This window comes from Equus caballus, chromosome X (genome assembly GCF_041296265.1).
Source record: "Equus caballus isolate H_3958 breed thoroughbred chromosome X, TB-T2T, whole genome shotgun sequence".
Taxonomy (NCBI): domain Eukaryota; kingdom Metazoa; phylum Chordata; class Mammalia; order Perissodactyla; family Equidae; genus Equus; species Equus caballus.
Window position 1 is genome coordinate 124,257,653 of NC_091715.1, and position 60,948 is coordinate 124,318,600.

At 49.5% G+C, this 60,948-nt stretch overlaps 1 protein-coding gene, 1 long non-coding RNA gene and 1 other non-coding gene across 3 annotated transcripts; 2 read left to right on the top strand and 1 right to left on the bottom strand.

Moving 5' to 3' along the window:
- The first annotated feature begins 33,946 nt into the window (after positions 1-33,946).
- On the top strand, positions 33,947-60,530 carry XPNPEP2 (X-prolyl aminopeptidase 2). Its single transcript, XM_005614491.4, has 21 exons — positions 33,947-34,311; positions 36,668-36,741; positions 38,184-38,294; positions 39,628-39,691; positions 40,698-40,802; positions 41,058-41,135; positions 42,009-42,155; positions 44,737-44,838; positions 45,459-45,540; positions 45,836-46,031; positions 46,833-46,922; positions 48,032-48,141; positions 48,862-48,939; positions 50,053-50,124; positions 52,153-52,213; positions 53,574-53,643; positions 54,159-54,263; positions 54,671-54,730; positions 55,253-55,329; positions 57,782-57,871; positions 58,518-60,530. Exons 1-21 carry the CDS (start codon positions 34,263-34,265, stop codon positions 58,710-58,712), a joined length of 2,016 nt encoding a protein of 671 aa, XP_005614548.2. The 5' UTR covers positions 33,947-34,262; the 3' UTR covers positions 58,713-60,530.
- LOC111771689 (U7 small nuclear RNA) lies at positions 35,652-35,713 on the top strand. The gene has a single exon (XR_002805616.2). It is a non-coding gene; the product is annotated as a U7 small nuclear RNA (small nuclear RNA).
- LOC138921841 (uncharacterized) lies at positions 44,701-48,373 on the bottom strand. The gene is made up of 4 exons (XR_011434730.1): positions 48,062-48,373; positions 47,749-47,824; positions 45,882-46,012; positions 44,701-44,836 (listed from the first exon to the last, which is right to left on the bottom strand). It is a non-coding gene; the product is annotated as an uncharacterized lncRNA (long non-coding RNA).
- Positions 60,531-60,948: the final 418 nt, after the last annotated feature.

Below are 60,948 nucleotides of genomic sequence, written 5' to 3' on the forward strand. Positions count from 1 at the left end.
TGTGGCCAGGGCCAGAGGCCAGTGTAAGGGTGGGGAAGGAGTCTGGAGCAGCCCCCTTGCACACGCCATTACTACTCCATCCTTCCAATGCAGGAAGGCACAGGTCTGTGTTAAAGCCTATGGTGAGGGTGGCAGGCGGGTGAAGGAGAAAGTGGACTCCTGGGACAAACTTCTAAGCCAGTGTTTTTGCAAGTTCTTTGGTTGATTTATTAGTATGACATTCCATGCCTACTGCCACTGCATAGTTCAGGCCCCCAGAGTCGGCCTATGGATAGCAGTCAGGCTCAATCTAAAACGGGGTCCGGGGTCAGCTTCAGTCCATGGCTGGCAGCCCAGCCTAGCTCACCCAACACAGCCTGGGCCCACGTGCTTGGCTTCATCAACACCAAACTCTGACCAACCAGAGTGACCAATGCCAGGCTCAGTCTCCAGGAACAGCTTCATTAAAAACTTTGTAAGATGCCAGTAAACAACACACTAATGAAATCCACAGATGAGCTAAAACCGGACTGTTTAGAAGCAGCCAAGACTGAGACTGAGTCTCTAGAGGGCCCAGGAGGTTAGAAAGATGGTGAGGAAGTAACCATGTGAAATTCAGCCTGGACAAGGGCCAGTTAACCTCATGTGCAAGCTGCCAGATTCTCCCACAGTTACAAGGAGGCAGGCGGGCTGTGGAGAACAGCAGGGCTAAGGGAGACAGAGGAGTGGGATGTGGCAGGGGCTTGGGGCAGGTAGCCCCACCCCAGTCATTGGCCGGTGAGTCTGTAAAGACAGCGCCTGCCCCAGGGAGTAGGTCCCTGCCTCCATGGGCCTGGAGGAATTCCTAGGCGGCCCAGGAGGACCAAGGAACTCTAGGGGGAGCAGAGCTTTAGGGGCACTGGACAGGAAGGGCGTTCTGGATGTGTCATGCTTGGGACAGTTTTGCATCAGGAGTATTAAGATCTCTGGTGCCCAGCTGTCCCCTGGGAAGCCCCACAGCAAGTCTAGGCCTCGGGAAAAACTCAAGGCAGCAGAAGATGGCAGTGATAAAGTCTCTGTAATCAGACAGACCTGGGGCAGACTCCTAGCCCTGTTCTGAGGTTGTAGATGAGTTATCTAACTTCCTTTAGCTTCAGTTTCCGCATCTATAAAATGGGATGCCATTTGACCTTCCTCATAGGGTGTCCTGAGGACAAAATAAGATAATGCCTGTGTAGCAATAAGCACCGTTCTTAGCACACAGTGTCAACCAAGAGGAAGAGGAGGAGGAAACCAAAGACTGTGCTGCTGGAGCCCTCACCATGGTGTCCTTCCACATCCTTTCTTCTCAGAGCCCACCCCCTCTGTGCCTCCGGACCAACCCATTCTCTCCTCAGGCTTGAAAATAACTGGTCCCTGTCCACCAAACCTCCGTTGATGAAAGAACTGCCACTGCCACATTAAAGGCCAGTCGGGTTGAATCTCTTTCTCCATCCATAAGTCTTGCATTAATGGAGACCGCCAGACCTTTAGCTAGAACTAAATATTGAACTTTGAGCTTTTCCTCAAAGATTTATAAAACAAGTCCTAAGTGTTATATGTGAGTAATAGACAATATCTAAATGTCTGGGCTGGTTAACACTGGTTGATGTGGCCCACTAGGGGCCAAGACAGTGGATTTCATCCCAGGGTGGACCACTTTCTTTCATCCTAACCCGAGCCATGAACTAAGCCCTAACTGAACCCTAACGCTGGCCTCAATCTGAGTGCCCAGTGCTACTCTGCCTGCTTCAGATGGAATGTGAAAAGCTCAGGCCAGACTCATCCCCAATGTAAGGATGTAGGGAGAACCACCTAAAGACATTTCATGGGAATGACGTTGGCTTATTGGATCCTTTTCTCTCAGTTATGAGCCCTCACTGAATTTGAAGTTGCACAGAATAATCTCCCCCCAAAGAATGATAGAGCCTTGGAACCTACCCTCTGGGCACCTGCGGTCTCAAGCTGACTGTGATGACAGCTAGGAGTCCAAAGACAATGTGTGAATGGATCAGATGTTCTCTCTTTTTGGATCAAGACTCATGGACCTGGAGGAGTATGATACCATGGTGAGGATGAGCCTGTTGGGGGCGCCCAGGCTGAGCTGGGTGCAGAGAGTACACTGCTGCTCTCTCACAGATCCAAGTACTTCTCCTTCCTTGATGTACTAGGGTTATGCCAACCTCCAGCAAGAGAGCCAAAGATTGGCCTACTGGGGGGCCGGCCCCGTGGCCGAGTGGTTAAAGTTCAGTGCGCTCCACTTCAGCGGCCCAGGTTCACAGGTTCCGATCCCAGGTACAGACCTACACCACTGGTCACCCATGCTGTGGCAGTGACTCACATACAAAATAGAGGAAGATTGGCACAGATGTTGGCTCAGGGAGAATCTTGCTCAGCAAAAAAAAAAAAAAAAAAAGAGGAAGATTGGCAACGGATGTTAGCTCAGGGCAAATCTTCCTCAGCAAAAAAAAGAAGGTAGGCCTGCTGGTAAGACCCGCTGCCTAGAAACATGACGCAGCCCCCAACAGAGAGACTGGCTCCTACCTAGGCTGTTCCTAACCATGAACAGTTCCAGCATGAGACTAGGAAGTGTCCTGTCGGATTTTCTAGGCCAGTCCCACTTTTCCACATCCAGGCCCTTGGTCACACCATGTGTCCAGAGTTCTGGGTCAGAACATGTGTTCCCCATAAATAAGAAGCCTAGAAAGGAAATGTGCAGCAGCTGACTCCAGCCAGCTCCTGTCACCTCAGTCATTCCACTGTCCCTCTCAACGCCCAAATCTTCCCAGCCAGCTGCAGTCAGCTATGTTCTTACTCAGAGCTTTCTTTTAAGTGGGTTCTTATGTCTAGCTATTTCAGAGCAAATCTTGGCTCCCCATCTGCTCCCTGAGGGGCTGTGTCTCCCCGTTAGGTTGGGAGCTGCCATGGGCAGGGCCTACCCCTTTCTCCTTCTTGTGCTCCTGGCAGCAGGGCTCTTGCACCCAATGGATACTCTGTTGAGGGCTTACTATGTGCCAGGCTCTGAGCTAGGGTATCGCAGTGAACAGAACAAAATTCCTGTCCTCAGGAACCTGACATTCTTCTAGTGGAGGGCAAAGGGGATGATGGAGGGGAAACCAGCAGAAGGCACTTGTTCAACCAACAGGTGGGGGCGCCCACTGTGTCCAGGCTTTAGACGAGGTCCTGGAGTTCCGAGACAATACCAGAGCAGACCTGGCGCTTGGCCAGGAGGAGCCATCAGCCAAGCCAGCACTGTGGCCACCCTTCCAGAGGAACTGTTTTCTCTCAGGATCCCGGTTGGAGGTGGCTCCATTGGCCCTGGTCAGCTGCCCACTACCCACCGGCCCATCCCTTTACCCTTTTCCCCACCACAAACAGCACAGGTCGGCTGAGAGCTCACAGAGACATTCACCCCTGCATCCACAAGGAACCAGACTGGTGTTCCCTTGAAGGCCAAGGGGAGGAGGAAGTGGTTCCTGGGTCCTTTTCCAAGCAGAGGGCACAGTCCAGGGAGAGAAGCAGCAGCTGCCTTCCTTTGGGGCTGTTGTTAACGTCTCTACCACCTGCACTGACCACCTGACCGGTGGGTGAATCAAAAGCCAGAGCCCCTCCCTAGCAGCCCCCACAACTTGCCTGCTACAAGTGGACACTCCAGTAAGGCCGGGGTCTGGCAGCCAGGGCCCTATCGTGGAGCTTGAGGAGGCCCAGGCAGATGGTCTGGCCTGGAGTTCAGCTGGGAGGGGAGAAATAATTGTCTTGGGAACAAATCAGTGAGGCCTGGGCCCAGGCAGGGTGGCAGGGTGGCGATCCCAGGAGGCGGCAGGGATGGCGTGGTTGGCATGGAGACGTGCTCTCAGATCTCCGTTGGAGGGACTCTGCTTCAGGGAGCGGAGTTCACCGACAGCCCCGGCTGCTGCACTTTGGCATCTACCCTGCTGTTCACATCAAAGCCATGTTTCCCCCAGGCTGCTCCCAGCCAGTGACTAAGTCTGGCAGTCCCAGCCCATTTCTGTGACATGGGACTCCTCCAACAGGCAAACCTCACGAAGGGATTTCCCATCAGTCTGGCCAAGACTTTCTCAGAACTGCACTGCAGTCTGAGACTCTTGCTACCCCAGCCTCCTTCCTGTCCCCTCTCCTTTCTCAGGTGTCAGTCCTGCACCGTGGTGGGAAGGCTCTCCCTGCCCACTTCTGCTTCCACCCCTGTATCCTCCACAGGTGTTTCTCCCAATAAATTGGTTGCACATTTAACCCCACCTTGATGTCTGCTTCTCAGAGGACCCACACTGACAGAAGGCAAGATCCTGTGCGTCAGGACCCATTACGAGACACATATGCCCCTTGCAGCCCAGAAGGTCCAGTACCCACTGACAAGAGAGTATTATTTTCCCAGGTCTGTGGGAGGGGGCTGAGCATGGGCTCCTCTCTGATGACCTAGAAAGGGTCCCAGCCTCACACAGCTCCCGTGCTGCTGAGGAGACCCTGCGCCAACTCTTCCCCTCCGCTCAGGGACCTCCGGTTTCCTCAGGTGGAAGTCTTGGAAAATTCTCACCCACTATGTCAAAATATTTATTCATTTCAATCCAAAAAAGAAATCCAGATGTACCTCACTTTACCCAAAAGCTGTGTCCTTGAGAAGTTGAGGGCAAATTAAATTGGGGGGGGGGGGACCAGATCCCATTGTATGTGCCCCAGAAGGCTCACAATTAAAAGGAACTCTGCAGTATATCAAGTCAGTCAGCATGCCACATAGCTGAGTTGACAGCAAAACTGACAGTAAAGTGGAGGAAGAATCCCATTCGACCTGGCCCAAGGCATTTTTCCAAGGTGGGTATATTGGAAAAGTCAAGCAAATAGTGATTGCAGCAGGTCCCTGCCCTTGGGGAGCTTCCAGCCAATTGGGGAGATAAATAGGATCCAACTGGAGAATAGGCCACAGAGGATGAATTCGAGTAATATCCGGATGAAGACACCATCGCTAGTTCACTAGTTCTGAGAAGCAGGAGTGAGTTTAGGCAAGAACAGTGAGGGAGGCCACTGATAGTGGTCACCCGGGATGGGACTCCAGGCATCCTGACCATCACTACACAGAGCTGTCCCCTTCCTGCCTCTCCTTGTCTATGCCAGTTGCTCCGGAGTCCTCTTACTCTGCTCCCTGGGCCTGGCCACATGGTTGGCTGCCTGGGGAGGCCCTGGCATGGTTCCCAGTGCCAGAGGTGGGGGTGAAGATTTGTGGGCTGTTGGGAGTGTGGCCAGCCCAAAGGGCCCAGCTGCAGGGCCCAGGGCTAAGTTGACAATGCTAGCTGCGGAGACAGAGCGGCAACCCCCGCGGTTGCCTCCAAAATACCAGTTGAGGTTTTCTCCTGCTTTAGCGTTTAGAAACTATTTCCATTTCTATTACGCCTTTGTTTTTCCTAGCTTTCCTTTTCTTTGTAATACTGTTAATGGTTCTGCCTGGAGGTGAGACAAGGAGGGTAGGGCAAGAGCCAAAAAACAGTGAAGTCAGCGGAATGTGCCCTGGGGCCTTGTAACTTCTCTTCTAGCACCCCTACTCCCATCCCTGGAGCCAGAGCCTTGGGGCAGTCCTCCCAGGTCTTATTCTCCATGGATAAGGACCAACAAGGCTCCCTCTCTATCCTATTTTCTCCCCATCACGACTTGCCTAAACTGAGGCCCATTCTCTCGGCATCTAGCTCTCTGCTGGCAAATGTGGACATTCACTCTCTCCTGGGCTACCTTCTCTCATTAGACATCCTCTCCCTGGACAGTCTTGCCTATTCCCATGGCCTCAGTTACCATGTATATGCCATAAACTCAACATTTATTTTTTCAGTCCCCGGCTCTCCTCTGAACACCAGATCTACAGATCCAACTGCCCTCTCCACTGGGCGGCTCGCAGGCACATCAAATTCCACCTGTCCGAAACTGAACTCACCATCTCTCCTCTACTCATCCACCAAATAAACAGCACATCCCTCCAAAAAAAGGGAAAAAGCCCTTTGCCCCAGCCTCAGCGAATGGCACTACCATCCTAGTTGTTTAAGCCAGAAAACTGGGAGTCATTTTGAACTCTGCCCTTTACTCCGCCTACCACCCACATCCAACCTATCAGCAAGTCTTGTCAATCTGACCTCCTAAAAAGCTTTCAAATGTTTTCACATCTCTCCAGTCCCACTGCCACTCTTTTAGTTAAGACCGCCATCACTCATTCATAGACAACTTAAATAACCTCCTAATTTGTCTTTCTGCCTCAGTATTTACTCTTTTTCCATTTAAGAGACCACAAGGTGGCCACAAGCTTTTCCTTAAAAACAAATATGACCATGTCTCTCCCCTGTTTAAAAATCTGTACTGTGACTTTTGCTTCCAACCACTTTCAAGCAAATTCTATCAGACTTTTTCTCCTGCCATTAAAAAAAGCTAGAAAATTGAACAAAATCTATGGAACAACTGATTTTAGACATCGGACAGCAGGTAGTATAGGACTGTGATCCCTGAGAGAAGTGAAACAAATGAGGTGAAGTCTATGATGGCCCTTGATTTCTGCCTGGAGGCACTTTCTGGACCATGGTGTGGGAAGGGCAAACCCCAGACGAGCATAGTGGTCTTCCTGAGTTAAAGAGAAAGACACTGGAGTTTCGGAGGATGAGGTGTCTGGAATTTGCAGGGTAGAGTTCTGGAAAGGAGGGAGCTACACAGAAAATGAGCTCTAGATATCTGCATAGGGATCCTCTTGATTGGATTGCAGAACACTAAGCTGCACACACAGAGGGTGAAACTCCACAAAGCCAGGCAAAGAGCCACCAAGAAGCTGTAAGCTGAAATTCCCAGAGCTCTCACAGATTTCAGAGACATTCAATTTCACACCAGGCCGAGTAGAGAAACCTTGTGAAAATCCAGCACATTCAGTAGGAACTCTAAGAAATGTCATACCTTAGCAGTAAGGATAAACCAGCCCTAGAATAAATGCTACTCAAGACCTGCTCTAATGGACCTTAGAAACAAGCCTGGAAAGGCTCAGACGGATGTGCAAGTAACTTAACTGCCTTCCAGAACAAAGTTAAAAGAAGACACAAAATCCAGACACTCAACAATAAAACATTCACAGTATCTAGGATCCAATAAAAAATTACTAGACATGTAAGGAAGGAGGAAAATATGCCACTTCTATAGCCAGAGAGAAAAACCTGTCAGTAGAAACAGAGCCAGAAATGGTGAAGAGATGGAATTAACAAAGAAAGACTTTTTTTTTTTTTTAAAGATTTTATTTTTTTCCTTTTTCTCCCCAAAGCCCCCCGGTACATAGTTGTATATTCTTCGTTGTGGGTCCCTCTAGTTGTGGCATGTGGGACGCCGCCCCAGCGTGGCTTGATGAGCAGCGCCATGTCCGCGCCCAGGACTCGAACCAACAAAACACTGGGCCGCCTGCTGCGGAGCGCACGAACTTAACCACTCGGCCACGGGGCCAGCCCCAACAAAGAAAGACTTTTAACATACCTATTATAAATATGCTCAAGGATTTAAAGGAGAATATGAATATAGCAGGGAATTAAATTAATAATTATATATAAATATTGACTATAATTAATTATATATTATCTATAATTATAAAAACATAATCATATACTATATATAATTATATATAGTATATAATTATATATAATTTTATATGATTATTATATATAATTAATATATATAAATTAATAATTATATATATATAAAATAACCAAAAAGAATTTTTAGAGGTGAAAAATACAGTATTTGAAATAAAAAATTCACTAGATGGGCATAATAGCAGATTAGATAATGCCAAAAAAATCAGTGAACTAGAAGAAATAGTAATAGAAACTATGCAAAATTAATCACAGAGGAAAAAAAAGGCTGATAAAAAGTTAACAGAATGAATGGGTAAACAAAGTATAGTATATTCACACAAAGGAATATTATTTATCCATAAAAAGGAACAAAGTAGTGATGCAAGCTACCACATGGATGAACCTTGAAAACATCATGCTAAGTGAAAGAAGCCAGGCACAAAAGATCATGATTCCATTTATGTACCAGAATAGGCAAACTACAGAGACAGAAAGTAGATTAGTATTTGCTTAGGGATGGGGGGATAGCTAAAGGGTATGGGGTTTCATTGGAGGTAATGAAAATGTTCTAAAATTGACTGTGGTGATGGTTGAATGTCTAAGAATATGCTAAAAGCCACTGAATTGTACATTTTAAATGAGTGAATTGTATGTTTGTGAATTATATCTCAATAAAGCTGTTTTTTTTTTAAATTGTTAACAGAGCCTCAGTGACTTGTGTGTCAATATCACACAGTCTAACGTATTTGTAATTAGAGTTCCAGGAGGAGCTGGAAGCAAAAAAAAATTTGAATAAACAATGGCTGAAAATTTGGCAAATCTGATGCAAACTATAAACTACAGATCCAATAAGCTCAACAAACCTCAAGCAAAGTAAAAATGAGAAAAAACAAACCAAAGCACATCATAGCAAATTGCAGAAAACCACAGATAAAGAGAAAATGTTAACAACAGCCCCAGCAAAAAGACACATTACGTCCAGAGGCACCAAGCTAAAGATAACCACAGACTTAACCAAAATGTTGCAACCAGAAGACAATGGAGTGACGTCTTTAAAGTGTTCAAAGATCTACACTACGAGAAATGTGAAAGAAGTTCTTCAGGCTAGAGGAGAATGATATCGGATGGAAACTCTGCAATGATGAACACCAGATGTGGTAGACATGTGGGTAAACATGAAAAGACTCACTTTCATCTTTTAAAAATTTTTCTTTAGGGGCTGGCCCAGTGGCACAGCGGTTAAGTTCGCACATTCCACTTTGGCAGCCCGGGGTTCACCAGTTCGGATCCCGGGTGCGGACATGGCACTGCTTTGCAAGCTGTGCTGTGGTAGGCGTCCCACATATAAAGCAGAGGAAGATGGGCACAGATGTTAGCTCAGGGCTAATCTTCCTCCAAAAAAAAAATTTCTTTAAAAGAAAATTGATTACTAAATGCCACTGAATTGTTCACTTTAAAGTAGTTAATTTTATGTTCTGTTAATTTCACCTGAATAAATTATTTTTTTTTAATAAATGACTATTTAAAGCAAAAGTAAGATCAATGTATTTTGGGGCTTATGATATATGTAGAAGCAAAATGTATTACAACACTACCACAAAGGATGGGAGGGGAGAAATAAAAGTCTGCTGTTTTAAAGTTCTTACCTATACATGAAGTCATATAATAGGATTTGAAAATAGAATGTGATAAGTTAAGAATGCTTATTTTAAACCCTAGAGCAACTGCAAAAAAAGCTGGTTATAGATAAACAGCCAATGGTGGAGATAGAATATTAAAAGTTGTCAATATTCCTTGATACTTGTCCCTCCAGGAGGTGTGGCTTACTTCCCCTCGCCTGGATTGTGGGCTGACTTTAATGACTTGCATATAATAAATAGAATTTGAAAAGGGAAAAATAGTAGCTTTATAGTGGAGAAATCTGACAGATACCACCTTAATCAAGTGATCAAAGTCAATATCACCAGTAAGTCATGTTGATGTCACGCACCCCTGATATGATGGGAGGACAGGGGCACACTACCTCCATGGTATGCTTCCCCAAAATCCCTAACCACAGACTAATCAAGAGAAAATATCAGACAAACCCAAACTGAGAGACATTTTACAAAATACCTGACCAGTATTCCTAAAAACTCTCCAGGTTGTCAAAATCCAGAAAAGTCTGAGAAACTGTCACAGCCAGGAAGAACCTAAGGAGACATGATGACTAACTGAACTGTGGTATCCTGGAAGGGAACCTGGAACAGAAAAAGGCATTAAGGGGAAAATCCAAATGAAGTCTGTTGTCTAGTTAATCGTCTCATACCAATGTGAATTCCTTAGTTTTAATAAATATACTACTGTATTTATGTAAAATGTTAACATTAAAGAACTTTGAATAAAAAGTATTTGGAAGATGCTGGCCTGGTGGCTTAGTGGTTAAGTTTGGGCACTCTGCTTCGGCGGCCTGGGGTTCACCAGTTCGGATCCTGGGCACGGACCTAGCCCCTCTCGTCAAGCCCTGCTGTGGCACATCCCACATGGAAGAACTGGAAGGACTTACAACTGGGATATACAACTATGCACTGGGGCTCTGGGGAGAGAAAAAACAGAGGGAGATTGGCAACAAATGTTAGCTCAGGGCCAATCTTAATCGCCAAAAAAGCCTGCAAAAAAAAAAAAAGTATTTGGGATCACGTTTTAATACCTTTGCAACTCTTCTATAAATCTAAAATTATTTCAAAATAAACAGGTTTTAAGTAAAACAATCCAAAGAAGGCAGAAAAAGAGGGAAAAGTTGATGAGTATAGATGGGACGAATAGAAAATAAATAGAGAAATGGATGACCTAAATCCAACCATATCAATAACTACATTAAATGTAAATGTACTCTAGGCAATACAATTAAAAGTCAGAGATCTTATTGTATTAAAAATAAAATTGACCTCAACTTTCTTTTTGCTGTCTATAAGAAACATCTTTTAAGTATAAAGACATAGGTTAAAACTAAAATGATGGCTAAAGATATAGCAGGGATTATATTAATTTGAAAGTAAGCTTCAGGACACAGAATATTATTGAGTAAAGACATTTATAATGATAAAAAGGTCACTTCATCAGGACAGTATAATAATGTTAAAAGTGTAAATAGCTAATAAAAAGGTTCAAAATACATGAAGCCAAAACTGACAGACCTGAAACAAGACATAATGTCACAATTATAGTTGGAGAGTTCAACAGTTGTCTCTCAGTAAGTGACAAAACAAGTAAACAGCAAATCAACAAGGATGTAGAAAACTTGAACAACGCTATCAATCGACTTGACCCAATTGACATGAACAGAACACTACACGAGCACCTGCAGAATACACATTCTTCTCAAGAGCACGTGGAACATTCTCCAGGATTGACCAGATGCTGGGCCATGAAATGAGTTTCAATAAATTTTAAAGGACTTAAATCATAGACAGTATGTTCTCTGACCTCAAGAGAATTAAATTAGAAATCAATAACAAAAAGATGTTAGAAAATCCTTAAATATTTAGAAATTAAGTGACACACTCCTAAATAATCCATGGGTCAAAGAACAAATCAAAACGGAATTGGAAAGTATTTTTAAATGAAAACAACATGTAAAACTTTGTGAGATGCTGCTACAGCAGTACTCAGGGGGACGTTTATAGACTCAGCACTTATATTAGAAAAGAAGGAAAGTCTCAGAGGAATGACCTCAGCTTCAAATTTAAGAAGCCAGAAAAAGAAGAGCAAATTAATCCCTAAGTAAGTAGAAGGAAGGAAATAGTAAAGTAAGAACAGAAATCAATGAAGTAATAATTAAAAAAAAAAACAAATAGAGAAAATCAATGAAACAAAAAGCTGGTGCTTTGAAAAGATCAATAATATTACCAACGTCTGGGAAGGTAGCATTAGTTACGTGGTTGTATTCGTTTGTCAAAACTCATTGAATTGCACACTTTTAATGGGTGCATTTTACTGTCCATAAATTATACCCAAAGAATGGACACTTCACAAAGGATGACACACAAATGACCAATAAACACATGAAAAGATGCTCAACATCATTAGTCATCAGTAAGATGCAAATTAAAGCCATCATGAGATACTAGTACATACCCACTGCAACGGCTGAAAAAAAAATTTAAATAACAATACCAAGTGGATACGAAGCAATGGGACCTCTCTTACACTGCTGATTGGAGTATAAAATCGTACAACCATTGTGGAGATCAGTCTGGTAGTTTCTAGTAGAATTAAACATATGCCAATGCTTTGGTCTAATAATTCCACTCCTAGGTATTTATCCAAGAGAAATCAAGACATATGTCTACAAAAAGCCTTATAAAAAAATATTCAGGAAACCTTTATTTATAAAAACCCCAAACTAGAAACAGCCCAGGTGCCCAGCAATGGGTGAATAGATAAATGGTGGTATATCCATAAAATGGGCCTATGGTACATTAATACAATGACAAATCAATATACATTATAATTTGTATCAATATTCAACATATACAATGGATACTCAGCAATAAAAAGGAACAAACTACTACTAAGTGAAACAACATGGAGAACCTCAATAGCACTATGCTAATGGAAAGAAGCCAGACACAAAAGGATAGATACTGTAGGAGTCCATCTATTTGAAATTCTAGAGTAGGTCAAACTAACCTATAGTGACAGAAAGCAAGACAGTGGTAGTCAAGAGGGGGCAGTGGGAGTGAGACTGATTGCAATGGTCTTCAAGAAAACTTTTTGCCATGATCAAAATGGTGTAAATCTTGATTGCACTGGTGGTTTTCCACACATGGCCATTCCTAGGGTGCTCAGAGGCTGGGAAAATACCTTTTGCGCAGCCCCTGTCTATAGACACTATTTGAATCATCCAAAATCAGTATGTCAGTACCATTCTGGTTGCCCAATTTCATGTGAGTGTGGCAAAAAAAAAATAATAATAATACTGCATTGGCTAGTGGAGCAATTCACCTGCCATGCTGCCCTCCTGGAACCAGGTCCCAACCGTGAGTCCCATAGGTGAGAATTCTGGAGTTCCTTGGGAAATACGGTGGCCCCCAGCATGCAGCGGGGGGAGGGTCTAGAGGCTCAAAGAGCGCCTTGAATGAGAGAAACATGGATCCGATCCCATGTCAACCTGGGACCAATTCTGTGCTACGGGCATCCCACCCTGATGATATTGCTGGCCCTGGCTACTCCCAGGCACTAAAGGGGAACTTTGAAAATTTTAAGGAAGGTGTTGCTAGAACACTGGCCCCCTATCCCTGAGATGCAGGGCACAGGGCAGGAGCTCCATTTGGCCAAGGTATAAAGGTGGTACTGGTTACATGGCTATATACATTTGTCAAAACTCATTGAACTGTACACTTACAATGGGGACATTTTATTGTATAAAATTATGCCTCAACAAAGTTGAGGATAATTACAAACAATAAGAAAACCCCTCTATCTCAGATTCCCAGGACCCACTCCAGACAAAATCAGGTTGTTTTCTGTCCGGGCACTCTGAGAAACCCTTCTCTGTTGGTTCTCAATTGCAGAGAGATCACATGCAGGCCCTTTAGGTTGGCATATGATGCACTTTCTGACTCAGCCCTGACCTGCCCCTTCAGCCTCAACCCATGCCATTCCCTTCCCCGCCCGTTACTTCAGACTCACTAAACTTCGAACCAATTTCAATCATTCCCCTATGCAATCGTGTGCCTGTACACATTAGGTTTCCTCTGCTTGAAATGTCTTTCTAGAGCTGCACCTTCTCCATCCAAGGAATTCCTACATATCTTTCGAGGTCTATCTGGCATGTCACTTTTGTCTGTGTAGCCTTCCCCAACCCCCAGAGTTGGATGATCCCCTCCCCATGAGTCTTGGGACACACTGTTTACTACTATGACACTTGTCAGCAGTCGACTGTTGGCCCCTGTCCTGGGGTTTTCTCCCATACTAAACTGCAAATTCCTCCAGGGCAGGGACCATACCTTCTTCAATCCAGCACCCAGCACAGCACATAATAGGCTCTTAATAAAAACTGTTGAATGAATGAATGGATTAATGAGTCAATGATTGAATCTGTTCCCCTCTTGTGACTCTTTAATGCGAGCCTTCATTGGAGAGTGGCTTCACCACAAAGAATGACCTATAAGCAAGAAATTTTAAGAGCTGACCCAGCCCAGAGAGGAGGGGTATTTGGCCAAGGGTCCATTTTCACCCCTCAGATTATGTCACTGATGTATTTCAGCTCACCCAGGACCTGTATTTGTGAGATGGCCAGAGCTGGACCTTAATTTGTGGCCAGGGTTAGGTGTTAGATACCCACTGTCATCACCATCATCATCACTATCCTTTAGTGGGCACTTATTATGTGTCAGGTGCTGATATAAACACTTTCGTATATTACCTCATTTAATCTGCACGGTAAGCCTGGGAGAAAGGTGCTATTGGGTTGAACCAATATGAAATTGCCAATATTCAACCTTTCTTAAGCTACAAAATAGCATTTTCATGTGGTTTAAGCCAATATTACCATCCCTTTTTTGGAGTTGAGAAAACTGAGGTTCAAGAAGATGGAGTTCCTCGCATAAGTCTGGTCAACTGGTGAGCGGCGGAGCCCAGATCTGAATGTCACTCATCTGACTCCAGAGTCCAGGCTATTTCCTTCACACTGCCCGGCTTCCATCAGCTGTGAAATTCCTGCTATAAGCCAGCCCTCAGAGGCCAAGAGGTCGGACAGGGGCGAGCATGGCTAGGGTTTCAAACACTCTTTCGCAGGGGGGGAGAAGCTGGCTTGGCCTGCAAAAGTTAGCCTTTTAGTGGTCATGTTTCCAATTTCTTTTCATTCTCTCCCTCCTCCAGAATCCACCTCCCACACCACACGCACCTACACACACACACACTCGGGAAGGAAAGAGCTAAGCAGCTGACGCGCACGCCACACCGCAGTTGCCTTGACTTGGTTCACATAGGCTCAGCCGCTCGAGACTCCTGCCTCAGGCTTGGTGCTGTCCTTAGTTGGCACCCAGAGGAGCCGCTGAATTCTCCCCCGCATGCCTGGAGTAAGCGATGGCTGGACTGTGTTCTTGCCCTGGGGAAAGACAGCCATTAAAGGCTGGCAGAAGCTCAAGTCCGAAGTCAAAGGTAGTGCCCCACATTTGAAAGAGCACAGGCAACAGTGGGGAAGTCCTGCCAGCTAGGTCTTTGGGCCTGGGACAGAACTAGCAGCAGGTGACGCAGACCCCACCCCCGACGACATCTCGCCTGCCCTCTTACAAAGCCCTGGGTGTGAGCTGTCTGCTGGGACAATAGGCTTAGCAGTGTTGGGGGTTAGGAAGAGAGGAGACATGGTACAGAGCGCAATGACCCCCGCCGCCCCCGCATCCAGGAGAGGCTTGCACTGACTGCGGTTCCCAGCCTGATGGCAATGACAGAGCATTGCCTGGATGGGGGTTGGGCAGAGAATGGAGGGCAGGGAAATGCAGCCTTGGGCAGAGCCTCAGACATCAGGTGGGCCTGAGAGGTCTGGCTGGGGAATGGAAGGAGAGGCTGGAATTTCAGGCAGACCCTCATGATGTTTCACCTTGAGACGAGTGCCGGTAAGGGGAGAGTCAGGCTGGCTGGGAGGCTGGCTGGGGCTACAGGCGCTGGGCCACAGGAGGAGAGAGGAAACTGGAAGGGCTTCCTCCAAGAACCCCATAAGCCTCTGGCCTTTCCTGGCACAACTAGAAAGAGAAGCAGACAGGCCCCAGGATCTTAATAAAAGACGGCTCAAAGCCTTGTCTTCCTGTTTCCTCTGTCATGAAGGGGCCACCTGAGATGCTGCAAAGCATCCTGGGTGGAAAGTTAGGAGGCCTGCGTTCTGGTCCCATCCTTGCTTCCTGGAGCCTTCCCCTTCCTGGGCCTCTGTGTCCCCATGTGTACAGATGATGAGGCAGAATAGATAGAATGAAGTCATGGTTTTCACACTTTTTCAGTTTGGAGCACTTTGTTTAAACAAAATCTGATGTAGCAGCTCAACATGTAAAGCAGATGAAAATAAAGCTACTCTAGCACCTCCTTCTGCTCCCACCGCTCAGAGGTTCCCCAAGAACCTCCACGGCAGCTCAGATCCCTCCCCTTTTTTTTAAGAAGTACTCTATTTATTTATTTATTTATTTTATTTTATTTATTTATTTATTTATTTATTTATTTATTTATTTATTTATTTTCTGAGGAAGATTAGCCCTGAGCTAACATCAGCTGCCAATCCTCCTCTTTTTTTTTGCTGAGGAAGACTGGCCCTGAGCTAACATCCGTGCCCATCTTCCTCTACTTTATATGTGGGACGCCTACCACAGCATGGCTTGCCAAGCGGCGCCGTGTCTACACCCAGGATCCGGACCGGTGAACCCCGGCCACCAAAGCAGAATGTGCAAACTTAACCACTGTGCCACTGGGCTGGCCCTCAGATCCCCTTTTAAAGATAGCTGGGTTACAGCAGTGGTCCTCAGTCTTGAGCGTGCATCAGCATCCCCTGGAGGGCTTGTTAAATCACAGATTGTTGGACCTCACCCCGAATTTCTGATTTGGTACATAAGGACTGGTGCTGAGAATTTGCATTTCCAAGAAGTTCCCAGGTGCTGCTGATGTCACTGGTCCAGGGACCACACTTTGACAACCAATGGGTTATATTATACCTATGGGCCTTTCTAGGATTCATGCCCAATCATTCAATATTTACATTAATCCACCTCAGATAGATTGTCTATGATATCCAAGCATTGGAGAGCACCTGGCATCGTGCCTGGCACATAGTAGGCACTCAGTCAAAGCTGGCAGGATCTATTTTAAATGCCTTGCCTATAAGTCTCTTTAGGTGTAAAGCCATGCTAGCAACTGGTCGAGGGATTGACAGAGGCATCAGCCTTGCCTTTAATGAGTTTACCATCTGCCATGCCCCTTCCCCCCCGCCGGAAATAACACCCCCGCTAATTCCACCAATAGAGGTTATTCCATGTTAAGCATTATCCTTTCCAGACATTCTCTTTTGTCCAGGTAAACTCCCTGGGAAGGGAGTGGCCGTTTGGTCCCTGACCCCTCAGCGTTTCCCAGATGCTTTCCCCATGTGTAGGGAGCACAGCCTCTATGCTCTGCGAGTTCTTCCGGGCCAGAAGCTTACCTGTATTATTCTTCTCAGCATCTCCCATGGCTCCTAGCCCATCGCCTGGGCACAGAGCGGGCACTCGAAACAAGTTTGCCGGATAGAACAAAGGGAGCCTCAGAGCCCCACCTGGACCCACCACACCCCCTATCGTGCCTGGCTCAGAGCCCCCGACCCCAGCCTCTGGTCAGGGCTGCTCACTTGAGGACTTGGGAAGGGTGTGTGGGGAGGGCCGGCCTCTAGGCGCGTTCACCTGGGATTGCTGCCCCGGAGATTTTCCAAACCAGCTGCAGGAATGTACGGGGCCTCCCATTCCCCACATCCTCCTTTTCAGCCTCGCCACTTTCTTAAATAAATTGGCACTGACCCTGGTGACAGACTTGATCATTTCCTTTTGCTCCGTGATTGTGTTAAGTGGCTGCCAAAGGCCTGTTCCTGAGTAGTCAGCACATTCCTCAGGACGGCGAGTGGGAGCCCATCTGCTCCGGGAGCGCTTCCTTTCCTTTATTGTGCTATTTTGGCTTCAATTTCCCATTTGGACAGGAGCATCTTCCAGCCGGTGGGGAAGGGGAGAGGGTGGAGGGGAGTGCCACCATCTTTCTTCATTTCTCACTCATCTCCCTGGTTTCTCTGGAAATAAATCAACAATAATCATACTACGTGCCAGGCGCTGCTCTAAGCTCTCTACACGTGCTCACGCAGTTAATCCTTATGAGGATATAACACCCCTGTGAGGAAGGTACACGTACTGTCTCCATTTTCCAGATGGGGAAACTGAGGCACAGAGCCATGCAGTGACTTGCCCAAGGTCACACAACCTGTGATAGAGCTGGGATTGAACACAGGCAGGTGTGGCACTGGAGGCGGAGTTCTTCCCATTGGCCCCACCACCTTGCAGGGCTTGGATTCCTGAGGCTGTAGATCTGGGCTCAGTGGTAGCAGAGGCCATGGCCTCTTTCCCTCTTTACTGTTTGTCAGCAGGACGTAAGGTCACTTGCATCAAGCATGGAATTCCTTGCATAGCAAACGGGGTTCCCCAGCCCTTGCCAATGACTCACTCATTTAAGGTTTGGACTCCCAGATCCTAGGCCAACAGGAGAATGTGGCCTCTACCCCAGGGTTAGCTGCAAGGGCTGGTGGAATGATGCAAAACAGCTGCTGGGAATCGAGTGCTCACTGTGTGCTCTGCTCTTTATGCATCGCCTCCTTTAAGTCTCACAGGAACCCTACAGCAGATTGTGGGGAGGAACTGAGGCTCCAAGAGCTCCCAGCCAACCACAGACCTAGCGCTTGCGCACTTCATTGCTACATTAGGTATTAAATAGCCAGGTCGCCTTCCCTGGGTGCCAGATATTGTCTAAACACTCTCTTGTATTGATTCATTCAATCCTCACAACAACCCCATGAAATAGGTACTATTATTACCCCTATATGTCTATTTCACAGATGAAGAAGCTGAGGCACAGAGACGTCCAGTAACTTGCCCAAGCTTACACAGCCAGGAAGTGGTGGATCTGGGATTTGAAGCCAGACTGTTGACTTAGACTGTTGGATCCCTGGCGAATGCTCTTAACCACCGCCTCTTGACATTGAGGCCACCTCAGGGCCCTTGAGGTGCCATGTCACCATAACCCCTTCCACCTCTTCTCCATGTCACCCCGCTGTGCCAGGTGGACTTGATCTTTCTAATAACCACAATTGGAGGCTCTGGAGTCAGACAGTTCTGGGTTCAAATTATAGCTCTGCAACTCACTAGCCGTAGGACCTCTGTTTCTCTCTGTGCCTCAGTTTCCTGATCTGTAAAGTAAGGATAATAACGATAATGACCTCATAGGGTAGTTGTGAGCATTTAGGTCAAGGAGGGTAGATTCCCCCATCACCACCACCACCTCCTCTTCTCCAGGCCAGCTGCAGCATCCTGCAGGGGGAAGCGGTGCTTCACGCCCTTGCACTTATCAGTCTCGCCCTCCGTGTCTGTCTCTTCCTGTCCCAAATGAAAGGCAGCCTTCAGTTACAGATTCCCTAGGCTTTTCAAACTTGGTGATTACAATTCCTCCCAAGAGATCAGAGAAACCCATTTCCCTAGCATTCTAAGCAGGAATTCTATTGTCATTTGGTAACTCAAACATGGTCAAGGTGGCCCAGCCCATCTCCTTTCCTCCCCACCCTTACTATAGGCAGAGAAGAGACAGCTTCGCTGAAACATACTCCTGCCGTACCTTATGGCCAGAGTCTCCCAGAGAGAAATTCACAGCAAAAAAAGGCATCCATTTCAAATATTCATTTGAAATCCGAGAATCCCTTGCTACACCAGTGACTGTAGAAGTCAGCCTCTCCTTCTTGCTTTCCTTACAGAACGTGTTTAAGTACTGGGCAGGGAACATAAATTATCCAGTATCTTTCCTCTCCATCCTAAATGTCTTTGTCCCACAATTCCAGTCTCCTCTAGTTGTCTAGTGTCTTGCGTCTTAAGCTCAGAGGGGTAGAGCATTGGGCCACCTGTAAGTAGGCAATCAGGATTAGAAAAGGAAGCCCCCCTTCAATTAGGTCTTCATCCATAGGCTGAGCCCTAACCCCAGCCACTGACGGCCCTTAATCTGGCTCACAGGCTGAGAATTCATCGTGGAATGAAGTAACTTGAACCTAGAGTGCTGAGGTAACTCGAACCTAGAGCCGTAAAGCAACTCGGACTTCATCACACAGAACCCATCCTCCACCCCAGGCATATACTGACCATGAACTTCAGCCCATGTTTTTACCCACAAGGGACAAGACTACAAGCATGAGGATGCATCCGTGCAAAGGGATCCCTATTACTAAGGTTCCAACACAAGGACGGGTGACTGGACAGCAGATCTTTTTCTCTGAGGGAGAGCCCACTGTTCCAGTCCTCCCAGAGAGCTGGGCTGTTCGAAAGAATTCTTGCTTGGGGAGAGTGATGTGAGTGAAGAAAGAAATCTGTAAATTGCTATTGAATGCAGTCCAACCTCACTTACTCAAACTAATAGGAGGTAGCCCTTCAAATTAGGGAACCATTTATATTGTAGGTTACTTGTGAAGAAATGAAGCTTTATTGCTTTGAATAATTCACAGTAGCTCCAAGTAGGCTAACAAATTGTAGCCTAATCGAGGTCTTAGGAGACTCGCCTTAATGAAATGAAAAGAATCCTCAGCATCAATCATTTGTGTGCAAATGGTGCTGTCAAAGAAGTGACAAGTTTGCTGCCTTGAAGTGTGGAAACTCAGCGCACAGAGCCCATTTATTCAGACAACTCTTTCTGCCGAGAGTGAGTGAAGTAAGGCCAGGTAGGGCCCAAGCCATCCCCGTTTGGTACTCATGGAGTGTCTTCTTATGAGGTTTAGCTGTATAAGGAAACAATCAGAGAGTGACCTTACAAGTAGCAGGTGCAATCCATCCACTGATGGAATAAAAGATGGTTTGGGGATACTGTCACTTCCTTTCATATTTTTTCCTAAGAAGACATTAGGAAAAAAGTTACCAACGCAAGGCAAGTACCTCAGTGCTTTGTCAAAACCCGGAACAAACATTAACAGGAAAAGAATCTGAAGGTCGAGGAAGGGAAATAAACAAGAAGAGTAAGTAAAGCATGAATCATCCTTACCACCTGATGGCTCCTTAAAAATAAAAATAAAACCGTGGAAGGAAATAGAGTCCCTGCCACAGTTTGGCATTTTGCTAGAGGACCTGTGCCCTTTTATTTCACAGATGGAAGTGACCTTTGGCTTCTGACTTCGATTGCCTTTTCCCCAAGGCCTCACAGAGCACAGGGTTAGATGATGCTCGCTCAGCATCGGTGCCCACTTCTCTCCGGGACACTGGGAGTGGAGACGGGAGAAGTGCATTTTATTTGCATGGATTTAGTTCCTTATGCCTTGTTTCCCAAAGACTTTAAGATGTCTTACAACAATAAAATAATGATAAAGTAGAAACGAGAGTGGGGACCAGGGGAAATATCAATAGAACTTTAAAAGATCAAGTGTAAAAACACCTCAAAGGCCATTACAGAGTTGAGCTATAGAGAGGTAAAAACAGCAGAGCTGAGATTCAACCCAGCGCAGTCCAGGGGACCACCTCCTGAAAGAGCACAGGCTCCCCAGATGGACCTATCTATAAATATGATCTTGGGCCAGATATCTCACGTCTCTGAGCCTCAGTTTCGTCATCTGAATGATAGGCCTAATAAACATTATCTATTTCGTAGGATGTTACAAGGATTCCGTGAGACGACGTCTGTAAACCACTGAGCCCTGCTGTGTGGCAGAGAACACACGCTCACTAAATGGTACATATGAGAACCGATATGAAGACAGCCTTACGCTATGCGGTACAAAGCATTTGCCCATGATGGCGTCTCATTTGCTCCTCACACCAGGCAGGACTTGGGCCCAGGGTCACAGAGAAGGGACAGCAAAGAAAGCCGGAAGCCTTCCTGCAGGAGGTGGTACTCCCACTGGAGCTTCTGAAGGACAGAGAGGACTTAAGTAGATGGAACTGAAGGGACAGAGCAGGAATGAGAAGGCAGTGTGTAGGGAAGTAAGAAGACCCTGCCTACTTAGAGCAGAGGGACAGGTAGGAAATAAGGGTAGGGAGGCGAGGTTAGGGAAGATCGGCTCATGGAGTTGCTTGACTCTGGCCAGATGGTGAAGGAATTTGGATCCATTTTGACAGGAAATGGGGGAGTCACTGAAGAATTTTGAGCAGGTTGAGCAGGGCAAGGATGTGACGCGTTGAAAGGGATGTTTGCAAAGGTGGAGTCTGTCTGCTGCTGTCTGCTGTGTGCAGGCTGAGGTGGGGGGTTGGAAGGAGGCAGAGACTGGCAATCCAGCTGCAGTGACCCAAGGAAGGGACAGATGGCGAGAGCTCAAGCTGAGGCAATGGGGATGGAGAAGATGGGCAATTCTCAGTTCCAGTCAAGGGCGCTTGAGAGGGAAAGATTTGCAATTGACATACTTTCCTTCCAGACTCAAAATTCCGTGAGGGCAGGGACCAGGCACGCCTTGGTCATCACTGGGCCCCCAGGATCTAGCATAGTGCTTGGCACATAGTGGGTGTTCAGCAAGCGTTGAATGAATGAATAAATGAAGGAATGAATGCCTCCATGCAGACACTGAATAAGAATAAGAATGGTTGCTTGGTCAATAATAAGCAATAGTACAAGGAAAACAAAAGATCATCCCCCCAAAATCCCATCACTTTAACTGACTTTTACTGTCCCTGGACCTACACTGAAAGTCTGATGTAGGAAGGTAGCCCAGGAGAGAGCCAGAGCAAGCTGGGAAAGAAGCCACCTAAAGCAGAACACACATCAGCATTAATGCTCTGTAGGAAGCATAGCAACCACACATCCCCTGGACAGTTCACACAATATAGGAACATCACAAAGCAGATAAATTATAGACTAGTGGAGATTTTGTTTAAATGGTGGTATTTACCTTACAAGAGAACTAGCTGAGAATCCATTTAAAGTAGGAAACTGCCTTGCTATTATACTTAATTTGAGACCAGCATATGACTTACTAAAATTGGATTTCCATCTAAGACAATGTAGACTAATATAAAAGCCCTGACTTCAGGGTCTGGAGGCCTAACCCTTGGCCTAGGCGAGTAGCAGAATGTGGTGGTCAATAGCACAGGCCCTGGACTCAGGCTGCCTGGGTCTACATCCTGGCTGCACCTTGGGCAAATGGCTTAACCCTGCTGAGCTTCAGTTTCCTCATCTGTAAAATGTGATAAAAACAACATTTGATTCTGCCTCATTAGGTTATTGTGAAGGTGAAGCAAATAAATGTGTGTAATATGCTCATCAGCTCCTGTAGGGTCTCAGTAAGCATTGACTTTTACTTTGAATTCTAATTATATGACCTTAGGCAAGTCACTTCCCCTCTCTAGGCTTTGGTTTCCTCAAGAGCCTGAGGTTTCTTTCATCCACACCTTAGGGATGCGCCTCCTACGGTACTACGAATTCATCACTGAACACACAGAAGGGTATCTCCACCCTCTAGGGTCCCCAGTTGATAACTCTGCCCTTAGAAAGACCATCGAGACTCTGAGAAAAGAGAGAAGGCCCGAGTAGACACAAGACTAGGATAGACGCCTTTTCCTTAATATATTTTGTAAGCATCCTGACTTAGCTCCCACCCCTAAATTCTAGCCCTTTCAGCCCCTCTCAAGCTGCCTTACTTCCTTAGTCATCTTCATTCCAGGCCCTAAGAGCTCTTGTCTCCCCTGGGTACCTTCCTCAGCCCACCCCGCATTTGGAATTCGGACCCCAAGTTCTTCCTTTAGGTTCCTCTTCCCCACCCCCACTCCAACCCAGGGAACTGCAATCGCGTCAACCTCTGCTGCCCTCTGCTGTCTGACTCCAGACATGCTGGCTCCAGTTGGGCGGATTAAGTCAGCTTCCAAGCACCTATCAGTCTCTTCAGGCCCTAGCCACCACCCTGACCTCAGAAATACAATGTAGATGCCTTCCACAACGCCACACTCGCCCCTAATGAACACAAAGGCACACACGGTCTTCCGTATTCAGACCCTACATCCCTAACCTCCAGCTGGTGTGGTCCATGAGTTCAGAGCTGTTGTCTTCAGCAAAGAAGGTGGGAGAAATGAAGAGATTCATTTTGGACATGGTGAGTGTGAGATATCCAGGTGGAGATGGTCAGTGGGCAATTGGTTTTATGAGTCTAGAGCTCAGGAAAGAGGTCTGGGCTGGTATCAACTTATAGATGGGTAGGATTATCCAGGGAGAGTGAGATGCAAGAGAAAAGAAGAGGGCTAAGACCAGAGCATCAGTATTTAAGGGGAAGGTAGAACAAAAGAAGTGTAGGTAGAGGACGAAGAAGCAGCAGCCAGGGATAGAGGAGGAGAACCAGGAAAAATTGACAAGGAGGTCTAAGAAAGAGAAAGTTTCAAGGAGGGAGCAGTTCTACCATTCAACTACCACAGAGAAGTGAGTTCCCCTAAAATGTTCCTTTAGATTTTGTCATGAGAAGGCTGTTCTGGTTAGTTATAGCTATGTAAAAAAAAAGTCACCCTAAAATTTAGTGACTTAAAACAACAAAAATCACTGATTTATCCTATTATCTCTCATGATTTCTGTAGGTTAGGAATTTGGGGGGCTGAGTAGTCTGGCTCAGGGCCTCTCGTATAGTTGCAGTCAGAGAGTGGCTGGAGCTGGAATGCTGGGGAGAGGGACGTGGCTGGAGAGGCTGGTGGCTGACCAGTATCTCTCTGTCTTCATCATGTCTCATCATATGGTCTCAGGGCCTCTCCAAACCACCTTTCTGCATGGGCTACTTTGGGCTTCCTGAAAGCCTGGAGGTCTCAGGGTAGGCGGACTGCTTACATGGCAGCTGAAGGCTTCAAAACTGAGAATCTCATGTTTCTAGACAATGGCAACAAATAATCCAAAAAGAACTTAAGAAAGCAATTCTATTGATAATAGCAAACAAAATAATAAAATATCTATCAGTAAATATAACCAAGGAAGCGAAAGACTCGTATACTGAAAAGTATAAAACATCGCTTACGGAAATTAGAGAAGACCTAAATAAATGGAAAGATATCTTGAGTTCAGGGATTAGAAGACTTGACATTGTTAAGATGACAATACTGCCCAAAGTAACCTCAAGATTCAATACGATCCCTGTCAAAATGCCAATGGCCTTTTTTGCAGAAGTGGAATCGTTGAGCATCAAATTCATGTGGAATTACAAGAGGCCTCAATAGCCAAAACAATCTTGCAAAAGAATAAAGTTGAAGGACTCACACTTCTCGGTTTCAAAACTTCCTACAAAGCAGCAGTAACCAACACAGTGCGGTACTGGCATAAAGACATACGTATAAACCAATGGAATTGAATCGAGAGTTCAGAAATAAACCTTTACATCTATGGCCGATTGATTTTCGACAAGGGTGCCAAGGCCACTGCACAAAAACTAGCTCAACATGGATCAATGATCTAAATATAAAAGGACAAATTATAAAACCCTTAAAAGAAAACATGAGGGTAAATCTTCATGACCTTAGATTTGGCAATGGATTTTTAGATATAACACCAAAAGCACAAGCAACAAAAGAAAAAAATAGATAAATTGGATTTCATCAAAATTTAAAACTTTTGTTCATCAAGGGAATTACCAAGGAAGTAAAAAGATAATGTATAGAATGGGAGAAAATATTTGCAAACCATATATCTGATAAGGGCCTAGTGTCCAGAATATATAAAGAACTCTCACAACTCAACAACAAATAAACCAATTTTGAAATGGGCAATGGACTTGAATAGATGTTTCTCCAAAGAAGATAGACAAATGGCCAACGAGCATGTGAAAAAAATGCTCAGCATTGTTAGTCATTAGGAAAATGCAAGTCAAAACCATGAGCTACCAGTTCACACCCATCAAGATGGCTATAGTTAAAAACAGAAAATAAGTATTGACAAGGCTGTGGAGAAATTGAAACCATCGTACATTGCTGGTAGCAAAGTAAAACGGTGTGGAAAACACTTTGGTGATTTCTGGAAAAGTTGAACATGGAATTACCATATGACCCATCAATTCCACTCCTACATATATACCCAAAAGAATTGAAAACAGGTGTTAAAACAAAAACTTACACAAAAATGTTCACAGCAGCACTCTTCATAAAGACCAAAAGAAACAGCTCAAATTCCTATCAATGGATGAATGGGTGAACAAATTGTGATATACCCACACAATGGAATATTATTTAGCCACAAAAAGAATGAAGTACTGACACATGCTACAGCATGGATGAACCTTCAAGACATTATGCTAAGTGAAAGAAACGAGACACAAAATGTCACATAGTAAATGATTTCATTTAAACAAAATGTCCAGAACAGGTAAATCTACAGAGACAGAAAGTAGGTTAGTGGTTGCCAGGGTGGGAAGAAGAAAGGGAGGAATAGGGTATGACTGCTTAACAGGCGTGGGGTTTCATTTTGGAGAGATGGAAATGTTTTGGAACTAGATAGAGGTGGTGGGTGCACGATGTTGTGAATGTACTAAATGCCACTGAATTGTTCACTTTAAAATGGTTAATTTTATGTTATGTGAATTTCGCCTCAATTTGGAAAAAAAAAGGGGGAATGTTCCAGCAAACAAGGCAGGAGCTGTGTTCTCTTTTCTGACCTGGCCTCAGAAACGGCATGGTGTCACTTTCATCATACGCTGTTGGTCACAAAGTCCCGCCCAGCTTCAAAGGGAGTAGACATAATTCCCCACTCTCAATGGGAGAAGACCCCAAAGGTCATGGTCTAACAAGAGCACCTGTAGGGGAGTGGGAGGGACTAAAATCAGGTCACAGGGGGTGAGGGTGAGATGGAAAACTTGACCGAAGGGCATAAAATCCTGACTCAATGAAAAGACATGGTATGTTCCAGGATAAAAAGACTCAGTCTTATAAACATGGACATTCTCCCTAGATTAATCCATACAGTCAAAGCATCTCAACTTGAATCTTAAGATAGATTTTTATAGGACTTGAGGAGCTTATCTTGAGATCATCTAGAGAAGAAAATACGCAATTATGACAAAGAAGTATTTGAAAAGGGGGGAGGGAGCGTTGCACTACCAGCTCTCAAAGCATAACCCAGACTGTAGTAATTAAAGCAGCATGATGCTGGCACAGTAACAAACAGATCACTGGAACAATCAGAGTCTAGTCCAGTCCCGTGTATATGTGCGAATATAACAGACACTGAAGAAAGCATCACAAGTCAGAGAGGAAAGCTATACTCGTCAATAAATGGCCTTGGGACAATTAGTTGTCAAACTGGAAAATAAAAAACAATACTGTTGAATCTGTACCTCTTATATCCAAACCTAAATTCCCGATGGAATAATGAGCTAAACACACATGCACTCACAAAAAAGAATCTAGAATGCTATAAGAAAATGCAGGATAATAGTTCCCTTTCAACTAAGTCATAAATCCTAGAAACTATAAAATAATACCTTGCTAGATTTTTTGACTCCATAAAAAAACTCAAGTTTCTAAAATCAAAAACAGACAAAGCTCAAATGGAGAAAATACTTGTGGTATATAAATATTTGTAATATGTCAAACAGATAAAGGAGTATTATGCAAAATATATAAAGATCTTTTCGGGGGCTGGCCCCGTGGCCTAGTGGTTAAGTTTGGTGCACTCTGCTTTGGCGGCCCAGGTTCCATTCCCGGTGCAGACCTACACCACTTCTTGGCGGCCATGCTCTGGCAGTGACCCACATACAAAATAAAGGGAGATTGGCACAGATGTTAGCTCAGGGTGAATCTTCCCCAAAGAAAAAGAAGAAGATTGGCACAGATGTTAGCACATGGCGAGTCTTCCTCAGCAAAAAAACAAACCATAAAAAACATATCCAACCTCTACTAGCAGTTAGGTAAACACAAAACAATGAGACTAATTTTCATCCATCTAGTTGACAAAATTTTAAAACATTGATGATATCCAGTGTTGATGAGGTTGTGGAAACAGTTATTTGCATGCCCTCTTGGTAGGAGTGCAAACTGGTGCAGCTTTTCTTGGAGGCAAATTTGGCAAAATCTACTGAAATGAAAAATGCACACTTTTCTACTTCTAGATATGGATCCTAGAGAAATCCTTCTATGTGTGCACATATTTTCAGGCCACCTGTTTGAAATAATGCAAAGTCGGAAGTAACTTGAAAGTCCATCAGTCATGGAATGGAGGCAGGGTAGGGGTTTGAGGACAGGGTAAAGATCAGAATTGCCGACATGGGCAACAGGAAAGGGAGCTGACCCAGGACAAGTAAAAGGATTGCCAAGCAGCATCAGGGAGATTGCTGAGGTTGGACACCATGAATCTGGAGTGACTCCAACCCACGGAGTTGTGATATTTTCTCCTGTGGAGAAAGACAAATGGTTCAAATGCCCTGGAGTTCACTCATGCATCAAACAAATATTATGAGTACCTACTAAGTGCCAGGCAGTGTTCTAGGCTCTGGGATACAGGGGTGAACAACATAAATAGGGTCCCTGCTCCCATGGGGCCTGCACACTAGTGGGGAAGATGGACAAAAATTATCAAATAGATGTATAATATAACATCAAGTAAACGCTCTCGAAGAATAAATAAAGCAGAGTAAAGGGATAAAGAATAACAGAGGTGCTGTTTAAAGGAGATCAGGGAAGGCTTCTCTGCAGAGGTGACATTTGAACGGAGGTCTGAATGAAGCGGAGTGAGCCAGCTGATATCTGGAAAAAGAGCATTCTTTTTTTATTGAGTTCATAATAGTTTACATTGATGTGAGATTTCAGTTGCACGTTATTTCGTGACTGTCACCACATAAGTGCTCCCCTTCACCCCCTGTGCCCACCCCCACCCCGCTTCCCCTGGTGACCACTGAACTGTTTTCTTTGTCCCAGTGTTTGTTCATATTCCACATATGAGTGAAATCATCTGGTGTTTGTATTTCTCAGTCTGGCTTATTTCACTCAGCATCATTCCCTCTAGGTCCATCCATGTTGTTGCAAATGGGACGATTTTATCCTTTTCTATGGCTAAGCAGTATTCCATTGTGTATATATACACTACATCTTCTTTATCCAGTCATCGGTTGATGGGCACCTAGGTTGCTTCCATGTCTTGGCTATTGTGAATAGTGCTGCAGTGAACATAGGGGTGTGTAGGTCTCTTTGGATTGTTGATTTCAAGTTCTTTGGATGAATACTCAGTAGTGGGATAGCTGGGTCATATGGTATTTCTATTTTCAGCTTTTTGATGAATCTCCATACTGTTTTCCATAGTGGCTGCACCACTTTGCATTCCCACCAGCAGTGTATGAGGGTTCCCTTCTCTCCACACCCTCTCCAACGTTCGTTATTTTTGGTCTTAGTGATTATAGCCATTTTAACAGGGATAAGGTGGTATCCTAGTGTAGTTTTGATTTGCATTTCCCTGATGATTAGTGATGTTGAACATCTTTTCATGTGTTTATTGGCCATCTGTATATCTTCTTTGGAAAAATGTCTGTTCGTCTCCTCTGCCCATTTTTTGATCAGGCTGTTTGCTTTTTTACTCTTCAGTTGTGTGAGTTCCTTATATATTATGGAGATTAACCCCTTATCAGATATATGATTTGCAAATATTTTCTCCCAATTGGTGGGTTGTCTCTTTGTTTTGATTATAGTTTCTTTTGCCTTGCAGAAGCTTAAAAAGAGCATTCTTATTAGTGGAAACAGTATGTGCAAAGGCCCTGGGGTGGCAGCATGTTTTACTTGAGGATAGAAATTGGCAGGGTGGATGTAGCATAAGGACAAAGGGACGGGAGCACTAAATATGCTAGTAAAAGGGAGATTGGAGTGATGAGTTATGTAGTTTGGACCAAATAGGGAAGGAAGTGAGACCAGGAGATGCTGATAAATGGAGAGGAAGAACATAGGGCAAGTGACAGGAAGTTTTAGCGAGGTCAAAAAGCAGGTGTAATAGGAGTGAGGGAGAGAGGACTATCGCCAGAAGGATAGGAGGATGTGGTTGGAGAATGGGAGGTTGGACTTCATTTCACCAGAGAACAGTAATGCCAAGCAACGATGAGGCCCAAGATGCTGCTTTCCATGTGGGAGGCTGAGGAGGAGTAAAGGAGAAAGGGTTTTGAACTGAGGGGCTTTGAACTTGAAGAACTAGGACTGAAGATGGATCATTGATAGGAAGTTTGATGTCACCCAGGGTACTGGCAGACGTGTGGGGGAGAGGCAGCCCTGAACTGGTTGCTGTGCTCCTCTCCATGACTGGGGAAGTGTTGGGCGGCAGGCGACAGGAACTGTGACACAGATAGCAAGAGGACTAATAAGAGGATTTGACCTAGCCAGCGGGTCAGGGAAAGCTTCCCAGATAAAGTGTCACTTGAGGTGAGACTTGAAGGAAAAGGAGTTCACAGGGCAAGAGAGGAAGGAAGGGCATTGCAGGTGGAGGCAAAGGGCCTGTGGTAGAGGGAGCATGTCAAGTAAGAGGGACTGAGAGCAGGGCAGTGTGGCTGCAGTGGAGATGGTGAAGAGAGAGGCATAAAACGGCAGAGAAGTAAAGGGATCAGACTACTGAAGAGGACAGATGGTTGGGAGAGTGCCCAAGGACCACCAAATGGAGGCTTGAGTGGCATCGAGCGGAACCTTGGTGAGCCACAGTGGTGCTCCAGCCACGCATCCTGAAGTAGTGCAAGGCCTCCGAGGGGGCAGCACAGGTTTGTGACATGACTGGCTGGGCTTAGGACTCAGGCCGGGCTCGGATCTGACTTAGTCTGTGCCCACAGAACCGAACCAAGCTAACTAGATCACACAGGGCTCCAGCCAGGCCCACTGGGTCTCGCTAACAAAGTTCCTGGACCATGACCACCAACTTATTCCATGGGAGGAAGAGTCCTAGGCAGCTGGGGAGCTGCCGGAAAGGAGCTGCCCACTGGCTCCACCAACCACAGCGAAGGACAGTCCAACCCTCGCTCTCAGGGGATAAACCCCCTTCCTGCTGCCTGCCTGGCTCGGGAGTGAGGCTCTGGGTTGCATCACAGCAAAGACCAACTTCCAGGAAACGGACTCTCGCTCCCTCCCCTGTGACCACTCCCTACGCGTGTGAGCGCACGCACACACACCCCTGACCCAAGCAGGACTGGCTTTTTGTCAAAGCGGGGCAGGTGTGATGGAAGGGACACCCAAGGGGACCACAGCAGCCTTCTGGCGCTAGACAAGCGCCCTCTATCAGGGCGCTTTCGGCTTAGGATGAGGAGGCTGGACCACACATTGTTGGACTTTAGCATCAATTCACCAAACTTGCGTTGAGCCCACTCTTTGCTGGGCACTGTCCTGGATGCTTTGGTGCATGCAAAGATTTATAAAAGCAAGCTCCTGCCCTCAGGGATGGGTGACCTAGGAGGGGAGGGTCAGGAAAGCAAAGGGTTAATGCAAAGGTTTTAAAACAGAGACTCAAACAAAATGTTATGGGAGCCCCCGTGGTGGAGGGATGAATTTGAGAAGGAGGTTGGGACTTGGCGGACAAGGTGACTTTTGAACTAGACTCTGATGGATGGAGAGAATGTGGACAAGAAGAGATGGGCAATGGGACATATCAGGGAGGAAGGGCTTGACCACTGGGCTGAAGAGATTGACTTCCGTCCTGAGGTCAGTGGGAGCCATGGAGGAACTTGAGATGGGGGCAACAGTGAGGCCCAATGGAAGGAGCAGGGGCTCTGAAGCACCCCCGATCCAGGTCTCAGGTCTGAGTCCCAGCTCTGCCACCAAACAGCTTGGACGTGGGCCAAGCCACTTTTCTTCTCTAAGCCTGTCTCCTCTTCTGCAGGTGACACTCCACCTGTCTCCCAGCATGGTTGACAAGCCTGATAGAAGGGTGGGAAGGGGCTGTGGAAGCAACAGCCACGTGCTATGTCCATGTGGCCAAGGGTGTCCAGTCTCTGAGCCTCTGAGGTCACCTCGACAGTTAGATCCGATGTCCCTTCCCACCTGCATAACTGCAGGCCCCCTTTTGAGGTTTCAACCTCAGGATCTTGGGACATGCCCAGTGGGGTGTTTCACAGTGCTCAGAGCCCCCTTGCGTCTCTGATTTTCCTGCTGCCATGGCTGCTCCAGGCCGTGACGCTGCCTGCCTGTGTTCTCTCAGGCTGCTGTTTATGTTGTTGCCACCAATCTGTCCCCTGATCACTGACTCCCCTGACGAGCACTGCCTGGGGTGCCATTTTTACGCCCCTCCTGCGCATGTTCGCCCCACTGCTACTCCCCAAGGCTGCCAGGATGCCCTCTGCCGCTCTGGCCTGCTGGCTCTCATCACACTTCTCAGGCCTTCCTCGGGTTCCACTTGTCCAGAGGGTCCCACAGCAGAGCAGCTCATGGCCCCTGGTGCTAGAGCTCCTTGGTCGCCGGTCACCTTGCATGCATTCTCTCAGTCACACACATGAAATGAGTTGTAATCATGATTTGAACCGTGACTCAGGACACCTATTGTCACCGACTGGGAGAAAATGCAAGTCAATTAGGTGCATTCTGGTAGAAGTTAGGTAGGCATTGGTGCCCAGAGAGGGCAAACCCAGGTAGGAAGGCAGGGTGACAAGCCTGGGGTGGGATCAGGTGCAAAAAAGGAGGTGTGGACTGGAGGGACCCTGAGGAACGAGTCATCTAATTTCAGAATTTGGCCTTTAGGCTAGCCTTGGGCCCAAGAGTGAGACAGGCAGAGATGAGCTGCCTGTGAAGGTCACAGCAAGACTTAGGGTTCTTCCAAACAACTGTGATACCAGGACTCTTGGCCACTCACCCTCCCCACGCTGAATCACCTCTTCCCACTTCAGGCCTGCTGCCAACTTGGGTTCAAGTCCCCCAGACTGATGAGTAAAGACGGCAGTTTTGAGATAAGGAGATAAGGAGGAGCTGAGGCTAAAGGCATCCTCCCGAGACCATCCCCGGGGCAGAGTTCAGCAGGTGGGGGAGGGAGGCCCGCTCGGCCATTTGCTCCCAGGCGTGGCGCCTCAGCCCGGCTCATCTTCGGTGCAGCATTAACTGCCGTTTCAGCAGGGTTGCATGCCAGGGGCGGAAAGAACAAGGTACACATGAGACTGGGTTTAGTTCTAGTTATGTATTTGACTTAAACACTTAGATAGCATTTACTCATGGCAAGCACGTTCTGACAGCTTCACAAACATTAACCCACTTAATCCACATCACACTCCGAAGAAGTTAGTACTGTTAAGACCCCATCTCGCAGGCGAGGACACTGTGGGCTCCAAGAAGTGATGTCCCTTGCCCTAGACCGTTAAGCAAGTGGGTGACTGAGCTGGGACTGAAACCCCGGCAGACTGGCTCCTAGGCTCACTGGCGAAGGCAGGCCTGTTTGTCCTAAAAGGCTGTCTTCATGGTCCTGCCCCTGCACAACCCCATCAAGTCTGCCCGCTTGCCCTTCGGGGTGGCTAATCCAGCGCACAGGGGAGGGAAAGGCCTTTGAAGGGGCATTTCCCCAGTTGTCTGGTCTCTGGGAATAACTTCATTCCCACTTCTGGAATGGGAGGAGGGCAAGGAAAAGACAGCAGGTGCGTCAGCAGTCCCGGAAGCACACCGGGTTCCCGCAGTCCCTGTCCCTGGTCTGTCCTCTGAGGCTGTGGGCTCTGCCCTCCTCTGTGATTCCTGGACACGGACCTCACTGAGCCTCCTCCCTCATTTAGACTCCCTTCCTTCAGTGAGGCCTAGGAAGGCCTCCTTTTCCTCTTCAGAATGGTCGATTTTATTGTATTTGGATGGGTTATTTGAAAGCTGCCTTGAACTTGTTGTGGACATGAGCAGGGTGTAAATATATTAAAAATAAGATAAGAAGGAATGGGGTTTGCCTCTGGGGCCCTCCAGGCTAGGTGAGCACCCAGCCATTGGATCTGTTTGTCTCTCAGAAGCCTTCCTCTCTGGGGCATAAGGCCGAGGGTTCTGGAGGGCATTTCCCAGGAGCTGCTTTGGCGCTGGTGCAGCGAGCTGCCCTCCGATGTGGGTGGGTATCGAGACGGGCTGGCCTCAGCTCCTCCACTTCCCCACGGGGATGCCGGTTAGGAGCCACCCGCTCTGCAGGGGAACCAAAGCCCTGTTCTAGAAGATATGGCAGAAAGGGCTTGTCCAGTTAACCGAATTTGTCTTCTGGGAGCCTCCAAACTCCCTTTTCTGGGTCTTCCTCCCTCTTCAGCGGCATCTCCTCTTTCCAACAAATAGGCCTTTGGGGCTTCGTTCTCTCTCAGGTGTGGATGGCACCAACAGCTTAGATCTCCCAGAGTGGAGGACACGCAGTCAAAGGGGACTCCATCAACCTGCTGTCCACAAAGAAGGGCAACCTTCCCCTCCACCTGTGGCTGCTGGCACCTTTACAGAGTGGGCTCTCCTGAGGGGACTCCCTCCGGCTCACGGAAGGAACTCTTCGGCTATAAGCCACTTCCCCAGGGGCGCAGTGGGGCTTCCCAGGCACTAGGAGAGAGGATGCGGCCTTCTTCTGAGACTGGCCGGCTCAGAGGAGGAAAGATAAACATCCATCTCAAAGCAAAGGTGGGGCTTAGCCAGAGCCCAGGGTGGGGGACTAATGGGAAACAGCTTGTTGGAGGGAGGTGGACAGAATTCGGGAATGGCTAGGGCTGGGCTGCTGAAGAGGGGGCTGGGAGAAGCAGGCTGATTGAGACCAGCTGCTGCTCCTCTGTCCTGGAGATCTTTGGACTCTGCCCGGGGCGGACTTACACCCTATTCCGGGCGACTGGGAGCCAGCAGAGGCTGCCTGGGGCAACCGAGGCTTCTCCGCCACCCTGACTCCTGGAGCCCTCAGAAACAAAAGACCAGGGGGGACTCTCCATCCACCAGCCAAACGCCTCCTCCCCATCGCCTGCCCCCACCCCCTGGCTGCTCCTGTCCCGGAAAGGCCCGGAAGAAGAGGACAGGGAAACAGCCCTGCCTACTCTCCCCCATCCCTCCATCCACCCAAGCACCGGCATCTGGAGATCCCATGGCCTGGGCTCGCTGGGGCTGCTGCCCCTGGCTTGTCCTCCTCTGTGGTATGTGCATCCCAGCCTCCCCCTCCCAAACAGGGAGGGCATGGCCAGCTGGAGAGCTGCTCTGGCCTTCCCCTCTGGGCTCAGAAAGGGTTGGAGTGAGGGCTGGGGCCCAGATTGTCTCTTTTTCTCTTGGTCTCCCTGTCTGTCTTGAGGAAGAGGAACCCCAGCCCTTGGGGCCCTCGAGACTCAGGTGAAGTCTGGTTTGGCACCTTTCCATTCCCACCTGTTAAAGAAAAAATGATTCTGGCATTTGTTAAAACAGTAAGGAAGATTTTCTTCAAGACTATTGCCATAGGGGCACTGCGATAGGGGAGAAAGATTGGGCTCAAATCTGAATACAGAGAAGAGGGCTGAGGACTTATAGCCAATGAGAAGAGTGAGGGGGTCAGTGGATGGAAAATTACCAAGGGGAAGCATCAAGGGCAGGGAGAGTCTTGCTAAACCGACTTAATAGGCAGGCCAGCTGATCAGATCCCAAGGGCCGGCGATGAGGAATTTGATCAGATATCCAGGATGATCAGACATTAAGGGTGCGGGATGCTCTCTCAACTGACTTAGCAGGATTCTTGCTAAGACTGGGCAATGCTGGCCCGGCAGAGACAGGGTGGACACGGAGTGCCTAGTTGACAAGAGGACCCAGAGGAGCCTAACTAAGTTTGGTCTTTGTCACGCCTACAGTGCCCTGTTTGTCCTCTTTGGTCGCAACTAAGTGCCCAGCTCAGCACCCTCCATACCCACTCCACCTCTGGCCTTAGGGAGGCCTCCCCTCCCTTCACTCTCTGTCAGTAGGACTCTCTTCATTCATTCCACACCCAGTTTCTGAGGACCTCCCCAGTGCCAGGCCCTGTGCCAGGGGCCACAGAGTGGTTCGGCTGCAGAGCCTACCCTCGGGAGCCACAGCCCTGGCCTCACAGAGCAGGAGATCTGGATGTCCAGCAGGACATAGGGTGGCTGTGTTCCGCTTCTTGTGTTGGTGTCTTAGCCCCACTATTTTGCCAGAGATCCGTTCCTACAGAAATGGGGGTTTATTTTCTTGCATCAACAGTAAGGGTCTCATCTCCCCCTTGAGTTTATGAGACCAAGACAGCCAGGCAGGGCATTCACGGTGTTAGACCCAGCCACCCTCCTTCCATCGGCAGCTCAACTCGCCCAGAAGGTAAAAGCATAGTGTCTCCCCAAACTCAGACCCCCATTACCCTCTAAGGAGATTACCCCTAAAAGGTGGGGGACTAGACGGAAGAACTATCAGAGACCACTGAACTTTCACAGCGGGAAGGCCCAGAGCCCATAGGACTTAGCCCAGTACCTGGCACACAGTAAGCACTTAGAAAATGTTTCCTCAGTGTTACAGATCTTTTAGAATTTGTCTAGCAGCTTTTCCCATCCTGACCGGAAGACCCCCCACCAAAACAAGACAAAACAAAAGGTTTGCTCCATGAATACGGGGTGACTGTCCTTAGGTCACATCAAATTTGAGACAGAACCCAAATTGGAAACCGAATTTCCATGCAGTCTGTCCCTTCTGTGGCACCGCCCTTCCACGGTCGGCTTTTTATACTCAGACAGCCTGGGTTCAAATCCCGCTCTACCACTGACTCACCATGGCAAAACTTGGGCATATTACCAAATCTATCTAGGCCTCAGCTTCCTTCTTTCTAGAAAGTAGACAAGAATACCCACCTCACAGCATTGTCGAATGTGTATCGACAAGCATCGAACGAGACACTGCAGATAAATCGCTGAGTGCAGTGTCTGGCACATAGTAGGAGCTCTTTCAATGCTAACCCACCTTTCCCCACCAGGCGACCATGTTGGACTGGGATCACCTGTCTTATATATTTAAAATGAGCCTGGAATGATAGGCAGAGATTTGGGTGGTAAGAAGTGGAACGAGTGGGCTTTGCATTTAAGTAAACTCAATATATATAAAATTAGATTTAAAGAAGGGTAAAACTAAGGTGGGGATGATTATTTAGCAAGATCCTCTAGAGCATTTCAAAGAAAATCTGATTAGAAAAATTTAATTTACACACAACTTTTCCAGGTCGATAGACCCTGAAAAGACCCAATTAGATTAGAAAGGGAAAATTGACTTAATGAGAACTAAAACCCATGCAAAAGTGGCAATCGCTTGTCAATGAAACAGGATTCTTTGATTGTGACCCAGCGTGCCATCCAGTTCGGCCTGATTTCCCATGAAACGTGATTATTTTCATCCTCAAGTAGAGTTGGACAGCCTCTCCGATTCAATGGAGGCCCTGCGGGGACAGGGAGGGGGGTTGGAGGAACACGTCCCTGCACTCTCTAGGAGCTATCTGGTCTCCAAGTGACCCTGGATTTTTCTCCCCATTTCTAGCTTGTACCTGGGGCTGCCCAAAGGCAGCGAACCTGACACGAGAGGATGTGAGAAACTGTTCCACCAGCCCTCCGGTGAGGCCCTGGCCCCACCGGGGCCCCAGCAGGCCACCCTTTAAAGCTCCCATCATCCTCCCCATCCCGCATTGGCTGGGTTGCTAGCCTCTCCCTCTATCAGCCCTTCTCCTGGCTTCCGGACTCTGGGGCCCCTGTTTCTGATTAACATCCCTCAGGGCAGGCAGCACATTCTCAGGTGTCTGACATCCACCCCCACATGCTTCCCTCCCACCCTCTCCCACAGCAGGTTAACTACTTACGTCCGGGCCGGGCTTGGGCAGCCCCCGCTAAAGTGAGGGAAAGAGGGCAGGAAGCCCCTAGCTAGCCTTTGGCTGAGGCTAGGCAGAGGCCAGGAGGAGGCTGGGAAGAAAGAAAAGAAAAGTTCTAGAAGGACAGGGTAAGAGGGAGGCACAGAAGGGAGGAGGGAGGAAGAAAGAGGGCAACGAAAGGGCAAGAGAGGGAGGCATAGGGTATGAAGACTGGGAGAAGGCCCGCCCGGCATATTGGAGCCGAAAGGGCGCCAGCTTCCTGGCTGGAGAGCAGAGTGATCTTTCCACAAGCAGAGCAGGGCAGCGCTTCTCCAGGCAGGGGCAGGCCGGAAGGTGACAGCAGTTCACTCCGCCTCGGGACCCACCGGGAACGTCTGCTTGCAATGTCCACTTTATGAGACCACTGGGACAGGCAGGTGGGCGGGCAAACCTCCTTATGTTTACATCAAAGCAAACACGGATATATCGTTGAGTAGAAGGCAAACCAACCAAACAAACAAAAAAACCCCACGTTTTTTATTGTAAAGCTAAAACAGCCTTTAAAAAAATGTCAGGCTTGGAGAAGAACTTTATAGACAATGTCCCAAACTGCTGGGGATACTCATTCCCTCTCCTCTGCATGTGAGACCAGTGAGTGGAAACTTGAAAAAGCCCGCAAGGTAGGGTTGCCAGATGACACATAGCATGCCCAGTTACATCTGAATTTCAGGTAATGAATAATGTTTTAGTGTAAGTATGCTCTAAATAGTACATGGGTCATACTCATACTAAAACGCTATTGCTCTTTATCTGAAATTCAGATGTGACTGGCTGGGTGTCCTGTATTTTTATTCGCTAAATTGGCAACTCTACCCCAGGGTATCCAAAGAAGGACCATCCCCCTGGCCAGACCCGGCGCCACAGCTCAGCCCCCCACCCCAGACTCAGGTCCCATTACTGTCACAAAAGGTCCCTCTCCAAGTTCTTCAACACCCCCAACACCACTCAGCCCAGGCACCTTAATCTAGACTAACCCATAACATCAGCTGCCACCCCATCCCTCTCCAGGCCGGCCCAGCCTACCACCTCCAACCCCTGCCTGCAGAAAGGCAGGTGGCTCCTCTGGACGCTGGAGGCCCAGGCATCATCTTCTCTGAACAATGTGTGTCTGTGTGTGTGTGTCTTGGTGTCTTCCTTCCTGTCACCCGTCAGTACATTCCAGTTACTGCGGTCAATACCACAGAGCGGCTCACGGCCCTCCGCCAGCAGATACAGATGCTGAATCTCTCTGCCTACATCATCCCGGACACGGATGCCCACATGGTGAGGGACAGCTCTTCTTCCCTCCCAACCCCACCCTCTCTGCTCCCCCAGGCTGGCCTATGCAAAGGGAAGGAAGTGGGGAGCTTGGACACAGGCGTTTTAGGGCAACTGAAAGAATGTATGCCTTTACACAGGAGAGAAGACACCGCCAAATTTCCTTGCCCTCCGGCAATGAAACAACAGCTTCAGAATCGATTCCTGGATGGCAGATCCAGAATGAGGGTTTAGGGCGCCCCCTCCGTAGGAGGTTACAATGTGGGCTGGGAATTGGACTGGAAGAGCTCTAAGCTCCCTTCCAGCCCAGCCCTGCCCACAACCTGATAGACAAAGCATTGAAATGATCCAGAGTCCCAGGTTCGGACTACACGAGTTTGGGGTGTAGGCTGGGGGAGGAGGAGCAGACAGGAAACCAGAGGGTCCGAACAAGAACTGCCCTTCCTTGGGCCGGCCCTGTGGTCGAGTGGTTAAGTTCGGGTGCTCTGCTTCAGTGGCCCAGGGTTTCGCTGGTTCGGATCCTGGACGCGGATATGGCACCGCTCGTTGGGCCATGCTGAGGCAGCATCCCACATGCCACAACTAGAAGGATCCACAATTAAAATATACAACTATGTACTGGGGGGACTTGGGGAGAAAAAGCAGAAAAAAAAGAAAAGAATTGCCTTTCCCAAAGCAGCGCCCCTACCCACCAATCCCACCCTTTCCCACCACTGGTTCCACCTCCACTCTGTCCACCTTCCCAGCAACATCTGGGTTAGAGGAGAAAGCATTCTCGGTGTCAATGAGATTACTTGAATTAGTTTTCCCACCTGCTAGGGAGGGCTAAGGACCTTGGGTAAGTGTCTGAACTCCTCTGAGCCTCAGTTTTCTCTTCTGCAAAATGGGAATGCTGAGATCTGGCTCCAAGGATTATGAGGATCAAAATACAGTAATGTGTAAAGCTCTCTGCAGAAGTTATTTATGATGTACCCGGTGTCCTGTGCTAGATGGGGAGGAAAGGGGAGAGCTGGAGAGGAGAGCCCGGATGAACCAAAAGACATCATCCCAGACTGCCCAGAATTTGCATTCTGGCCAAGGAGACAAGACTCCTTTGCAGAACAGTCCAGTGCTGGACTGTGGGGTTTAGACTCCAAGAAATATAGTTGTTCAAAAGAAGGAAAGATCCTGAGGGCTGGGGGAGTTCCAGAGGGTTTGCTGGAAGAGGTGCCCAGCGTGCTTGGGCTTGTAGGACTGGTTGAATCTGCACAGACAGAAAGAACTGGGATGTGGTTGGGGGCCTTCCATGTGGAGTCTGAGTCCATGAAGAAGGCTAACGGAGCTGTTGTTGATTTCCTAGAGCGAGTACATCGGTGACCATGACAAGAGGCGTGCGTGGATTACAGGCTTTACGGGGTCTGCAGGTGACAGCCATTACCCAACCCTCATTGCTTCCCTTGGTAAACCCAGAGGCGGTCACAGAGGCCCTGGTGTGGCTAGTTCTCAACAGCCAGGACCCCAGGACCTGGTGTTCAGAGGCCCTGCTACTCTCTCTCTGCCTGCCTTCCACCAGTCCCAAAAGGGTCACCAGGGCACACATCTCATAGCCCACCAGCCACACTTCTGCACAAGGCAGACGGCCCTCCTGGCTTCCTTCCCATGCTCCCTGCCTCTGCCGCAGCCAAGCACAACTAGCACTCCCGGAGCTCCATTTCTGGGACAGTTTCTGCTTCTATACCTAGCCTCTAGGAGCCCGCTGATTCCTTTCACACAAGGTCCCATTTGGGGACAAAGTTTTACTTTGCCAGTCCTTTTATAGACAACATCACCTCACATGGCCAAATGAAATACAAACGTAGAGAGCTTTCATGGGGTCCCAGTTTCTGAAGGGGCCCCCATCCTGATCCTGGCCCGTTGAATAAAATCTAAGCTTCTTTGCTGATCCTTAAACATTCCTCCCCTGGTCTTCAAGCTGCTTTGCCCATCATGGGCCCTTCTTCTCTTTGCCAAAGTCGCTGGGTTTGGCTTCTCTGCCTGTCCTCAGCTAAGCCCCTGGCTTAGCGTCCCTATCAGCCACCAAGTCTTGATACTGACTGCCACACCATCTTTCCTGAGAGCACCTGCGTGAAGCGTTGACTCTCTTTGACTGCCAAAGTAGACCCCACTGGTCCTGGTAAAAGTCCTAATGGCCCCCTTAGCAGAGGCCCTCGACACAAAGCAGAGATGCCTGACCCAGGGCTCCCTTTCTGCTGGCTTCCCCTAACGCTCACTTGAACATCTCCTGCCTCACTTCCTTCCAATAGAGGAGAGAAACCCTTCCCAGAGGCCCCTTGTCCCGTTCTCAGAGCCAGCACTGTAACGCACACGCACTGACTAAAGCCATGTTCCTCACCGTCCGCCTCACCTCCGAGTGTCTGTGTTCTGCCCCAGGAACCGCAGTGGTAACCATGGGGAAGGCAGCTCTCTGGACCGACAGTCGCTACTGGACACAGGCTGAGCGGCAGATGGACTGCAACTGGGAGCTCCATAGGGAAGGTGAAAGGGGCTCACAGATTTGTCCCCCAAGCCCTGGACCCTGAACTAGGTTTGGGAAGGTACAAGTGAGGGGGTGCACGCAAGGCTGTGCTGAGCCCCTCTGGGGAGCTTGGGAAATTTGAAGCCATCCCTAACCTTTGAGGCTGCTATCAAGGAGGAAGCACATGGCAGGACTATCACAGACAGAAGCCTGGCTGGAGGGCCTGGGACTGGCCCTGGAGATGACGTCTTTGTTCCTTCTTGTGTTTCTTTCAGGCAACATTGTCACCTGGCTTCTCACTGAGGTTCCTGTTGGAGGGCTCGTGGGCTTCGACCCCTTCCTCTTCTCCATTGGTAAGCTCTCCTCACAGTCCTGCATTTGTCCGCGCCGGCGAGAGTGACTTAGCTCCCCCGCGGTGTAAAGAAGCATACCTTGTTGGAAGGAGGGGCAGGGTGGCTCAGGAGAGAGTGTTTGAACTTGTACATGCAGAATATTTTGCAACAAGGATGTATTCATGGATTGTTTAATGAAAACCTATTTAAAAGAATGAATACAGATTTTTTTTTTTGAGTCATGAATGCAGAGACCCAACCTAGAAGACTCAGGGAGTCACTAAGGTCTAGCGGATGACTAAGCTAGGATGTCCTTGAACCCTGAACCATCCTCCATGCCGTGGAACTCTATCAATTAGGGCACTAGAATCACTTGGTTGCCCTCTTCTGGAAGGCAGCTTGGAAGGGTCAAAGGAGTTGAGAGGGCCTCTGAGTAAAGAAGCACAGTCCCCACCCCAGGGCTAGCCAGCCTGTCCCCAAGGATGGAAACCTCATGAATATGTACTGAAAGAACCCATTTCAGAACTGGCTTCTTTGCCAGCCTTTCTGATGGCCTGAATGTCACCATTCCTTTGGGCTGTGACGTTGAAGCTCAGTTAAAATTGGCAGTACCAAAAAGAGGGCCACACAGCCACTGGCACTTAAAAAGAAAAGCTTAGCCAAGTGGCTGTGGATGGTGATGGTGCGGGCTCAGGGCAATTATGCTTTGAAAGCAGAAAGAGGAGAGGAAGGTCAGAGGACATACCCTGGAGAGCCAGACTGCCTGGACTGGCTCTGGACAGCTGCAGGCACAGAACGGGAGGCAGAGCAGATAAGGACTAACTTTGCCTCTGTCACGATTTTTCCTGAGGTGTAAATGGGCAGGGGACAAGTGACTCCTTCGTGTCTCTGCAGACTCCTGGGAGAGTTATAACGCAGACCTCCAAGCCTCTGACAGACAGCTGGTGTCCATCGCAGACAACCTCGTGGATCTGGTGTGGGGATCAGAGAGGCCTGCAGTTCCAAGCCAGCCCATTTATGCCCTGCAGGAGGCGTTCATAGGTATTTCCTAAGCTGCTTCTCTTTCCCCACTTGTAGTAACACGGGTCACGGCTACTGCCCCTTTGGCTGAAAAATTCTTCCTGAGAGGTACCAAAGCAATGGTTCTCGAACCTTCATGTGAACCCGAATAGTTTGAGATGCTTGTTTAGAATGAAGATTTCGAAGCCCCCTCTCCTAAGAGAGTCTGAATCAGAAGGTCCTCAGACCATATTTAGAAAATGCTAGAATAAAGAGTGTTAGGATTTAAAGTGAGAGGGAAGAGAAAGGGAGGAAATAAAGGAGTCAAAGAAAGATGAAAAAAGAAAAACCCTTTGAAGAGAGAAAAAACAATATGAGTTGATTGTCTGGTAGTAGAGACTGGTTTGTATTGAATCATTCAAACCTGGACTTCTGGACCCTCTATGAGAGGAATTTAGATTTAAGGTGGCTGGGGTTGGGTGGGCCAAGATGGACAAAGGAAGCAAATTAGGGTTCAAGTTCTGGCCATACTACAAAGGAAAGTTAACTGACCCCCCCAAATTCTAACATGAATAATCTTGACCCCGTTGACACCATCTAAATACGTCATAAAAGTACAGTCTGTTCTATGATTCTTGTAAGTAACTAAAATCCTGACCAGGACCAGGCTGCCGATTATGAATCAGTGTCTTGGCCACCACCACCCCCTACCTCCCTGGGAATCCTGAGTGAGCCAATGGACTTTGACTCCTCGGAATATTGGGCAATCAGAGAGGCCCCTTTCCACACACGGGTCCATGCACACGCTTGTTTGGAAAGCAGTCAAAAAGGCAGGAGGGAAATTTCAAAATAGCAGGTCTGATGAAAGCGGTTAAAATTGTGTCCAATTTTCTTTATCCATCCTGATGTAACTTGCGGAATCATTCTTTCTGCATCTCTACATGGTTTCTGAAGAAACTTGCTACCCAACACTGTTCAATCATCAATAAAACTCATCCCGTTCAGATCAAGAAGGGCACAGTGATGTCTGGAAGAGGAGGAGATAAAGGAGAAAATCTACCAGGAACTGGGATAGAATTTGCCTTGGTTTTGTCCCCTCCCACAAGTGAGAGGATGCTGAGCTGTCGCAGGCTGTTAGTCTTCAAGGAAAAGCCATCCAGAGCCAGAACTGGGCCTGGAAGGCAAAGAACAGAGCTCTTGAGTCCCTAAGCTTATAGAGACGAGAGAGACTTTCTCTCCAGCGAGTCATAGGGGGACAAAGGGCAAAGGGAAGAGCATGGAAAGTTAGTACTCAAAGATATCTGTAACGCATCAGACAATTAAAATTTGCTTTCATCTGTTTTCTCAAAAATGTGTCACATCCTTGAACCTTGAAAACATAATTCTGAGTCAAAGAGCCAGCCAGAGCAAGCCCCATATTGTCAGATTCCATTTGTATGAAATATCCAGCGTAGGCAAATCCATCGAGACGGAAAGTAGATTAGTGTTTTCCAGGGGCTGGGGAGAGGGGGGAATGCCTTTTGGGGTGATGAAAATGTTCTGGAATTCAATAGTGGTGGTGGTTGCACAATCTTGCGAATATTCTTAAAGCCACTGAACTGTGCACTTTGGTTAAAATGACCAATTTTATGGTATGTGTGTTTTACTACAAAAAAAATAAAATAAACCTAAAAAAAGTATCACACCCGTTTGCATACAGTTTTTTTTAATGGTATTAAGTTATTTATGCTAATCTCTGGGTCCAGCTGGGACCCTTAATGCTTATGACCTTCTGCCAGGAAATCCCAGCCCTGCCTGGGGACAGGCTCTTTACACGCATCACAGGGAGCAGGAATAAACGATGCAAACTAAAGTCAGCTCTATGACACAGAGATTACGGACAAGTTTGGAGATTGAGAATGTTAGCAAGATAGCCCAATGTCTGTACAGACTAAGGAGTATGAGCTGTGTAGTCAAACAGACCTGGGTTTAAATCTCAGCTCCACCCCTTGTCAGATATGAAACCATAGATTAGTCATGTCACTTCACTCTCTGAAGCCTCAATTTCCTTATCTGTAAAATGGGCCAAGTAAGGATGAAAACAATGGACAAATGGCTTAGCCCAGACCTGTGGCTTAGTAAGCACTGGGTTACTGCAGGGGAGACACTTGACCATGGCCCAGCCCCATCCTCTCGCCCTTCAACTAGGGTTGCTGTCCTCATCTCTGTTCTGCATGCTTATTTATTGATCAGAAAGTTAGACCAAACTTCTCATACGCCAAGACACCCTTCTACGTGCATGACCGATATTAATTCATTTGATCCCTATAACAAATCTACTGAGGTAGATACTCTTATTATAATCCATCTCCATTCTACAGATGTGCAAAATAAGACACAGAGGGGTTAAATAATTTTCCCAAGGTCGCCCAGCTAGTAATGGCAGAGCCAGGATTTGAATGCAGACAGTCTGTGTCCAGAGCCCATGTCCTCAATGACTACACGAGTAAGAGTTTGGTTGGAGAAAGGATTCTACTGCTTTTAAAGAAATGGAAAACTATTGCCCTAAGGGAGCCCTCTCAGGAACAAAATGGCAAAGGGAAGCTACCTCACTCACACTTTCTTTGGGCTCCTTCGCTTCTAGGGAGCACCTGGCAGGATAAGGTATCTGGCATCCGCAGTCAGATGCAGCAGCGTCGCGAGGCCCCGACTGCCGTCCTTCTGTCAGCGCTTGATGAGACAGCCTGTGAGTATGGACGCATGGCCACAGGTGGGCGCCTGGGTCCCCCCAACCCCCAAGCCTCCTGGGCCATGCAGCACAGGACTCGTCCTGCAACCCCCACATACCCACCGGTTCTGAGATCTCTGTGGCCATGGCCTGTGAGAACAAAGAAGGGCGGGAGCAGAACCTCGTGGCTGCAGAAGAAAGAAACCAGGAAGCCCAGAGCAAGTGGGGGCCAGCCCACAGGCCACGGGAGGGATGGACCTACCCCAGCAGCAAGGGCTTCTGTCTCATGGAGGGAAAGAGGCCCAGCAAACTGCTCCCACAGCCTGGCCACTACCCAAGGGCGCTCACACCCGCAGCTTTAGCTTCTCGCCTGACCCCGGCACCAGGCCTCAGACATCCTAGGAACTTGTCCTGGGAAAGTGTCCTGCCTGCTGGCTGGGTATCTGCCTTCCTCTGGGAGAAAGGATCCAGAGCTCTCATCAGCACCTCAAAGAGCCCGCCGAAGACCGAGAAGCGCTCCGAGCAGGCGTCCAGGCCTGCTGCTGGGAGTCTTTGGGAGCCAAAGAGTGGGCAGAGGTGTCGCACGTGCTCACCTCAGGCAATCAGCCTCAACCCGGCACCATCAATTCTTTCCCCAGGGCTCTTCAACCTGCGCAGCAGTGACATCCCTTATAACCCCTTCTTCTACTCCTACACACTGTTCACGGACTCCTTCATCAGGTATGGCTTGTCCTTGGCTTGCTGTCGGGGACTTCCTCCAACTTCCGTCCCCTTGCTGCCCCACCACTCACCCAGCCTTCCCATGAGCACTGCGCCTGCCCCAGCAGGACCCTCTGGGCAGCCTCCAATCGGCTTTTCCTGACCCCTTGACCTCTGCCCTCATACTGGAAATCTGGTCTCCTCAGCTCCTTGGCACAGGCTGCTTCCACCTCCGGGGACAAAGGGCCTCTGGTCCTTTGCATTGACCTTACAGATCCTCCAGACCGTGCCCGTCTTCCCTCCCAACCCGACCCAGGTTATTTGTAAACAAGAGTCGCTTGAGCTCCGAGACCCTGCAGTACCTGAACGCTGACTGCACGCTCCACATGTGTGTGCAGCTCGAAGATTACAGCCAAGTCCGGGACAGCATCAAGGCCTATGCCTCGGGGGATGTGAGGATCTGGATCGGCACCAGCTACACGACGTACGGGATCTATGAATTGATACCCAAGGTGGGTTTGCCAGGCGCCAGCTTGTGGCGGGCACCACCCCCAGCTCTGATAAACCTCAAGCTAAAGTGGGGCCACAGCCCCTCGGCCATTCAGGCAGTTGGGTGGTCAACAATGGTGCAGGAAGTCCCCTTCTGGCCCCCCTCCCCCCCACCCCCCCCCACCCCCGCCCCGGGAAGAGGCGGAAGAAGCGGAAGCAGGATGTCTGTCAGCAGAGAGCTCAGAGATTGTCGAGGCAGCGAGAGAGAGCAGCCTGGTAGAGCAGAGGCTTTGAGGTCACCAAACCTGAGACTAAGTCCAGGCTCTGCCCTGAACTGGCTGTGCAATGACCTTGGACAGGTGATTTAGCCAGCCTGGGCCTCTGTTTCCTCCCCTGTAAAATGGCCATGAGAGTCCCGACCCCAGAGTTGTTGCTCCGAGGAGCTTTCGAGGAGCTGGGGCTTGCAGAGCCCAGCCTGGCACACAGCAGGCGCTCACTAAACGGTGGCTGCTATGATAGGTGCAGGAAACTCACACTGACAGAACAGCCCGGCGACTGGCAGGGCCAGGTTCTGGTCCATCCCAGAGGGCTGCTGGGATGCAGGGGCAGGAAGGGAAGGGAGGAGGGAGGGAGGGAGGGAGGGAAGGTTAAGCTGGACACAGACAACTGGGAAAGACCCGCATGGCCAGAAAGCACGAAAGGAACAGTCACTGCCACTATAGGGAGCGGCAAGTCTCTCTGCAGCCCGGCTTTCCTGCCAATCCTTTTCAAACGCCGCTGTGCCTGGAGAGGCTCCCAGCCCTCTTCCCCTCTGCCCGTGACAGGAGAAACTCGTAGAAGACACCTACTCCCCAGTGATGGTGACCAAGGCGGTGAAAAACAGCAAGGAGCAGGCCCTCCTCAGGGCCAGCCATGTAAGTCCGTGGGCAGGCACGCTCGCCTTTCGGGAGCTCCTGGTCTGAAGGGGTAGAGAGGAGGCCCTGCCAGAGGATCCTGAAGAAGCCCCCCAGTGAAACAGAGAAGTGGACACCAAACTGTTGGGCACCTGCCTGTGCCTCACCCCCTTAGTGCCAGCATAGCACAGTGGTTTAGAGCACGGGCTCCGGAGCTGGAGTGCCCGAGTTCATGTCCCAGCTCCTCCGCCCACCTCCTCGCTGGGCGACCTTGGGGAAGGCACTTCACCTCCCTGGGCCACAGTGACCTCATCTGCAAAATGAGGATCATGATAGTAATCTGCAGCATAGGGGTATTGTGAGGATTAAATAAACTATACTTATATTATATAATAAATATTAATATATATTTGGATATATTAATTATAACATATAATCATAAATGTGTGTACATATATACGTTTACACACACATGTGTATATACATATAAATATATTATAATTATACAAATACATAATTACATACATATAAATATAGTTATATAATTATATATATATTTTTTGCTTTGAGCACCGCCTGGCACATTCCAAGGGTGAAATAAGTGTTAGCCGTAATGATTTCCTCACCCTGGCAAGAGGAGGGCTCACTCTTTTGGCTATTCCTCTTAAAATTAGGATAAACCACCTCATTTTTAAAGACTTTTCCTTATGGAAAATTTTAAACATATACAAACGTGGGCAAAATAGCATAACGGTCCCCGTGCACCATGGGCCAGCTCCAACAGTCGTCAGCTCGGGGCCAATCCCGTTCCATCTACGGCCCCACAGTCCTTATCCGCCCTTCTCACCCTCTGCCGCTGGATGATTTTAAAGCGAATCCCAGAGAGCATATCGTTTCTTCTGTCAACACTTCAGGGAGTAATTCTAAAAGATAAGAACTCTGTAAGAAACACGGCCACGCTATGATCATATACATAAAAAACAGGAATCCCTTAATACCATGAAGCAGCCAGCGCCGAGCCTGGCGTCTTGAAAGCCCGGCTCCCGCTCCCGGAGCCGCCCTCCGCTCTCCTCCCCCGGCCCCGCGAGCGCCCTCGGCAGCCGCCTCCCCGCTCCCGCTCCCCGCTGCAGGTGCGGGACGCCGTGGCCGTGATCCGATACCTGGTCTGGCTGGAGAAGAACGTGCCCTCAGGCGCGGTGGACGAGTTCTCGGGGGCCGAGCTGCTGGACAAGTTCCGAGGGTGAAGGACGTCGCCCCCCTTTGCGGCTGACCGCCTTTTAGTGGGGGCAGGGAGGGGGCATTGGTCTTCTTACTTAGCGGGCAGGAAGACCTTCCTTGTATTTAGGGGCCTCTCTGGGACCAGGAGTGATGGGGTCTTGGGTGATCGGGGAGCTGGGCAGGGGGCATTGGACGACATTCCCCAGACCAGCGACCACTTGATGGCCACGGCCCAACAGCGCCCCCTAGTGTCTGCTTCAGGCGTGGCCTCTCTCCCTGCAGGAGGCGGGCTCTGCCGGGTGGGCCCCTGGACCCCTTGAGAATATCAAGTTGGGGAGGGAGCCGTGCTGAGGACATGCTTCCCCAGACCGTGGGAGACTGTAGGTCTGAGGTGCAGGATGCTGCTCCAGGGGTGGGGAGTTCTCGGACTCAGGGAGCTAGGCTTCTTCACTCTTGCTTTATCACGAACTCACTGTGGGCGGCACGCGCCTTGCTTTCCCCATCTGTAAAATAGAGGGGGAGGGGAATAATTGGTGTCTCCAGCCCCTCTTTCTCTGACCTTGAGTGCTCTGTAAGTGGTCAGGGCTTGGGAAAATGGAACCAGGAGATGTGCTGGGAGGAGCCAAGTGGAGTCTGGCGGAGGCAGAGACAGCCGTGACCTTCATTTGCCCTTGTTAGCGATCCTGGGCCCAGCCTAGCCCCTGAGCCCATTTATTGACCATTCCTGCCTTGTACTTTGCAGAGAAGAAGAGTTCTCCTCTGGACCCAGTTTTGAAACCATCTCTGCTAGTGGCCTGAATGCTGCCCTGGCCCACTACAGGTACTTTAGAAGAAAGAATTTTCTAGGGCTCTGTGGGGGGAGCCTGGTGTATGTGGGGGGGGGGGGGGTGGAGAAGGGAATGCTCTGGGATCTGAGTCCATGTTTAAGCTTTGAGGCCCTTGGCACTGCAGTGGCTGGGGGTGGGGGTGGAGCCCAGTCGGGGGTTGGGAGTCTCCTTGGAATGAAAAGGCCTGAGCAGTTTTCCCCCCCAAGTGACTGGGACTTTGTGAGCGTTCAGGGCTGAAGGATCTGGAAGGGAGGCAGAGCTGCTGCTGGATGCATTTCCTTGGCTCACTATGAGTGACCTACGTTAGCTAATTCTTAAAGCTCGTGAGCACATGGGGAGAAAGGCCAGTTCGCTCAGCTGAACCAGCCAAAGTGGGCCCAAGATGTAGGCTGGCCAGATGTTTCACTCCAAAGAAAACACCTGCAACCCTGCCTGACAAAATTGGGGGTGCCAAGCTGACCAGATGCCTCAGCCTGGCCTGGGTACAGCAGGGAGAGGTCAGACCCCTCCAAGGGCCCACCCAGCCTCTCCCAGAATTCCCTCCCCAGGCGTCTCCCAAGCCTTCAGCTGCTGTAGCTCAGCCCCTTCACCCCACTAGAGAGTGGCAGTGTCGGCCCCACCAACTCTTGCTCTCCAGCCCCACCCTCAGGCACCCTCCCTTCCTGTGCCCTGGCTTCTCAGGGCCCTCTGCTCTCGGAGGCAGCAGGAAGTTAGAGAAAGGGCTGGGGACTGAGCATCTGGTCCAGGCGCAGCGCGCTCACAGCTTTGCTGCGTGGTCTCGGCGAGCTCCTTCTCCTCTGCGGGCCTGTTTCTCCTCCGGAAAAGGAGATGGCCGCACTGCGTGCCCTCTGAGGCTCTCCCAGCCCCCACATGCTGGGCTCTGTCCCTTATCCCCTCCCTGGGGCCCAGAGCCTTGATTAGTGAGGCGCAGGATAAACAGCTGCACACTGAGGACATTCGCAGCAGCAGCTCAGTCCTCGCCCAGGGCCGTTTGGGAGAGGATGACTTCCCCAAAGGCGTTAGCGTAGAAGCCCAACCCCCAGGACCCCCACCCCACCCAGCTCCGGGTTGCGCTGCTCCTTTCTCAGCCTCTCTCCCCTTCCCAGCCCGACCAAGGAGCTGCACCGCAAGCTGTCCTCAGATGAGATGTACCTGGTGGATTCTGGGGGGCAATACTGGTATGTACTCCCTGCCCCCACTATGCCTGGCTGTCTCAGCTCAGACATCCTGGGCTGGCCAAGAGCCGGCCAAAGCTTCCCCTTCCTGGGCGGGGATTCTTCATCTGAGAAAGGACAGGCCTGGACTGAATGAGCCTGAGCATCCTTCCCATCTTCACACTTCGGGGCTTCCACACAGTGGGAAACACACCGAGGCCAGAAGAGTGGGGCTGCCCGTGTAGCACCTCTATGAGAGTCAGGGGACTCCCTTTGCTCGAGTGAAATGTTCTTTAAGCCCGTGTATTATCACGCATTCGGAACAGCCAGACCTAGTGGCCCTGCCTGGCTGCACAAAACACTGCACCCATATTCTCAACCACTCACGCACACCCTGGACATGGCCTGCACACCTCCAGCACTGTGCATCCTCCTCAGAAGCCTCTCCCCCAACTGCATGGGAGAGGGGACATGTCAGGGGAGGGGCAGGATCAGGCCTTGAAGAGCAGCAGGCAGGTGAGAGAAGCAACCTCAGGGGGTCACCCAGAGCACAGTTGGGACGGGACACACCCATCAGCATAGGTATGTGTCTGTGAGGAAATATGTGTGCGTGCTCTTCTGGGTGTGTGCGTGACCACATATAGGGTTATGTGGGAGGGCATGCTCCCCTGCTCCAGGACTCCACAATCTGTATGTCCACTTGTGTGCACTCGTTGAAATTAGTATATAACTATGAAGTGAACAGCACCCCTTTAGATGTGTTACCCTTGTACAGTGCACAACCTGAACACCTAGACATGACAGACGTGCAGAATAGGCTAACCCCTTTGCTTCCAAATATGTGACCAATCCTTCATACAGGAGCTGAGATGGGATGAGCTGGAAGATTTTGCCTTCTCATCTAGGATGCAAGTAGACTGCGGGAAGCTTAGAGGGGGAAAGGAAGGGGTGCGCTGAACCGATGGAGGAGCAAGTCTTTTGAACAGTTTCCCATCCTCTGTCCTGTGGCGATGGTGAATGTGCTGAAGACAGACGCTCTCGGCTTGTTCCTGGCGCAGCTCTGGGAGCCAGCCTGGCAGTCTTGGCTACTCACAGGCGCAGCACTATGTGAACTTGAGATGGCCAGTGTGCAAAGGGGAAGTGAATTTGTGGGGCGTTCCTGGACTGGGGCTGCTCAGAGCAGGGTGAGGCCCGGGAAATGGTCACCTCACTTCCCCTTCTCTCCTTCTGAAGAAGTCGGCCACGCCCTGTGACCTGCTCCCAAGAAGGAGTCCCCAGGGCCCTGAGACCATTTCTCCCCTCCCCCTCCACCAGGGGTGGCCACAGGTGCCGTCCTGGGGGCACAGCTGCAACCGGTGTTTGGGAGTCAGACTTTTTGGCTCCTGCCTGCGGTTCACAGTGACTCTGAGCTAATCCCTGGGTCAGGCCCGCGTTTACAATGGAGAGAACTGTGTGGAGAGTCAGTGCTCGCGCCAGGCCTGGCTGCACTGAGGCTCGGAGAGGGAGACGGCCTCGTGGCCTCAGTTGCCTCGCCTGTGAAATAGGGGTATTGAGGCCTGCCCTGCCGTGCCCTCCCTGCCCAGGGAGCTGCAAAAGTGTTCTATAAATGGGGAATAACTATATGAATGTGTGAGAGTGTTATGATCTCTCTGGCCTCAGTTTCCCATCTGTAAAAATGGGACGATCCCCGCCTGCCTCTCAGGAAGCCCGGAAGAACCCTTGCTTTTAGAGCCAGGCTGCCCGACCCAAGGAAACCCAGATTTACAAAACAGCCCAAATGAGTGGCGTAGGGGTGGAATATGCCTGTGGAGACTGGGCATTGTCAGACAACAGCGATTTTGAACTTGGCGGCTCCGCAGAGCCCCTTGGCGCACAGACGCTCAAGATGGGAATTCAATAATGGCAGCTCTCTTCTTCCTTTCACCTCTCACCCCTCCCCATCCCAGCCCTGCCACTCAAACCCCGGGGGAGAGCACACGAGAAGCACATGGCCACAATCCTTACCCCCAAGTGTTCAGCAGAGCTGGGCATGTTGATTTTCCTTCTCCCCAGGGACGGAACAACAGACATTACCAGAACAGTCCACTGGGGCACCCCCTCTGCCTTCCAAAAGGTAAGCACTGGACCCAGAGTTCCCTATGCACCCTCACCCAAGGGACACCCAAGCAATCATTTCACCAAGAGCCCTTTCATTTTACAGCGAATAAAAACGAGGCCCAGAGAGGCTGAGTAGTTTGCCTAAAGGCACACAGCCAGTCAGTACCAGAAAACCCAGTGCCCCCAGCTACTCCCCCAGAGATATTTCAGGCCAACAGCAGGGCCTCAGCCCAAGCTTATCATCATGCCATTTCAGTAAATCAATGAACAGATATTTATTTAGTGCTGTCTGTGTGCCTAGCCCTGTGCTCCGCAGAAAGGAGGAAGAAAGGCATTCCAGGTGGAGAGAAATGGCACATGCAAAGTCTGAAGGTGGAAAGGAGCTGGAGGTTTTCAGGAAGCAGCGAGGGCTGGTCCCCCGGGGCAGAGGCTGGGACAGTGTCTGTGTGCGCTGAGGAGTGTCTGGGAGAGCTGGGGAGCAGGGGGCCACATTCCTGCACTCAGCAAGCAGACTGTGGCTCCAACATTGTGCTAGAAAGAGAAAGAAAAAAACAAATGCTGGTCAGGACTCAAGGAGCTCACAGCTTAGCAGGCTGAGTCTACTGCCCCAGGCTGTCGCACAGATGACAAGCCTGTGCGTGTGTGTGCGTGTGGGGTGTGTGTGCATGCACGCGCGTGTGTGTGTGTGTGTGTGTGTGGTGAAGGAGACTGACCACATCACCACAGGGAGTGACCAGAAGAGGCCACTGTCAGCCCACCTCCTTCCCTCTTTCCACAAGGTGACAGCCCTGACAGGGCAAGGCCAACCCGCCAGATTATCAGGCCTCAACCGAAACTTAAGGCCTTAAGAAAACTCAGGGCTGATCATGATGATGGCAATAAGGGCGCCCACCTCCACTTGAGCGTTTACTGTTTGGAGCACCTTATGTGAATGAGTCTACCTACTCCTCCCAGCAACCTTATGAGCTGGTACTGTGGTCGTCCCATGACAGATGAGGAAAGTGAGGCACAGAGCAGTTAAAGTCACTTGCCCAAGGCCAAGGCCTCAGTTTGGGAGTGGCCAAGTCAGGATTCCAGCCCAGGCACTTTACTTCCCACTTGCCTACTGTCACGGCCTCAGCTCACCACCACCTACAAGCGTCCCTGTGGACCAGCCCAAGAAGCCACACAGACCAAGCCCCAGTGTTGGGCAGGCCCCCCTCGGCCTCCTCTGGCCATCTTCCAGGACCTGGGTGATCACACATGAGCATGCACCTCCCCCCAGCCACCCCGCCACAGGCTGGGCCCCCGCACCCACCTGTACACACGCTGAGCAGCTGGAAAGTCCCCAGGCCCCTCGCCCTGTGCGCCACATTGCCTCTCCCCCTCCCCATCAGGAGGCGTATACCCGTGTGTTGATAGGCAACATCGATCTGTCCAGACTCGTGTTTCCTGCTGCTACATCAGGTGGGTTTCAGAGACCAGGCTGGACCCAGAGCCTCAGGCCCCGATTTCCCTGGACCCAGACCAGCACCCTGGGAGGCTTGTGGGGCGGGGATTATGCCATCATCCCATCCACCGTGTAGATTGGATAATCCAGCCTGGAGAGAGAAAGCAACTTGCCCAAGGTGCCACAGAGGGTTCGTGAGAGAGACGGGCCTTGAACCCGGGCCTCCTGCCTCCTAGTCTAACGCTGGAGCTCAGAGGCGGGGGAGGTCAGCATGGGCTGTGGCAGTCAGGGGAGGGTCCCTGGAGGAAGTAGGTGTCCTGGTGGCCGGGGAGGAATTGCAGTAGCGTGATCAGTCCAGGTAATGGGTACAACGTAGAGTGTGCTGGAGGTACTGTGTGCTCACCTGCCTCTCAGGAGCCACTCTCTGCAGGTACCATCCTGGTAGGTGGCTCTGGGACAAGAGAGCAGGAAGGGGTGAGGTGGACGACAGTCCGGGGTCCAGCTGACTGACTGGAGGCCATCTCTCTTCCAGGGCGAATGGTGGAGGCCTTTGCTCGCAAAGCCTTGTGGGACGTTGGGCTCAATTATTACCACGGGACAGGCCATGGCATTGGCAACTTCCTGTGTGTGCATGAGTGTAGGTGTCTCCCCAGCACTCCCCTGGGGTCCCCCCTCTTACAAAGGAGGTAGAGCATTTCACAGGTATGGAAATGACCAAGACCCACAGAGGTGCAGTGACCCACCCAAGGTTGCCCAGCCGGTAAGAAGGGACACTTCACAGGGTAAGTGAGAAATGCTGGCAGCTGGCAACTCCTGCTGCCTGCTTGGCATCCAGGAGGCCCCACAGAGAGGAGCGGCGGGTCAAGGCCTAATGGCTGACTGGCATGGCCCCCAGAGAAATGAAAGCCAGAGCCAATCTGGCCTGTGTAGCCCCAGGTAAACAGTAATGCCCAGGGATCCCCAGTTACCTGCTCCCGCCAGAGCCTGTTCGTTTCCAAGCTGGTGAGTACAGGAGAGCTGACGTGCCTACGTCTCCCTTTCCAGGGCCAGTGGGATTCCAGTCTAGCAACATTGCCATGGCCAAGGGCATGTTCACTTCCATCGGTATGGCTCTCGGGTTCCTCCGCCCCCTCCCCACCCCAAGACTAGTCCAGGACTGCAGTCTAGGGAGCTCCAGCCTTCAGGGAGCATGCCAGGCACAGGCACTCCCTCACCTCCCCACCCCCAGCCACAAATGGACTGCCCCCTCAACCCCAAGCCCCTTCAGCTCATGCCCTCATTTTGCCCTTGGGAGTTGGTTCCCAGCTGTACATCCAAAGTCCGGAGTCTCCAGTCAAATTCTGGGGCAACAGGACAGTGGCCCACAGGGAGACGGGAATGCCTCCAGGACCCGAGTGGGCTCTTAAATCATCCTGGCTGGGCTACAGGGGAGGCTGGGGGATCTGAGGCCCAGCAGGATGTCTCTGCATAGCCAATGAGCGTCTAACAAGTGGTGGGTCTGCCCCAGCCAACAGCCAGGGGGCGGCCAGGCAGCTGGAACCTTCCAGCCATTCCTCAATTGGTACAGGAAGCCCGGGCCTGGGTCCACCCCGTGCTTAACGCCACCAGTATCTCTGTGTCTCCCAGAACCTGGCTACTATCAGGATGGAGAATTTGGGGTCCGTATTGAAGATATAGCCCTCGTGGTAGAAGCAGAAACCAAGGTAAAGTGCCACTGGGACAGACTGGAGGTGTGGACAGCATGGCAGTGACCTTGGGCCGTGGAGGGGGGGCGCGGGTAAGGAAGGTCAAAGGAAAAAGGCATTTAATGTGTGGGCATGAATTTATTTGGAATCTTCCTTAACTCCAGAAAAATACCAAACATCAGTTTCTCAAACCTGTTTGCACATGGGAATATTAGAATCATCTGGAGAGCTTTGTTATTAAAATGCCAATGCCCAGGCCCCTCTCCAGCCCAAATGAATGAGCACCCTGCCCTAAATCATTGGTTCCCAATGCACAGAATAATCCTGGGGGAGCTTGTTAGAAATAAACATTCCATCTAATAGCGCCAGCAAGATAAAACACCTCGATATAAACTTAAAAGGACTTACATGGAGAAAACCTCTTCTGAGAAACATAAAAAAGATTTACGTAAATGGTGCTCACTGGAAAGAAGCCTCAATATTATGAAGATGTCAATTCTCCCTAAATCTATAAATTCAAGACAACCTCAAGTTCAATGCTAACTGGATACTTTTGTAACTTCACAAAAGGACAGTAAAGTTTATTTGTAAAAACAAACATGCAGAGATACCTAGGTAACTAGGAAAATTCTGGAAAAGAGGGGCAAGAAGGGCAACTAGCCCTTTCAGATGTTAGCACATACTCAGAAGCTTCCAGAATGAAAACAGTCTGACCTCAGAGATGGGAGAGACAGAATGGTTAGCCCAGAAGTAGACCCTCTAAGTTCCATAAGTGAAATGGGAATTTACTTTACAACAAAACTGGTGTTTCAAAACAATAAAGAAGAGAGAAATTGTTTAATAAATGGGCAGGGGGAACAAATCGCTAATAATTTAGGGGACATTAAATTCAAGAATCTCACTGTTACACCCAAATAAGATTCCAAATGGATTAGGATTTAAAGGTGAAACCATAAAAGATCTAGAAAAAAGCCTATATAAATTCATTTGTAATCCCAGGATGGCAAAGGGCCTTTCTATGCAAGACCCAGAAACCATGAGGAAAAAGATGGGTGATTCTGACTAAATTCAATACAAAATGTCTATAGGGAAACGCTACCGTAAAGTCAAAAGGCGTATGACGAATATAGCACATATGTCAGAGAAAGGGTGACTTTCCTTCTATTATTACCATCCGCTTTTACAAATCAATAAGACAAAAATAGGGAAAACCGAAAAAAACAGTCAAAGGATATGAAGAGGCAGTTCACTAAGATCAACACAAATGGTCCATAAAGATGGAAAGATGCTCAGCTTTATCCTTAAAGAAATATAAATCAACCACAATAGAACACCACGTCTCTCCTCCGCGATTGGTAAAGAGGAGAGCCTTTGGTGATCCCCACGGCTGGTGAGTCTCGGGGAGGCGGGCACTCTCTCCCGCTGGGGGCGGTACAAATCCCCACAACCTTTCTGGAGAGCAGTTTGACAATATCTATCAAAATACCTATTAAAAATGCCTGTGCGTTTTGTCTCAGCATTCCCTCTGCCGGGTACGTCCCTTCTGCATATAGTCCCAAAAGGTCACCAAGATAAGTTTATGCAACGATGTTGATTGTAGTATTGATGGTAACAGTTTAAAAAGTGGGAACAGCTCAAACAGTCGTCACTGCATAAATCAATCATCATCCACATTCTGTGGACCTTTATGCGGCCCCTATAAAGAACGAGCTGGCTCTCCGGGGGCTGACATGGAGCGCTGGCCTAGGCTTACTACTCGGCAGGGGAAGGCGCAGAAAAGTGTATGGTGGGATCCATTTTGCATGACTTGCTAAAATATATCCATGTATATAGGGTATATGCCTAAAATATTTTCAGGAAAGAAACCGGGAGGGGAGGACACTGAATTTTTATTGTGTATCTTTTTGTAGTTTGAATTTTCTAAGCATGTACATGCAAGAGCTCTCTGGAAGATGGCAATTTGGGGCTATTTTTTCTTCTTTATACTTATCTCTATAGATAGATCCATCGATAGATACATAGACAGAGATATGGAGAGACAGAGATAGAGATATATAGATAGAGACATAGAGTAGACAGACAGATATAAAAACCTAATACTTATCTTTAAATTATTTAAATCTAGGCTCCCAGCACTGCCCCGGAGATTGTCCCTCCAGTGGCCTGGGGTTGGGCCCTGGAATCCACTTATTTGACAAGCTGGGTGCAATGGATGTGCACACTTTGAGAAACACAGCCCTAAGTTTACCTTCAGGAATCAGGAGGGAAGCAGCAAAGGCAGGGCACTAAGTGGTAGACGGGGGTGGCCGCGGGCACTGTGGGGGACTCAGGCCCTCCTTGAGTCTTGGACTTGACAAAGGTCAGTTCCTTGTGCCCTCAGCTTCTGGGTGGAGGGTTCTGGCCCCCCCTTCAGCCTAGCTCCTCCTCCTTGCTCACTTCCTGCTTTCCCACCTTCCCTGTGGCCTCCCAGTACCCAGGGACCTACCTGGCCTTTGAAGTGGTGTCCTTGGTGCCCTATGACCGGAATCTCATCGATGTCAGCCTGCTGTCCCCTGAGCAGGTGAGTGCCCCTCAGCACTGTCCACCTTCAGTCCATGAACCACTGCCTGCCTTCTCCCGACCCTGGGCCCCTCTCACCTCTGCTCCCCCTACCCCAAGAACCTCTGCCCCTTCCCCTCCCCTGGGGAGTTCCACACTGGTGGCACCTGTAGGCACACACTGGGGCTTCCCTCCCCCACTCACTGGAGACCTCAGAGTTTCTAGAACTCTCCAGTCAGACTAGCCTGCCCAACCCCAGGTAGTGAACTCCTGGGGAGTCTGAGACTGGGTTTCTGGACTCTGCCACCTCAAGTCCTAGAACTATAAGCAATCCCTTCCTCTTTCTGGGCCTCAGTCTGCCCTTCTGTAAAATGGGGGTGATAACGCCTTCCCTACTTACTGTCATTCCTGGGCCTGAAATGCACTCCCGCCCCCACCCACCGCATGAAATCACTAGGACATTAAACAGCCACCATGGTGCACTGCCTCTGGAAAGCCCCAGAGCGTGCCTGTGGCCTGCTGATGTCTGGGGACCTGTGGGGACCTCTGGGGACCTGGGCTAAAGTGGGCAGCTGGAGTACCGCAGCAGGGGATGGGATGGCACCAAGACCTCCCCTCTTGGCAGCAAGGCTTGGGGGGGTGGGGCTCACCCCTTCGACCGTTTGCAGCTCCAGTACGTGAACCGCTACTACCAGACCATCCGCGAGAAGGTGGGCCCCGAGCTGCAGCGGCGCCAGCTACTGGAGGAGTTTGCATGGCTGCAACAGCACACAGAGCCCCTCTCTGCGAGGGCCCCGCGCGCCGCTTCCCTGGTCTCTCTGTTGGCAGTCTCTGTGCTTGCCATCCTCGGCTGGAGCGCCTAGAGGCTCGGGACTCCTCTACTGACCCTCTCACTCAGCTCCCCTCACCCTGCAACTCCCATGCCCCAAGAGCCCCTGCCAGCCCACTGCCTGGAAACCGTTGCCCTCAGCCTCCTCCCCAGGACCAAGCCCTGGGGACACAGGGCTTCTTGGCCCTTCTTACACCTCATCCTTGGCTCCCAACCCCCAGCCCTGGAATAGGAGAACCAGCTAGTCCCTTTCCCACTGTGAGCCCAATAGGCCTAACCTATAACCTGGAAGAGCCTGCTGCCGCTGCCCCCCCAAAAAAAGGACCAATATGGCAGTGCCCCACCCATGGCCCTGGGCGAGCCCTGCCATCACCACCTGCTGGATAGACCAGAGCTGTTCCCACCCAGTGGCTCCTGAATTCTTGGTCTTCCCATGCCCTTGAGGCTGCCTCTGGCCACCCCCGCCTATCCCCGCCTTACAGTGGCCTCCACAATGGCTGCAGCCCACAGACTGAAGGAACAAAGAGCTCCCTACTGTGCCTGTAGTGGGAGAGGAAGGGAGGGTGGCCCAGTCCTCTGGTTTCATACTGCCACCCCAAGGGTCAGGGAGACCAGTCAGAGAAGGGGCACATACAGCGGCCCCCTCCATGGGTGAGCTCAGCACCCCTAAACGCAGGGTGGTCCCGTGCCAGTCGACAGGATAGGGAGTTGCGCCATAGCAATTTCTCCACGGGGAAGGAGGGAATGCGGGGAGCCCTCTGGAATATGGCCCCACCCGAAGGTGGGAGCAACCTGAGCGGTGGCGCCCAATCACTATCCCAGACTTCCCAGCATGCAGGTGGCCCTTTTAACTTTCCAAAGTGCAGCCACAGTGACAGTGCTGTTCAATCCTCCAGGATCCTTGGATGGCCTTTAAAACCTGGGTGGGCAGAGTCTGATTTGGCCATTTTATAACCAGGAAAGCTGAGCTCCATCCAGGCGTGGGACCTGCCCAAGGACCCCCAGTGTTTGGGTGGAACCTGGTGGGACCAGAATGGGCTGCCAGTCCAGCTCTTTTGCCCTTCAGCACCATGCAGAATCCCTTAGCTTGCCTCCCGCCCCCTCCTCGTTCGCTGAGCCCGCTGGGGGTTGGGGGGAGGTGAGAAGTTTTCTCCGGCTGGCCCAGCCGTTAGCCACCTGGGCTCACATCCTGCTAGATGCTTAAAACAGCCTGGCAACGAAGCCTGCCTCTGGGTTTTGCATTGTGTCTGCTGTGTTGCTGGGGACTGCTGTTACCTGTGGGTTTTGTGGTGGGGGAAGAAGGGGAGGGGCGAGGTGGGGGCGGCGATGTGCAGCTCCCAGAAGCTCAGCCGGGCGCGCATGTGCTTGAGAATGTGCATGTGAGCATGCGTGCATGTACGTGTGCGAGCGTTCATCTATTCACATGCATGCCACGCCCAGCCAAGCACCTCCTGTGCTAAAGGTGGTGTAGCCTTGTGGAGGGGACAGGCGGGAGTCCCACACTGAGGGACTTGTTGAATGTGGCCCAGGAAAGTCGGGGCTAGCACCTTTGCTCAGCGGAGCACAGTCAGGGAGGAGAGAGCCAAGTCTCTGGGGTAGAGTGCTGGGCAAAGACACCCGGCAGAGGAGTCCTCCCGCCTGGGACCAGCAGGCCTAGTTTGCCAAGTGTCAGGGTGACCTGTGACAGTTACCACCACCGATGCTTGCATCCGAAGGCCCCACCTCGGACCCGCCCTCGCTGAGAACCTGTAGCAGCCAAGAGGCAGCCCCTGGGTGCCGAGTCATTTGCTCTCTCCCCTGCTCGCCCCACAAAGACAGCTACTACTAATAAAGTTCGTCGTCATCAGCAGCATCAGAGCTGCCATGCACTGAGTGTTCAGTATGTACCAGGCACTGCGCTGGACGTGCATTCATTTTTAAATTGGTTTATTTTATTGTGGTGAGAACATGACACATCTCATCTGCCCTCTTAATCAATTTTAAGTGTACAAGACATTATTTCATTTTCCCACTTGATCCCCACTAGCTATGAGAAGGTACCTTTATTATTCCCATTTTACAGGTGAGGGAACTGAGTGAGGCTCATAGAGATTAACTAACTTGCTCAAGGTCACTCATCAAGGAAATGAAAAAAGCAGGATTCAAAGCAGTCTGATGAGGGGCAGCCAGGTGGCGTCATGGTTAAGTTGGCGGGCTCTGCTTCCGCGGCGGCTGGGGTTCACAGGTTCGGGTCCCTGGCCTGGAACTACACACCACTCATCAAGCCATGC

Bases quoted from the DNA above. Each gene is read 5' to 3' on its own strand.
- XPNPEP2 (XM_005614491.4), top strand. From the start codon at position 34,263: ATGGCCTGGGCTCGCTGGGGCTGCTGCCCCTGGCTTGTCCTCCTCTGT. The intron at 34,312-36,667 runs GTATGTGCATCC...CCCCATTTCTAG, and splicing joins CTGGCTTGTCCTCCTCTGTG to CTTGTACCTGGGGCTGCCCA. The intron at 54,264-54,670 runs GTAGGTGTCTCC...CTCCCTTTCCAG, and splicing joins CTTCCTGTGTGTGCATGAGT to GGCCAGTGGGATTCCAGTCT.